At 39.7% G+C, this 72,089-nt stretch overlaps 3 protein-coding genes, 1 long non-coding RNA gene and 1 other non-coding gene across 5 annotated transcripts; 4 read left to right on the top strand and 1 right to left on the bottom strand.

The window, feature by feature from the left end:
* Positions 1 to 3,982: 3,982 nt before the first annotated feature.
* LOC141643607 (uncharacterized) lies at positions 3,983 to 6,302 on the top strand. Its single transcript, XR_012543738.1, has 3 exons — positions 3,983 to 4,139; positions 4,240 to 4,347; positions 6,164 to 6,302. It is a non-coding gene; the product is annotated as an uncharacterized LOC141643607 (long non-coding RNA).
* Positions 6,303 to 10,076: 3,774 nt separating this feature from the next.
* LOC141641748 (uncharacterized) lies at positions 10,077 to 14,129 on the top strand. Its single transcript, XM_074450396.1, has 3 exons — positions 10,077 to 10,226; positions 10,327 to 10,434; positions 12,277 to 14,129. The coding sequence occupies exon 3, from the start codon at positions 12,939 to 12,941 to the stop codon at positions 14,127 to 14,129; it is 1,191 nt and encodes a 396-aa protein (XP_074306497.1). The 5' UTR covers positions 10,077 to 10,226; positions 10,327 to 10,434; positions 12,277 to 12,938.
* Positions 14,130 to 43,947: 29,818 nt separating this feature from the next.
* Positions 43,948 to 44,670, top strand: LOC141641747 (uncharacterized). The gene has a single exon (XM_074450395.1). The coding sequence runs from the start codon at positions 43,948 to 43,950 to the stop codon at positions 44,668 to 44,670; it is 723 nt and encodes a 240-aa protein (XP_074306496.1).
* A 240-nt stretch (positions 44,671 to 44,910) lies between these two features.
* Positions 44,911 to 45,754, top strand: LOC141641746 (uncharacterized). Its single transcript, XM_074450394.1, has 3 exons — positions 44,911 to 45,156; positions 45,367 to 45,471; positions 45,554 to 45,754. The coding sequence occupies exons 1-3, from the start codon at positions 44,911 to 44,913 to the stop codon at positions 45,752 to 45,754; spliced, it is 552 nt and encodes a 183-aa protein (XP_074306495.1).
* Positions 45,755 to 67,811: 22,057 nt separating this feature from the next.
* TRNAH-GUG (transfer RNA histidin (anticodon GUG)) lies at positions 67,812 to 67,883 on the bottom strand. The gene has a single exon. It is a non-coding gene; the product is annotated as a tRNA-His (tRNA).
* Positions 67,884 to 72,089: the final 4,206 nt, after the last annotated feature.

Genomic DNA, 72,089 nt, shown 5'->3' with positions numbered 1-72,089 from the left:
TTCAGTCCCATGTAATATTGGCACCTTTTCTATTGAGAAGGCATTATGTGACCTAGGAGCCAGTATTAGTGTCATGCCTTTGAGTATTGCTAGGAAGTTGAAATTGACCAGGTTTGTAGTTACTAACATGACAGTACAGATGGCTGATCGATCTGTGGTCCAGCCTATAGGAGTCTTAGAAGACATTCCTGTGCAAATAGGAAAGTTCTTTTTCCCAGTTGACTTCGTTGTGTTAGATATGCCCGAGGATGCCCACATTCCTATCATTTTGGGTAGACCATTTCTGCACACTGCTGGTGCAGTTATAGATGTTGGCTCAGGGACATTGACTTTTAAGGTAGGGAAACATTCCATTGTCTTTGCCCAGACAGCTAAGAAGAAAGACCCCATGTGGCCAGTAACTTGTAATGTGGTTTCTGAAAAGAAATCCTATTTTGTGCTTTCTGACATGCCTGCCCCTATGCCTATTCCTGTTGTAACACCTCCGCCCCAGATTGGGAGCGCATTGGAGGAAGATTCTTCTGTTTTGGATATTGTAGGAGCTGGTTTAGGGAAGGAAGAGCCGCATGTTGCTCCAGCTGTGAAGGAGCCAATCGTTCAAAGAGGCGGCTTAGGATGTCTTAGCTATGGCACTGATGAGGAGCCTGATGAGGAGCCAGTCAAGGTGACGGAGTCCGACTTGGATTTTGATGAGCCAGATGAAGTCATTCCTTGGGAAGATGTTGAAGCTGTTGATCCGTTGAGTTCTGCGGATGTTGAAGTTGATAGGAGTGCCACTGAGGAGATGAGCACTGTAGAGGCTACCTCTTGTAGCCAGAAGCCGAGCAAGTGGGCCATTCCGTGGCCATTCTTGATCAATTATTAGTTGATTAAGGCTTTTACAAAACATTTTATTGCCTTTGTTATACCTTCTTTTTATTGCTTTTGTGTGCACGAGACTTCGCATTTTAATTGGTTTGCTTAGGATTTAAATATTTTAGTCTGTTACTTCGAGTTTTGCGCAATTTTGGGCGCGTTATTATGTGTATTTGCAGGTTTATCGACCATGTTGGCTCAATTTATTGAGCTAATTCGAAGAAAATCAGAACTTACAGCAGGTTTTCCAGTCGATCAACTGCCTCCTATGGTCGATCGACTGAGCTGCGAATTCCAGGAGCTTCTGTTCCTGTTCACTCTGGTGATTGACGATAAATTAGGGCCGAAACTATAGTGAACCGATCATATTAGTACCCTTTTAATATTTGATTTCATTCACTTCTTTTATCAGCTCGTTTATTTGTCTTAGTTTTGTTGTTTTTAGCTATAGATCACTCAAAACAAACCCCCACTCATTTGTTACTTTAAGACTAAAATCAGACAACTAATAATTGCATCGCCTCTCTGTGGTTCGACCATGACTGCCACTAGCTATAGTAGTAGTTTGGAAATATAAATTTATCTTTGGTACTCTACGACGGTATCAATAAACATCCTACAACTCGTTTGCATTTGACTATTGCTATAAGTGTTAGTTTGCTTGCATTAAATTGGTTTAAGTGGGCATTTGTAGCTAGCTCTGAGTTATCTTTTCCGTTCCATTAGTTTGCATTTAGTTTACTCGAGGACGAGTAAAGGTTTGGTTTGGGGAGATTTGATACGTGCATTTTATATAGTCCTTTTAGGCCTTTTTATGCACGTATTTCTATGATATTATCGTAGTTTATGCTACGAAATGCCCCGAATATGCTACTTTGGTGTGTTTTGCTCTATTTACAGGAATGAACCAGAAAGTAGTGAAATCAAGCCTTTTATCGTCCGTTTTGCATGCATTTGGAGGAAGAGTGAATTTGGAGCGGAAATATAGCTGTCTTGGGATGCGTGAAGCTGTTTCAGGAGTTAAAAGGATAAGTCAAAGCTGAAACTAACGGAGTTGTGAGCTGCTGAAGTCAAAGTCACTCGATCGAGTACATTTCTGGTCGATCGAGTGTTTCTGCTAGGAATAATAAGTCGATCGAATAGAATATATGGTCGATCGAATAGTGGCTTATTAGTGTTTACTCGATCGAGTGATACTTTTAGTCGATCGAGTAGTTTGAGCTAGGATTTGCTCGATCGAGTGGTTCTAAATCACTCGCTCGAGTGGATTCTCTTATGGGCTTGGGCTTTTAGTTTTAATCCGTCATTAGGTTAATTAATAATCCTATTTTCTTATAAATAGGAAGGTAGGACGTCATTTGTAACTCTCTTCCAGACCTTATACACTACTTTTCTTCTGTTTTCTACTGTTCTCTATTCCTTTCTCTTTCCGGATCTGCTGTAATTCTTTCTTTCCCTTTCCTCTTTAATTTATATAATGTTTATTATTCTCTCTTCCCTTGTTATTTCCTTTATAATTATGTCTAGCTAAATTCCCTGCTAGGATTAGGTGATTCAATGAATAGATGTTAATTGCTAATTAGGTTTATAGATTCGTCGTTGTAGTTATGTCTATGTTGTTAATCGCTGCTATAAATGTATCCTGCTAGTTGATTCGAAGCAATTAGCTTTTTAACCTTGGTAAGCCTTAACCTAGACCGAAAGGTTGGAAGGTGTGAGAACCGCAGTGAACAATAGGATGCTTTAGTGAGGGCGAAAGTTAAGCTAATAGCATTTTAGGGCGAATTGAGACCGAAAGGAGATATTCGTTGCCCCTTAGACCGACACATCGACTGATCTGTGACCTTAACTGCGATTGACTGATGTTCATTGATGACCCAAAATCCTAGTTCCCTTCTCTTACTGTTAATTTCTCTCATTCTTTTTCCTCTTGCCTTAATCTCGTAGTTTAATTAAATCAATTTCAAACCCCCATTAGTGACATTAGACAGACCGAGTAGACAAGTGAATAGTGACCGTCTCCCTGTGGAGATCGACCCTACTTACCGCTGACTTCTGTTAGTAGTATCTAGGTATTTTATTTTTGGTACATAACGACAGTATCAAATTTTGGCGCCGTTGCCGGGGATATCTCTTTATTCTTATTCTTTATTTATTCATGTTTAGCTAATTCTCTCTGCTAGGATTAGGGTAGTCAATGGACTGATGTTAAATTGCTAATTAGGTTTATAGGTTGTCGTTGTTGTTTTAGTCTATGTTGTTAGTCGTTGCTTTAATTGTATCCTGCTAGTTGAATCGATGCAATTAGCCTTTTTAACCTTGGTAAGCCTTGACCTAGACCGAAAGGTTGGAAGGGGTGAGACCCGCAGTGAACAATGGGATGCTTTAGTGAGGGCTAAAGTTAAGCTAATAACATTTTAGGGTGAATTGAGACCGAATGGAGATATTCATTGCCCCTTAGACCGACACGTCGACTGATCTGTGACCTTAACTGCGATTGACTGACGTTCATTGATGACCCGATATCCTAGTTCCCTCTTTCTTCTGTTAATTTCTCTTATTAATTTTTCTCTTTCCTTAATCTTATTAGTTTAGTCAAAACATTTAAAAACCCCCAACTGTGACACTAGACAGACTAAATTAACAAGTAGATAGTGACCGCCTGTAACGCCCCGTAATTTCGGACCGTTAATATATTTCGGAAATAATTTATTAATCAATAAAATTTGATATTTAAGTATTTAAAGTGAAAATAATTCAAAGAAATATAATTTTATTATATTTTGAAGAAAAGTATTTATTTTGATAGTTTCGAAATGTTTAAAAATAGTTTAAACCGTGTAAAACTTTTTATTTCGAAATAAGGGCGTATCGGGGGAAAATGACAATTCTTTTGAACATTGGGTAAACGAATTTGGAAATGGGTCGTATGAATACTCAATTTTTTTGTAATCTCGTGTTTAAAAACTTTGGTCTTGTCGGAATTTGCATTTGACTTACGGTTTTAATTATTATCGAAACGAGTCAAAACCGACTCGAAAAATCCCGACTCAAACCCGCTCTTTCCTTTCTTTCTCTCCTTTACCGCGGACACCTCTTCCCCTTCCCCTTTCTTTTCTGATTTTTCTGCCCAACTACCTTCCCTTGAGCATTCTATCACAAAAACACCATTTTTGTATAAACTTAAGCATTTCTAAGCTGTTTTCGTCATAATTTCTTCGTTTCTTGTCGGATTTTCACATAATTTATATTTCCGGAATCCTCTCGTCGAGATCTACCTCCTGGTATATTTTAATTTCAGTTTTCTTGAAGTTGTTTTAAGACGATTTTTGGGTATAATTTCGGTTTTGGTGATTTTTGTTGTATTTTTGTTGTTTTTAATAGGTGAAGATTATGAGGATGATGTGGGGGACTCCTATATAGTAAAGGAGGATGGGTAGCTACTGTTTTTAGGGTTTTCGCAAGGGTTATTTTGCCTTTTTCTAGCTTAAGGTAACATATTTCGAGTTACTCGACGAAAGATCGTCACATGCTTTGATTTTTGTATGTTTGGGTGATTTTTAATTGAGTAGAAATTTTCACATGTTTAAATTTGATGCATGCATGGTTAATTCATGTCTTTTGGTTAGTTTAAGTTAGGATATTAGTATGGGAACGATTAATTAATGTTCAGACGGTCTTATAATGAATAAAAATGGAAAAAAAGAGGAGTAATGGTGGCGGCAGCGGGCCCGGCAGCAGCCCGGCAGGCCCACGGCTGGCCCATGGCTGGCGCGGGTCGGTCCGTTGCTTGTTTCGCGATTTTTCGTACAATATTGGTCATTTCGGGTTAATTAATGTTAAAGTTGTATAAGTCACATATGAGTACACTTTTAAATTGAATCATACTAGTAGTAGAAATTATTCTTATATTGGTAGTTAGCATATGTTAGTATGGGTTATAAAATGAAATGGTAATAAAAAGGCTTAAAATGAATAATGTTAGTAGTAAAGATAATGAGGTTGGTAAAATTAAGCTTATATTGATAATTATCAAATGTTAGGATAGTTTATAAGTTGAAATTGTAATGATTAGGCTCAAGGTAAATTTTATAGCAATAATTGCCATGTTTTGATGATTGTGCCGAAAACTGAGCCTCAGTCAATTGAGTGATTGGTCAGCCGCAATTTGACCCGTACCTGTCGCAGGGCTGGGGTTGCGGGTAAAAATTCGGTTGGATGAAATTTTGAATGAATTAGATAATCGGCCTTTTTCTTGTTTTAGGCCATTTATTATATCTCTATTTCACATGTGTAGTTAGTTGAATTTAAGTAGCATCTTATATTGTAGAAATGGCCCTAGATTCTCCTGAAGCCTTTAACATGGTTAATATTGTTAGAATTAGAAATTAGTATTAAATACTTATTGAGGATTCTGTTGGATTGTATGCTGAATAGACATTTATATAGCCTTTCACATGATAGAATGTTAGAATTTATGTTGGTAAATAGAACTTTTTGCCCTCTTATGGTTAAGTGGGTGTCTTACTTGACTTGTGTGGTGAGTCTTGTGTGGTGTGGGCTAAAGTATTCAAGCTGGGACTAGCTGGGACTAGGTCCTAGGTGAGTATTTCGGCCTTCATCATAGATAGGTCTTTATAGTCTTTGACGAGTATATGTTCACTGCTTGATAGCCTTTGTGTTCCTGACTAGTGGATTTATATCCAAGTTGGGGCATGACCTCAGTTACTTATTTTGATAGTAAGTGGTCAGCTTAAGTACTAGCCAACCCTTTGGTGGACTCCTTAGGGTACTCACTTTGTTTTAGAAAAATTGTGGGTCTTGGGTGCGGTGGTGTGTATCCGCATGTCTAGGTCTGCGCAGATTTTAGGCTAGGGTTGTGTTGTCTCTTGGCCATGTTTTATTAATATTAACCGCTGAGCCAAGATACCGGTTCGATTACCTTCCCTACCTCGTGGTATAGACTCGAGTTACAGAGTGACTATTGACCGTGCTAAGAACTTATGCCTGTCTTTGATATATTGCCTTTCTTGTATGGTGATTTTATGAATCTGTAATAGGTGAGATGTAAGCGGTTTCTGATTGATAAAGTTTGGATTACTATTTGAATTATATGATTCACATGATAGTTTAGTTTGGTCAGTTTAGGGGTCATAGGTTAGATTTACATGATAATTACATTGTTTGTCATATTGTTTACATGTTTTACTACATGTTACATTAATTTTGACGAATCGTGGCTGAGAGGACTCGAAGTTACTCCCCACTGAATTGTGGGTTTCGTGTTTGTATAAAATGCGATTGACAGGTTGTTGATGCTTTGTTGGGGTCACAGACGAGCTAGTGAGCATAAGGAACCTTGGACCTAGTTTTGGCTATTCTATTAGTAAACCTTTTACCTTTTGGTTTTGTATATAATTTGAAGGGACATATGTCTCCCTTTTCTATTTTTGGTTTGTATCATTCTATTTTCTTATTTAGCTATGGCATGTAAAGTAGTTCGTTAGCATTGCAGATTTTGGCACCCGCCTCTTGGGAATGTTGGAAATGTTGTGATTGGTTTAGAATTTTTTTGAAATTTACAGGTTTTTGTCTAGTTGAACCAATTACAAACATATCATACCAGTTTTTCTGTAGAATTTACGTAATTAATTAAGGCTAGATTTAAGGGTGTCACAGTTGGTATCAGAGCCTATTGCTCCCGACGCACGTTTGTGCACCCCACTTAAAATCACTTGACCTTTAAATAATAAACTTGAGAGATGGGTAGGATGGGTAGATTTAGGATTTTATGTGGTAGTCTGTTTGTGATTGCTAATTGTTAGGTACTAATTGATTTTCTCTTTTGTAAGATGGCTCTCCAATAGATGTAGATAATGCAATCTTACCTTAGTCTTCCAATCTCGTTGTTTATTCCTCTTTCAAATTCCTCTTCTCTCGCCTTGGTAACTACCTTTCAATTCCTTCTCCCGATTCATCTTAGGTTCGTTTTCTTCTTATAATAAAGCCCATGTGGACATCTTCCTTTTATTCCGCAGGATAGTCCCCTTGTTCAAGAGAACCCGGTTTTGAGAGAATGTAACATTGGAGAGCGTGAACGAGTTGAGAAATTGATTGTTAAGGTTTGAGTGGTATAGGAGAATATAACTTGGGATCCTTTGGTTAGACTTGTTAGTTGTGCATGATATGAGAGCCTAGTGAGTTGAGGAATACCTTTGGATTTATGTCTATTGCGAGCTTATTTGTTATAGATGATTGAGCATGGGTACTACCTTAGCACATAAGATGGAATGAACCTGAGCTACTTCATTTGAGAGTCTCAATGTTTCTTGTGGAAAAATTAAGGAATGATAGTTAGCCCTAATCCTTGTAGGCCTTGAAAGGAATACAATAGGACATTGACGTTGCTTAATGGTTTGGTATCGTACTTTGGAATTAGTTAGTTTGTTAAACCTTTTGAGTTGACCAAATTTAGTATAGAGTAGCCCTTGTTGACTTTATTAATCATATCTGAATTTGGGAATTTTGGTGGAAAGTTGTTCGATGTAGTTCGTGAGTTCAAAGATGCGATTCTAATTCATGGTATCGGAGACTAGAAGTATTAAGTGGTGAGATGAGGGAGTAAACAAGCCATGGTACTTGGGGATGACATAGCAAGTGAAGTTCGATGACGAGAATTGTAAAGGAGATACCTTGGGACTTGGATTGTAACAAATGAATTTGTGTGGTGAATTGATTTTGGCTCTTAGAACCAATTGAGTTGAGGAATACCTACCATTGTGGAGTCCTTGTTAGTCCTATGATTTGGTAGACTTTTGAGGCTTTGTTGAGCACCTTAGTGATGTAACCTTATCATATCGATCATAGGCTTTGATGAGTGTTTGGTAAGCGGTAACCCTTTCATTATGCCGCTTCTGTTCTCCTTCCCTTCTCTTTAACGTTTGTTGAACCCTGTTCTTATGCCAAAGTTTATGTATCTTCTTCTTGCCCTAGATATCTTCTTAACTCGAATACCTCTTATTTTTGTCAACCGTTATCTTTACGGTCTGACTCCTTAGTTTCCTAACTTGTCAGGCTCATGCATCCTTCGAAAATATTTTACCGTTTCTCTATTCCGTTATAACTCCTTATCTACTTAGTATAGTTGGTACCTTGTTGACCATGTTTACAGAGTTAGTGGGATGTGATTTGAGGATTTTTGTATTTTGATTTTTGTCGGGAATTAGTGTAGGAGTTTGTGTCTGTATTGGACCATGTGATATGAGCGCTAGATTTTTGGTGGAATTCTTATGATGGCAATGTTGTAGTCTCCTTGCGAGTTAAGGTTTGCGTGTTTTGTTGGTATAAGACCCACTTTGGTTTCAATTTGATGATGAGACTAATGGGATTAGTTTACCTGGGTGGAGTATTTCTATGGTTATTTTGGATTTGTTTTGGGCATTGTCGTTCGGGGATTGTCGTTTGTCATATGATCCTTACTTCACGGAATTGGGGATTTATAGTTAAGTCTGTGGATTGTTATTGTAAATTTGGACCTTATATTTAATCCTTTGAGGAATCTTTCTATTGGAATTGGAATATTGTTGGGAAGTAGGATAGTGAATCTTGAGTAAACCGATCAGATGATTTGTGTGATGAACCCATTTATCTTATAGTTAGTGCTAATTATGGATTGAATAGTGCAACTTGTTGCTTGTGGGTTGGTTTCAAGCATGAATGCGTTTGAGAATATTGAATCTTGGTAAGGGTATAATATTGTTACTAGTTTCGACTTTAGATTTTGAGTTTGTTTGATGGAGGATACTGGTGGAAACATTTTGATTGGGAAACTGTTAAGTTATAATTGTAGAGGATAGGGTTGTCTCAAGGATTAACTTATGAGTAGACTTGTCGAGGAGTGGTTCAGATGGCTCTTTGGATTAGTGTGCCTCTGGTTGTTGCCCTGTTGATGTTCGGAGGACCTAGTAGGATGACTCTGTGGTTGGATAATTGAGTGAACCTTTCTCGATGTACCGATCTTCCTAATTCCGATCTCCGACAATTGTCATTCTTGCTATTCTGGCTTGTTCCGTTGTGCTCGCCTTTATGGAACTCATTTGACCTCTTGAGTAAAGCGTCTTGTTCGTTGACATCTTTATTGACTTCATCCAAAAATTCCACCTGTAAAAGTTCAATTCCTTCTTGTCTATTGGGTGTGAGTTCCCTATCGCGACTTGCACTTCTCATTTCCGAGTTGTTTTCCATCTTGCATAGATTCTATATAGTTTGAGGAAACTTTTGGTTCATTTACTTGGAGTAAATTTACAAATTGACCTTTTTCTATAACATTTGAACATGATTTCTCACTCTCTTTCAACCCTAGTGTTCGATTGGATATCTAAGCTATTTCTCGTTTTGTGTAATGATTCCTTTTCTTACTCTTTTCCCGAGTTACTAAGCCTTATTTAATTATAATTAGTAAAGATATTGTTCTTATTATAGAATTTTAAACTAAAAGTTTGAAAATGCTTGTATGATTTTCAATGGTTTTAACATTAGTGAATGTTGAATCTCGTTGTTGGTGACGTCCCAATAATGGGTTTTCTCATTTATTGGTGTAGAAATATTTTTATATCTTGATATGAATATGGATGTTCTTGTCTGATCAACAAGAGTATCACCGTTTCATTGAAAAGATACCTATATTTTCTAATAACTATAATTTCTCATTCTAAGTTTCGAGGACGAAACTTTTTAAAAGGAGGGGTGATTGTAACGCCCCGTAATTTCGGACCGTTAATATATTTCGGAAATAATTTATTAATCAATAAAATTTGATATTTAAGTATTTAAAGTGAAAATAATTCAAAGAAATATAATTTTATTATATTTTGAAGAAAAGTATTTATTTTGATAGTTTTGAAATGTTTAAAAATAGTTTAAACCGTGTAAAACTTTTTATTTCGAAATAAGGGCGTATCGGGGGAAAATGACAATTCTTTTGAACATTGGGTAAACGAATTTGGAAATGGGTCGTATGAATACTCAATTTTTTTGTAATCTCGTGTTTAAAAACTTTGGTCTTGTCGGAATTTGCATTTGACTTACGGTTTTAATTATTATCGAAACGAGTCAAAACCGACTCGAAAAATCCCGACTCAAACCCGCTCTTTCCTTTCTTTCTCTCCTTTCCCGCGGACACCTCTTCCCCTTCCCCTTTCTTTTCTGATTTTTCTGCCCAACTACCTTCCCTTGAGCATTCTATCACAAAAACACCATTTTTGTATAAACTTAAGCATTTCTAAGCTGTTTTCGTCATAATTTCTTCGTTTCTTGTTGGATTTTCACATAATTTATATTTCCGGAATCCTCTCGTCGAGATCTACCTCCTGGTATATTTTAATTTCAGTTTTCTTGAAGTTGTTTTAAGACGATTTTTGGGTATAATTTCGGTTTTGGTGATTTTTGTTGTGTTTTTGTTGTTTTTAATAGGTGAAGATTATGAGGATGATGTGGGGGACTCCTATATAGTAGAGGATGATGGGTTGCTACTGTTTTTAGGGTTTTCTCAAGGGTTATTTTGCCTTTTTCTAGCTTAAGGTAACATATTTCGAGTTACTCGACGAAAGATCGTCACATGCTTTGATTTTTGTATGTTTGGGTGATTTTTAATTGAGTAGAAATTTTCACATGTTTAAATTTGATGCATGCATGGTTAATTCATGTCTTTTGGTTAGTTTAAGTTAGGATATTAGTATGGGAATGATTAATTAATGTTCAGACGGTCTTATAATGAATAAAAATGGAAAAAAAAGAGGAGTAATGGTGGCGGCGGCCAGGGCCTGAAGCAGGCCGGGCAGGCCCACGGCTGGCCCATGGTCGGGCGCGGTCGGTCCGTTGCTTGTTTCGCGATTTTTCGTACAATATTGGTCATTTCGGGTTAATTAATGTTAAAGTTGTATAAGTCACATATGAGTACACTTTTAAATTGAATCATACTAGTAGTAGAAATTATTTTTATATTGGTAGTTAGCATATGTTAGTATGGGTTATAAAATGAAATGGTAATAAAAAGGCTTAAAATGAATAATGTTAGTAGTAAAGATAATGAGGTTGGTAAAATTAAGCTTATATTGATAATTATCACATGTTAGGATAGTTTATAAGTTGAAATTGTAATGATTAGGCTCAAGGTAAATTTTATAGCAATAATTGCCATGTTTTGATGATTGTGCCGAAAACTGAGCCTTAATCCCTTTGACTGATTCGATGTCAGTCAATTGAGTGATTGGTCAGCCGCAATTTGACCCGTGCACTGCCGCAGGTCAGGGTTGCGGGTAAAAATTCGGTTGGATGAAATTTTGAATGAATTAGATAATCGGCCTTTTTCTTGTTTTAGGCCATTTATTATATCTCTATTTCACATGTGTAGTTAGTTGAATTTAAGTAGCATCTTATATTGTAGAAATGGCCCTAGATTCCCTGAAGCCTTTAACATGGTTAATATTGTTAGAATTAGAAATTAGTATTAAATACTTATTGAGGATTCTGTTGGGTTGTATGCTGAATAGACATTTATATAGCCTTTCACATGATAGAATGTTAGAATTTATGTTGGTAAGTAGGACTTTTTGCCCTCTTATGGTTAAGTGGGTGTCTTACTTGACTTGTGTGGTGAGTCTTGTGTGGTGTGGGCTAAAGTATTCAAGTGGGACTAGGCTGGGACTAGGTCCTAGGTGAGTATTTCGGCCTTCATCATAGATAGGTCTTTATAGTCTTTGACGAGTATATGTTCACTGCTTGATAGCCTTTGTGTTCCTGACTAGTGGATTTATATCCAAGTTGGGGCATGACCTCAGTTACTTATTTTGATAGTAAGTGGTCATCTTAAGTATTAGCCAACCCTTTGGTGGACTCCTTAGGGTACTCACTTTGTTTTAGAAAAATTGTGGGTCTTGGGTGCGGTGGTGTGTATCTGCATGTCTAGGTCTGCGCAGATTTTAGGCTAGGGTTGTGTTGTCTCTTGGCCATGTTTTATTAATATTAACCGCTGAGCCAAGATACCGGTTCGATTACCTTCCCTACCTCGTGGTATAGACTCGAGTTACAGAGTGACTATTGACCGTACTAAGAACTTATGCCTGTCTTTGATATATTGCCCTTTCTTGTATGGTGATTTTATGAACTGTAATAGGTGAGATGTAAGCCGGTTACAGTTGATAAAGTTTGGATTACTATTTGAATTATATGACTCACATGATAGTTTAGTTTGGTCAGTTTAGGGGTCATAGGTTAGATTTACATGATAATTACATTGTTTGTCATATTGTTTACATGTTTTACTACATGTTACATTAATTTTGACGATTCGTGGCTGGGAGGACTCGAAGTTACTCCCCACTGAATTGTGGCTTTCGTGTTTGTATAAAATGCGATTGACAGGTTGTTGATGCTTTGTTGGGGTCACAGACGAGCTAGTGAGCATAAGGAACCTTGGACCTAGTTTTGGCTATTCTATTAGTAAACCTTTTACCTTTTGGTTTTGTATATAATTTGAAGGGACATATGTCTCCCTTTTCTATTTTTGATTTGTATCATTCTATTTTCTTATTTAGCTATGGCATGTAAAGTAGTTCGTTAGCATTGCAGGTTTTGGCACCCGCCTCTTGGGAATGTTGGAAATGTTGTGATTGGTTTAGAAAATTTTTGAAATTTACAGGTTTTTGGCTAGTTGAACCAATTACAAACATATCCTACCAGTTTTTCTGTAGAATTTACGTAATTAATTAAGGCTAGATTTAAGGGTGTCACACCGCCTCCTTGTGGAGATCGACCCTACTTATCGCTAGCTTCTGTTAGTTATATTTAGGTATTTATTTTTGGTACAGAAACGACCGTATCAAATTTTGGCGTCGTTGCCGGGGAGGCAACTATTTATTTATTTGTTTAACTTTGTCTGTTCTTAGCCTCAAGGGATTTTTCCCTTGAGGCCGTTCTAATCTTTTCCTTTAGTGCTGTTTTGATAGGCCTTACAGGTTCTACCTAGATAGTTCTAGGTAAAAGATCGTCAAAGGGAAGGCTTGAGTACCTTTGACCCGTCACCTATGTCCCATTATATGGCGCAGCAGGTGATTTACTGCGGGAGATGTGGTGCTGCTGAGCGCAATGCAGCCTTTTGCATGGCAGAAAATGGCGAGGTCCTCGAGTTCAGGCTTTGGGGACGAGCTAGCCATTCCTCTATAGTTGTGCCGCCACATCTACCCTATCAACGAGGCTACCAAGAGCCTCCGTTTGTCTTGCCACCGCAACAAAAAATTCCTCCTGATATACGGAAAGAAGAGATTGCGGAGCTGAAATCTTTATTGGAGACACTTGCATCCAAAAGGCAAGAGTGTGATAGACGTATGGAACCTCAACTCATTGAGCTGGAGTCTGAAATTGCTCAGTTAGCAGCTGAGTCGGATAGTAGGCAACCAGAAGAGGTATACTTTGCCGAGAGCGGTTTTTCCCGTGAAGAAACCGTGTTGCCCAATGCTGAGGAAGAATTTTATGACTCGGATTACGAAGTTCTATCATATTTCAATGCCTTACACGAGGATTTCAGCACTGTACATGAGGAATCACTCGATCGAGTGACTTATATTAGTCGATCGAGTGAATTTCCAGAAAAACCGTTCGATCGAGTAATTCAAAGCACTCGATCGAGTGAAAATCAGGAAAAAAGTTCTCGATCGGATGACAATTCCACTCGATCGAGTAGTCTGGCCAGCGAGAGCATTGATTCGTCATGTGGGTTTGTTCTAGATGACGATTTTGATGATGATAATGGATACGGTGAATCTCCCCTATTCAAAGCCGAATTGGATGCACTTGAGGCTGCGATTTACGGGGTGAAATCCACTGAGGAGGGTGACGAGGAAGCAACTGAGTCGGTAATTGCTCCTAGCACGGAAGAGGTAATAAATTTCTTTATCTATGATTCCACCGTTGAGAGCAACCAACCCGAGGTAGTAAACGATAATTCTAATATTGTTAGTTTGAACAGTACAATGCCTCATTTTACTCATGCTTCGTATTTCAATAACATACCCTCTCCCAGATGGTTAATTAATTTAACCGACTTTCACCGTACTTGTCATCTTGAAATTGTTAATCTGAAACGGGGCCCTAATTTATCGTCAATTGCTCCGGCGCTCCTTTATTATATGGATAAATTTAGGAGCTCTCATAGGAAATTTGTTAGACTTAAACAGTTGAACATTTTTATTTCCTATATTTTTATTCCACTGTGGTGATACTTACATTTTTGTGTAGCACATGCGCAGCTGTTTGATCGATGCTGCGCGCTTTGAGCTGTTTTTATTATGACTGATTAGAGAGGCTCGAAGAAAAAGAAGGTCGAGCTGGGACCTGACTGAAGCTACCGCTGTCCGGGAGGCAACCCGGAGATTTTGTTTTTCATTTTCTATTTCCTTTCAGTTGTAATAAATGGTTTTCATACCATAGACTATATCAGCTACGCGTGTTTTGTTGGTTTGCGGGCTATTTTTATTGCGTTTTGCAGGTATACACTGCAGATTACTTGATCGAGTACCTTTTGTACTCGATCGAGGGCTTTTGCTGCTGTTTTACTCGATCGAGCACTCTCATTCTACTCGATCGAGCACCTGCGAAAAGAGAACAACTCGATCGATCACTATTCCTCTCGATCGAGCTGTTTTTCACGCCCTTTGACTTGGATTTGCTTCTTATGACGATATTTGAGCTATTTAGCGACCTCCCACGTTGCTGGCTGGTTTGGGGAGGTCCCTTATTCGCGTTATCTTGTAAGCTTTCCGCTTTTACTCTCTTTCTTTTTTAGTTTGCATTTCCTTTCCATGTTTTGGTACAATGAGGGTATTGTACGGTTTGGTTTGGGGAGGTTATGCATCCATATCTGTGTCTGCATATTGTTTTTCTGTTATCACGTTTAATTTATGTATGCATCGTTGTTTATTTTTATTAAAATTCAAAAATCTCATAAAAATTAAAAAAAATTGATAAAATTGAAAAAATTTCATGTTAATTTTTGCATATAGGTTGAGTCGGAACGGTAGATTTCTATGATGATATTGCTCTATAATTTGTCTTTTTGCTTAAGCCTTGCTTTGAACTTTTATCTTTTTAGCATTGTCGTTTTGCATATCTACGAGTTTATGTTCAAATTTAGCTGAACGAATAGACTTGACCTGAAATTTTGGCAACTTACTTATAATTTCTAAGATTTAGAGCCTTATAAGCTGGTGTCATTTATGACCAGTTTAATGTAGGATTGTGAGTAGTTACTCCTTGCATAGCATGTTCATCAATTTGCATGTATATGAAATTCAATTGCTTTTTGTCTACATACATTCGGGTTAGTGGTTGGTGTCACATGCAGGGAGGTGCTTACAATTTCCCTTTCTTTCATTTTTACCCATTTAACTCCACATTAGCCAAATTTGCCTGTTGACCCTTAGCTACATTCCAAATTTAGCCTGCCTCGTCAAGCTAGTTTAGTGTATGTTTTGCGGTATATATTTCATTGTGCCAAGTTTGGTTCGTATTCTGTTGATTCGGAGTTGGTAATCTAAGAAGAAAGGGAGGATGATGAAAAAAGATGTGAAAAAGAAAGAAAAAAAAAGAATTAAAAAAGAAAAAAAGCGTGAAAGAAAAGAAAAGAAGAAACCGAAAAAAAGAAGTAAAAGAAAAAACAAGATTTCGAAAAAGAAAAAGATGTTGCTCGCATGATTGAGCAACAAGAGGCTCTCCTTGAAGCTCTCAAAAATGTGGGAAAAGGGAATGAGAAGTCGATGGATGCTACCCAGCTCAGCATCATCATTGCTCGCTTCAACCCTCCAACATATGAAGGGGTGGGTGAACCAAAGCTGCTCGAGAAGTGGCACCGTGAGATTGAAGATCTCATGGAAATGGTTAAGTGCCCCAAAGACATGATCGTTGAGCAGGTAGTATACTACCTGAGAGGTGAAGCTGCAGTTTTGTGGCAAAACGTCAAGGAAGATGCTAGAGCTTATTACCAGACTGAGGGTCTGGGAGCTATTCCCTGGTCCGGGTTGAAGAGCGCTATGAGAGAGCAGTTTGTGCCGGAGCATATCTGACACAAGTTGAGATCCGAGTTTGATTCCTTCACCATGTATGAGGAGATGACAGTCACTGACTACTATCATCGGTTCCTAGAGCTATCTCGTTATGTTGAGGACATGCAGCTAGGACAGAGGGGTTTAGCTCTCCGTTTTGAGAGGGGTTTATCTGCCAAGATCGTGAGTCGTATGCCAGCTGGGGTTAATATTGACCTTAAGGAAGTGTACCTAAGAGTGGGCCAAGCTGAGAGAATGAAAGATCTTTCAAAAGAGATCGATTAGAGGACTGCTGCTGAAAAGAGGAAGGCTGACAGTGGAAGCAACAGTCAGTCGGCCAACAAAAAAGGGAACTTCAACCATGCAAAGGCTTTTCCTGGTGGAGCCGGTTTCTCGGGGGGATCACGTGGCTGGGGAAAGAATGGAGGTCGGAGTGTGAGTGACAACTCTAACCTTACATGCTTCAACTGTGGTGGTGTAGGCCACAAGAGACGGGAATGCACGAGTTACAGGCCCGACACTGGTTCAGGAGCTCGGCAAGGGAATTTCTCTCAGGGGCCAACTCAGAGTTTTGCTAGTAACCGACCGGGAGGTTCATGGGGCAACAGAGGTGGACAGGGCAACCAGGGCAGTTACAACCGCAGTAGTGGTGGATCATATCAACGCCGGAACAACAGCACCACCCAAGATTCCGCAGCTAAGCCAAGTACCTCCAATGCTTCGGTTCAAGGTGGAGGACAGAAAAACAGTGGGAAGCTTTTTATGATGGACAAACAGGAAGTACAGGATAATGCTCATGTAGTTACCGGTACCTTTCTTGTTCATAATGTACCGTCCTTTGTTTTGTTTAATTCGGGGGCTACACACTCTTTTGTGTCTAAGAGTCATGCCTTGTCAATGGGTTTGGATGAGTTCGAGGTTGTAAAAGATGATGTGTTCATACCTTCAGGAGAGTCTGTGTCGTGTCTCAAGTTGTATAAGGGAGTGTCTATGGTGGTTGGAGGGGTAGATTTACCGGTAGACCTGTTAGAGTTTCCTATGGATGGGTTTGAGGTGATTGTCGGGATGGATTGGTTGGATAAGTATGATGCCAAGATAGATTGTCGGCAAAAGAGAGTGTCATTATCCTAAGGGTGTTAGGGTGTTCTATAGAGGGTTTGTGGTAAAACCTAAGTGTAAGTTCATAGCTGTGATGACTTTAAAGTCATGCTTGAGGAAGAAGTGCCCCTTCATTCTCTGCCATGTGAGAAATCGGCGAGTAGAGCCGCAGACAGCTGCTGAGATACCTGTGGTGGGAGAGTTTGAAGATGTCTTTCCCGAGGAGATACCGATTTTGCCTCCCAAGAGGGATGTTGATTTCAGCGTGGAGCTTAAACCGGGAACATGTCCGATATCCAAAGCACCTTACCGTATGGCACCTAAAGAGTTAGCAGAGTTGAAAAAGCAGATACATGAGTTGCTAAGCAAGGGTTATATCAGGCCTAGTGTGTCGCCGTGGGGAGCCCCAGTTCTTTTTGTAAAGAAGAAAGATGGGAGTATGAGACTGTGCATTGATTACAGAGAGCTGAATCGTGTCACAGTGAAGAACAAGTATCATTTGCCTAGGATTGATGACCTGTTTGATCAGCTAAGTGGAGCAGGTGTCTTTTCTAAGATTGACCTGAGGTCGGGCTATCACCAGCTGAGGATAGCAGATGAGGATATTCCAAAGACAACGTTCCGATCTCGATATGGTTATTATGAGTACGTGGTGATGCCTTTTGGATTGAACAACGCACCAGCAGCTTTTATGGATTTGATGAACCGGATATTTACACCGTTCTTAGACAGGTTTGTAGTTGTTTTCATCGACGACATCTTAGTCTATTCTAAGACTAAGGAAGAGCATGAGGAGCACTTGAGGATAGTCTTGCAGACTCTGAGAGAGAATCAACTTTATGTCAAGCTATCTAAGTGCGAGTTCTGGTTGGAGGAGGTGGCTTTTCTGGGCCATGTGATATCTAAGAAGGGGGTATCTGTGGATCCTAGTAAGATTGAGGCCGTAACCAAGTGGGAATCACCGAAGAATGTTGCTGAGATTCGGAGTTTCTTAGGCCTTACCGGCTACTACAGGAGATTTGTGAAAGATTTCTCTACCATAGCACGACCTATGACATCTTTGATGAGGAAAGAAACCAGATTTGTTTGGGATGAGAGTTGTGAGACGACGTTTCAGACCTTAAAGGAACGCTTGACCACAACTCCTATCCTAGCTTTGCCAGAGGGATGTGAGAACTTTGTGGTATATACCGATGCTTCAAAGAATGGTCTTGGTTGTGTTTTGATGCAGGCAGGGAAAGTCATAGCTTATGCTTCGAGGCAGCTGAAGCCATATGAGGAGAACTACCCTACTCATGATCTGGAGCTGGGTGCAGTTGTTTTCGCTCTTAAGATTTGGAGGCACTACCTTTATGGAGCAACCTTTAAGGTGTTTTCTGATCATAAGAGCTTAAAATATATCTACACGCAGAAGGAGCTTAACACGCGACAAAGATGGTGGATGGAGCTTATCGGAGATTATGACATGGAGATCATCTACCACGAGGGTAAGGCTAATTTGTTGCAGATGCTCTGAGTAGGAAGAACGTTCATTCGCTATGTAAGGCCATGTCCTTACTAAAGCTGAGGGATGAGATGTCTAGGATGGGGATCTTTATGTTAAGAAAGGGAGATACCATCGGGGATCTGACGATCGAGCCAGAGTTGTACGAGAACATCAAGAGTAAACAGGAGCTTGACCCTAAGATTCAGGAGTGGAAGTCAAGAGTAGAGAGTGGGACAGTTTCCAGGTTTTCTATCCATACAGATGGGAGTGTTCGTTTTGATGGGAGATGGTGTGTCCCTGAGGATGCAGAGTTGAGGAGAGTAATCTTGACGGAGGCTCATTGCACTCCTTATTCAGTTCACCCGGGTGGTGACAAGCTTTACAAAGATCTTAAGAAGACTTTTTGGTGGCCAAACATGAAGAAAGATGTAGCTGAGTTTGTGGCCATATGTTTGACCTGTCAGAGGGTCAAGGGTGAACAAAGGAGACCACAAGGTAAGATACAGTCTTTGGAAGTACCTGAGTGGAAGTGGGAGTCGATCACTATGGACTTCATTGTGGGGTTGCCTAGGTCACAGCAAGGTAACAACATGATCTGGGTGATTGTTGATCGGTTAACCAAGTCAGCTCACTTTGTTTCCATGAAAGATACTTGGTCTAAGATGCAGCTGGCATTGGGTTACATGAGGCATGTGGTTCGGTTACATGGTATACCTAAAGATATCGCTTCTGATCGGGATGCGAGGTTCATATCCAAGTTTTGGAAAGAACTGAAGGAGTTGATGGGTACAACCTTGAAGATGAGTATAGCCTTTCATCCGGCAACCGATGGTCAGACAGAACGAACCATCAAGACCTTAGAGGACATGTTGAGGGCATGTGTTATAGAGTTTGGGGGCAGCTGGGAAGACAGGCTTGATCTGATCGAGTTTTCATACAACAACAGTTATCATACGAGCATCGGGATGGCACCTTTTGAGGCTTTGTACGGCCGGAAGTGCCGAAGTCCAGTTTGTTGGGATGATAGTTCTGAGACGGTGGTTTTAGGGCCACAGCTGGTATAAGATATGGTCGAGCAAGTCCAGTTAATTCGGCAAAAGATGAGAGCAGCTCAAGATCGTCAGAAGAGCTATGCCGATTTACACCGCAGGGACATTGAGTTCGCAGTAGGTGAAAAGGTCCTTTTGAAAGTTTCACCTATGCGAGGTGTGATGAGATTTGGGAAGAGGGGTAAGCTAAGCCAAAAGTGATGAGATTTTGGGTTGACCACTGTAATTCTACGGATTTTCTTTGGTGACTACTCGACCGAGTAGAGCCTACTCGGCCGAGTAGTGCTGTTGTTATAGTCTGTTTTGGTTATGCCGAGGAATACTCGGCCGAGTATAGGAAATACTCGACCGATTAGAGGATACTCGGCCGAGTATACACTTTACTCGACCGAGTATCCGGTCTGGCGAAGTGTATTTTGACGGTTTGATTAGGGAATGTTTAGGGTTATTTTTATATCCCGCGTCAGTTTCTAAAACATTATTTCAAACCTCATCATTTTACGATTACCCTAATCACTCCCTATTTATCCTCTAATCTCGTTGTGTGTGCAATTGTCGCGGCCTTTGCGTATAATCTCTTGTTCTACTGTTGGTAAGTTTCATCTCCATGTTATTTGTATTCTTTTGGGGTTATTATATTTATGGAATTGGGAGAAACGGGGGATTGTGCAATGTGTAATTGTGCTATGTGGTTATTGTATAGGAGAAGACTTCGTAGATGAGCCTTTCTGATTGTTCAAGTTTCGTTCTACTGTTGATTGGTAAGGTAGGGTTTTCCCTACTCAGTTTACTGCTCATTGTTAAGACATGTTTGTTTTGTAATTATTGTTATCTGCTGATCATCGGAGTATGGGTGTTGTTGTGACGGTGTTGGTGTGGAGGTGTTGTGACGGCTGTGATGTTGTGTGATTGTGATTGTAGTGGAGTCACTTGCGAGAGTGGCTTCACACCCTAGTTCGCCCTCCGTGGAACCCGCCACGGGAGGGGATGTGCACATTAAGGGACAAGGATTGTTAGTCGCTCGTTGATGAGCTGGACTAGGTGGGAGCGGCTGCGGTCACCCACTGGCGGCGAGGTTTACCTGTTGCGATGGGTAATCTAGCAGGGCTACACACTTTGGTGTGTATTCGGTTACTGTGTGAGATCGGGAGACTGGGGTTGGAGGATGATCAGCTGGTTATCTCGTTTGTTTGTCTTATATTGATTGAGTAATACTGACCCCGTTCTTGTTTGTGGAATCTGCGGTGATCCATTCGGGGATGGTGAGCAGGCTTGACAGGTATTGCTATTGGTGAGCTTGGGGCAGTCATGGGAGCGTTGTCATCACCAGTCATAGCATCACCGTCCGAGTCTTAGTTTTGATTTCATTAGTTGTCAGACATTGGAGTTGTATTGTTGGATCAGTTTTTGGATTTTGGTTTGATGTAAACTTTAACCCTTTATGGCATTTAATAAATGTGCTCAGTTCAGACACTTTTGATATGTACTAACCTCGGGTAACCGAGATGGTAACACACTTTTATGGTAGGGTGGTCCTGGTAAGGCATCTTGGTATGAGGGGGTATTACACTAATTGGCCAACTGAAGGTATTTTTCCCACCCGTCTTGGTGAACTCTCTCATAAATTACAAGCTTGGAACGAAGAAGTTTGTGGTAATATTTTTCGAAAAAAAAGGGAACTTATGGCAAGAATCGAAGGATGTCAGCGAGAGCTTTCCAAAACCCGAGTAAATTTTCTTATTAAATTAGAAGCAAAGTTGAGGAAAGAATTAGAGGAGGTGTTTACCCGAGAAGAGCTTCTCTGGTACCAGAAATCACGTGTGAATTTTATCAAAGACGGTGATCGAAACACTTCCTTTTTTCAAGTGAGCACCTTAATTCGAAGATGGAGGAACCGTATAACTAGTTTAAAAAATGCAGAGGGAGTATAGACTAATGACCAGGCGGAAATACAAAGGATTATTTTGGATTATTTTATGAATTTATACACTGATGATGGCCCAGCTAATGAAGAAGATGGTCTACAGTGGGGTATTTTCCAAGATTTTAGTAATAAAGATTGGAATTGGTTAACGAGACCGTTTCATTTTGTGGAAATTGAACAGGTAATTAATCACATGGGATCATTAAAAGCTCCAGGCTCAGATGGATTTCAAGCTCTATTTTACCAAAAAAATTGGGAACTTATTCAAGAGCCCCTTTGTGATATGGTTATAAAAGCACTCGAAGGGAAAGGCTTACCAGAAGGTCTCAACGATACACATATTGTTCTTATACCAAAGGTAAATTCCCCTGAGTTTATCTCCCAATTTCGTCCGATAAGTTTATGCAATGTGGCTTATAAGATCATTAGCAAGACCCTAGCTAATCGTATTAAAAAAAGTATTGCCTCACGTAATATCTGAGACTCAAAGTGGGTTTGTCCCGGGGAGACAAATTACGGACAATATTGTTATATTCCAAGAAGCTATACACTCAATGAGGAAAAACAAGGGTCGACTGGGTTTTATGGCTATCAAAATAGATTTAGAAAAAGCTTATGACCGTCTAAAGTGGAGCTTCATTCGAGACACGATGACTGATATGGGATTCCCAGGACTATTGGTAGACGTTGTTATGGAATGTGTCACCTCCCCGTGAATGCAAATTTTATGGAATGGAGAACCTACAGAGAAATTTGTCCTTTCTAGAGGAGTTCGACAAGGAGATCCTTTATCCTCTTACCTCTTTGTGATGTGCCTCGAAAATTTGCAACAAGCGATCGACTTTGAAGTGCGCAACAAGAATTGGAGACCGATAGTTTTGGGTCGACATGGGCCTTTTATTACTAATTTATTTTTTGCTAACGATATGGTTTTATTTGGGGAAACTACGGAAGACCAAGCCCTAGTCATGCGACATGTCTTAGACCGCTTTTGTCAGGCTTCAGGCGAAAAAGTAAGTTTAGCTAAGTCACAGGTTTTCTTTTCCGGTAACAGTGACGTTACTCTTCGGGGTTCGATTAGTCAAGCTCTCGAGATTGATAAGACAGACGATCTCGGCACTTACTTGGGCATGCCAACTATTAATGGAAGAGTAACTCGACATACCTTTGCTCATTTGGAAGATAAAATTAATTCAAGGTTAGCAGGCTGGGCTACGAAGCGTCTTTATTTAGCCGGACGAGATACCTTGGTTAAATCAACTTTAACACTTTGCTCTGGCTTGACAGTCCTTCCAGATGGCTCTATTTCTGCGGGAGAAGGTGCCTCTCCTGGAAGCAGAGAATACTAAGCTTCAGAAGCAGACGAAAGTAGCTGAGGAGAGCAAACTCAAAATCCAAGCTGAATTAGACAAGTCCCAGAGTCTGCTGCTGGAGGAGGCCGCTTAGAAGCAAAAGTTACAGAGTAATCTTTCTGATGCTGAAGGACGGATTTCTGGTGTTGACAAGAATGCCGCTAATGCTGAGGAACGTGCTGTCGAGGCCATAAAGTCTGTAGCTGATGCTGAGAAACGTGCCTCCGATGCTGAGAAACGTGCTTCTGATGCGGAGGCTCGTGTTTCTCAGATTCTGGGAGAGAAGGCTTCCGAGGTGCAGGAGCTGAAAGAGAAGAATGCTGAGCTTGGGGGAAACTTTAGTGAATGCTCTTACTTATGTTGCTCTGGAGACGAAGATTAAGTGCATAAAGGCGTTCCATAGCGGAGAGCATTTGACTTGGGACTTAGAAGCTGAAGAGGAAAGGCTTGCTGCTCATTTTCCTGATGGTTTGAACCTAGATCTGCTAGCTGGCGCTGCTTCTGTTGATGATCCAGGTGCTGAGGAAGAGGTGACTTCTCCTGCTCCTGACACTCAGGCAACTGCTTCAGAGGCCGTGGAACATATTAATATAGATTAGCTTTTTCTGTGTCTGAAAGACTTTTATCATGCTTAGTCAGTTTTTGGGCCTCCGGGGCGTAACATTTTAGTTTCGTTTTGAACAGTTTGGTGTGCTTTGGTCTGGTTCTGGTGCCAGACATATTTTGCTTTTGAACTAAAATATTTTTCGTTGGATATATCTTTGTGTTGTACCATTTCTGGTGCTTTGATTTGTGCATGCACGTCGTTTGTTTGGCCATCGCTGCTTGGATGCTGGCTAAGGGGTCTAGTATGCCCACTCGTTCAGAGGAGTCAGGCTTGCGTGGGTGCTAATGCATCGCGGGAAGCTGGTTGTCCCGGTTGTACGTGCTTAGCCACGGACACACGCCCTCTGTAGTGAATACAGACTCTGCCAGATTAGTTTGCGTTTTATTCACTTGGCCATTTATTTGAAAAGGTTTATAAAAAGGAATTTCTTTATTTAAAACATTTAAAGTGGTTTTATAACTTGAGATATTCAAATTCAAAATTGGTGCAAAGTGTTTAGAACCATAAAATGTTAAACTTAGAAATAATTTTCAGAACCAGAAAAATATTCAGAGCCAGAGAAATATTTAAAGTAATATCTAGAACCAGGCTGAGCTGTATCTGGTAGGCTGAGTACCCAGTTGCTGACCATGCTGGTGACTTAAATGAAATACTTTTTCAAGTGAGTGATATTCCAGGATTTGGAGACCATTTGCCCTTCCATAGTCATGAGTCGGTACTCTCCATTTCCAACTGTGCTTTCTACTTGGTATGGCCCCTCCCAGTTGTAGGCGAATTTTCCTGCTCGCTGGTTCTTGGTATTCTGGAAGACTTTCCTCAGGACCAGATCTCCTACCTGCAGGGTTCTTACTTTTATATTCTTGTTATAGCTTCTAGCCACGGTCTGTCTGTAGGAAGCCATCCTGAAGGGAGTTTGTCCCGTTGCAACCTTGGGTGTGGTTCTGTCAGCCCAGAGAACCAGAGGTAGCTCTTCTGCCCAATTGCCCCCAATCTCCTCCAGCTTCTTTTTAAAGTTTTCGACGATAATCTTATTGCTGGATTCAGCTTGTCCGTTGGACTGGGGGTTCCTAGGAGTAGATTTCTGCAACGAGATATTCCACCTAGCACAAAAAGCTTATGTCTTATTTCCAATGAATTGGGACCCATTATCACATATAATCTCAGATGGAATGCCAAACCTGCATATGATATTGCGTTTAATGAAAGATATCACCTGAGTTTCTGTAACTTGGGAGGATGATTCTGCTTCTATTCATTTGGAGAAGTAGTCCGTCATGGCGAGCATATAGACTTTGTTTCCTGGTGCTCTGGGTAATGGTCCCACGATGTCCGATCCCCACTTCATGAAGGGCCATGGTGAGATAACCTGATGCAGAGGCTCTGTTGGCTGGTGGCTAACGTGGGCGTGCCTCTGACAAGCGTCACATCTTTTTGCGAATTCCATGGCATCTTTGCGCATTGTGGGCCAGAAGTATCCCTGCCTCAGTGCATTGTTGGACAGGCTCCTGCCCCCTGCATGGTTTCCACATTCTCCACTGTGAAGAGCATGCAAAACAGCCTGAGACTCTTCTCGATCCAGGCATCTGAGGTAGAGTCCAGCGAGGGATTTCCTGAATAGAACACCATCAATTAGTATGAATCTGGATGCTCTCATTTTGAAGCTCCTTACCTCCTTTTTATCTGCTGGCAGGATATCATTCTACAGCCAGTCCAGGTATGGTTTCCTCCAGTCTAGAGTATTTTCTTCACTGCTGGTGCTGCACACCACTTCTGCTTCCTGCTGAGATTTTAGTGTTGCTAGCTCCAACACGTGGACAATTGGAATTGTGGAGATGGTTTCTGTTTTGAAGGTTGCCCCCACTGTGGACAATGGGCCACGGGGGCGCTTGGGAACAAGCGTTTGCATTTGTGGAGTCGCCACCAATTTATTGTGGAAAATTGGAAACCGTTCGAATACCTCGTGTCATGTCAAGACACAAAGTAGTGACATGAACACCAAGAACTCGTTACCCTTAAAATTCTATGTCTAGAATGACTCTCGTGGATGCCAATGAACACGGATGTTCACAGAGATCTGGAGTAAGGGGTGAGGGTACGTATTAGGAAGCTCTTTTGATCGAACACCTAATCCCGCCCGCCTCGATAGCGGCCTCTACTAATGATTAGGGAAGTTATTCATACTCGATATATTGTCGATTATATGCATGCAATGCAACATCCAATAAATTAATCCTAGCATGTGAGAATTAGACTAAGTCGGTGAACATTTTTAATTTAGCAAACAATTAGGTCGAAGTAGGAATTTAAGTTTAATTACATGTGAAAACAAACAAATGATACAATAAAAGAAATACAATAAAATACAATAATGAAAATTACAATAATTACAATGGATTCAATTGATTTATGTCGAAAATACTTTCAAAACGGATAATTTGAGAAAGAACAAAATAAACAAATAAGCGAACAGGAATTAGGCGATAATACGATTAACAGTTAATTAATACGAACTAATTAAACTAGGTCAAAACAGAACGGAAGTTCAAAGACAGAATTCAACCTGGAACAGGCGCAGCAGTGCTGCGCCCTCTGGAAGAGGCGCAGCAGTTGCTGCGTCTGTTCCAAGGGTGAGTTCTGGCTGTGAATCCGGGACTGCAAATCGTTAATGTTAATTGGGTGAATTTAAGGATTAATTATGATACTCGACTCGGATGAAAGTGATTTAACGTATTAATTACATGCGAATGAGTCATAAAAGCAATAAAACATGGATGAAACGAATGTAAACGAATTAATTACATGAATGAAAGATTGATTAGTGACATAGGTGAACTAAATAGGCTAAATATGGCGGATTAATGACGAATACGACAATAGACAGATGGAAATATATCAAAGATCGAATTCCAGAGACTCAATACGAAAGAATCGAATCTCTACAACCCGGATTGATTTTAATGACGAAAACCCGCAAATATTGGATTACTTGGGATTTAAGTCGGGATTTAATGATGAATTAGATGTGTTAATGACGATAAACAATATACATGTGAAATTATTATGATATCATGTCAAAGAATTGAAGAACAAACAAAAACAAACAAAAACACCGAATTGACAGAGGACGAAGGAAGAAGAAAGGAACCAGGAACTGCGGCAGCCTCACGAAGAGGCGCAGCAGGTGCTGCGTCCCTTCGAAGAGGCATAACAGTTGCTGCGTCTTTTCTCGACGGTCATCTTCTGGTAATCCATAAAAAGGGTTTTAAAGCATGGTTTTATAGATCGGTTTTAAGAAGTATTTTCGACATAAATCTTACATTAATGATACAAAAAGTAAATAACAATAAATAAAGAAGGATTTACACCCTCAGACTTACATGTTTGACGAAACGAGATGAACTAAGTTTATGATTAGTGATGCTCGACTCGAATGTAACGAAAGTGCCCTCGTAAGAGGAAAACGATTAAGATTAATTAAGTTGATTGATTGTGGAGTTGGTAAAATTGGTCGGTCATGCAAACAAGGCTGGTACTCAGAAGGATCCGAGCTTACGTGTGTTAGAAATGTATATCTCATTACTTTAACATATTCATATATGTTACATTTAATTTAGTCATAAAATTAAATACAAATCTTATGCATGCAAACAAAATAAGAAGAGATAAGAAAATCGATTTCTCACCATATGATTTTCGGATTAAATTGGCACCAACAAGATCTCCTTCTTGTTAGTTCTTGAGCATTCCAAATAATGGATGAACAAAGATTCAAGTATAGAATCTCTCCCAAAAGTGAATACCCAAGGAAACCTCTCAATGACAAATATTATTATGATCTAGTAATAATAAAAGTCTAACTTAAAAATTGACACAAAATATTAATTTGTCTCTCTACTATTTCGGTGGAGAGGAGGAATTATTTGGAGTTTATTTCTCTAGAATTTTCACAAATTGTAGAGAGTAAGCTTTTTTCTTACACTAGAAAAATTATATGTAAAATGATGAATGAATAAATTGAAAAGAAAAACTCTTTTCTTTTCCCCTATGGTGGCCGAAATTCTTAGCCTTGGGTAGCATGCCCAATGCCTTTTATTTTTGCTCTTCTCAAAAGCTTGTAGGGTTGCATGGCTAGAGATTAGGCTTTAATAATTATGTTTTCTCTTATTAAAATAATCAACATAATTTTTCCACTAATACTCCCTCCAATTTTTAAGACATACAAAATAAAATGGAAGGTCCATTTTATTTTGTCATTTGTCAATTGTGACATATGTGACATGTTACTTGACATGTGAATTTGTAATGTATTTTTAACATATTAAAAATCAACATACTCATAAAATATGTCATTTACAAAATCGACTAGTAATTCGTAATTACTTGTACCAAAACGGTTTATCAAATTATAAATTACAACGTCTTGTATTTATAATAAATTATTCATTCAATTTCAATTCCAAGTTGTTTCGTAAACAGTAATTTTATCTAAGTAATAAAACAATTCAATTACTTAGACCGCATCTAATATAATCGAATTACAATAAGACACGTTAATATTACTCACAAAATCATCCGTCAATTTTTAAGCAATTTAATTAACTCGTATCGGCATTCGATTAATTAAATAATCAATTAAGAGTATTTCCCTATAGGTATGACCTAAGGGGATCAACTGATCACCACCGTCGCACGACAGTAATGTCAAACTCTAGTCAGCCAATCATTACCGATATGTGTGGACCAGTTGACTGTAAAATATTACATCCCACATGTATTCTTAAAATGATATTTAAACATGTGATCATTATGATCAACAGTTGTGATCGTATTATTGTCGGTGGACACATATTCCAACAATCTCCCACTTGTCCTCGACAAGTGTGCGTCACCAATTCTCTTGTCCTATTACTATCTCCTACTCAATGCAAGGTGTCTTCCAGGTCGTACTTGCAAGTGATCATATCGAGAGTGGTTTCCTCGATCTGGAGAATAATTGATTGACCGGATTTATCTACCATAGATATCTTCCGAGCGTGGCCACGCATTTCCAGTTAATTACTCCTCGAGTGGCCCTGAGATATTGTTATAACCCTGACAAGGGGTGGACAATTCCTATCGCACTTATTCCCTTCGACTAGCCACAGCCATCATAACCCAAAATATGCCCATTTGACCCCATTTACGAAGGTCGTAGTAACACAAATCAAAGTTAATCTGAAACTGTGCCATCTTAGGCGAACAGTCTTTAGTCAAAAGAATCGGCTCATTAGAATACTATAGTAGCTCTCGCCACGACCAAGCTATATAAATTTGCCAGAACTCTATAAGCGGTCATAAGGCCCGACAAAGTGTTCTTAACAGTCTGCCTATGTGATCGACTAGTCATTCTCATATGAGTCCATGGCACTTGAACTTGCCATCAATCGCATCACACTCTAGTCACTTCGAGACGTCACCTCATACAAGTGACTATGGGCAAATACCATGTTAATCCGGGTTCACTTTAACGGGGTTCAATATTGTCTCTACAACCCGTTTGGATGTAACAAGGTATAAAAGGAGTTTTCAGATTTTAAAAAAACTCGAACGAAAAATGTGATTATCATATGAATAGTCAATACCTGATTACTACTTCATAATTTTATAATCCATTTTCATCTTATATGTAGTTATTCATCTCAATGCAATTGAAATGACATATGACATGACAATCATGTTAAGCCCATGGGAAGGCTTTGGTTAGTAGGATTTATCAACTTCTTGTACCTTACTCAACCTTACTACATACTCGTTTTCCTTTGTAATGTATACATTTGCATTACAAAACTTTCTGAGTACGTGTCTAGATCCAATCTAGACATAGGCCTTCTTGCCTTAAAATAGCTCCCACTGTTTTCACAGTGTGCGGAACTCATCCTTCTTGCACATCACATGATTGCAAGTGTACTCAATTTCCGTTGTAAATATTTCTCATTGTTCTTTATTGCCTAGAACGATTCTAGAAAATCTAATTTTTAAATAACATAGCCACAATGGTATCTTAACCATCCTCATGTGTTTTGATTAGGGTTTTGTCGGAAACCATGCGCAATCTCAATTGTCAATTGTCTTTTGTGTAACACCCTTACACAAAATTGCATCAAAAACACTTTGCTTTACATCCTTAATGCTTCTGCAGGCACTTAAGGGTAATCTTTATGGCTTACTTGGTAAAGATTACTTAAATTAGATTTTGAAACAATTCATCATACTCAAAGTATATGAAGTGTTATACATCATTATTTATTTAATTGATCCGGCAGCGGAAGCAAATGGAATCAATCAAATATGTTCAACTTGATTGAACTAGTCATGAATCTTATCAACATAAGACTCCTTATTTGACATTAATATCGCATGGATTTATCTCCATAAATCCGAATATTAAAGATGTATTATAATACTCCAAAAGTCTTAAATCATTCCCAACGATCAATATGTCATCCATACATAAGACTTATTAAAATTACCGTAACTCCCACTAAACTTCATGTATAAACACAACTTCTCAACCTATTGAGAAAAGTTTTATCACATGATCAAAACATTGATTCCAACTCATTGATGTCTTACTTACGATCCTCTCTTAAGTTTCACATTATCTTAGAATGGCAAGAATCTACAAAACTCAAGACATGTATTGAATACATTCCTTCTAATTGAAGAAGTGGGTTTTAGATTCACTTTCTATATGTATATCATCATAATGGAACACAATCCCTAAGAAGATCCAAATAGACTTAAGCATTTCAACCAGTGCAAAACCCTTTGCAACCAATCAAGCTTTGAAATCTCTCTTTATTAGTGCAAAACCCTTTGTCACTAATCAAGCCTTTTATTTCGGATTTTCATGGCTCTAAGCCTTGTATTGAGTTGTGACTTAAACACTCTCATGTAAGTCATATGTTCATTACTTTCCAGAAGTAATCAACTTGAATCAAACAATATCTTTGTAAGCTCTTTACTTTCTTAAAAGTAACATGAATTCATCATCTTCAACAAGTGACGACTTTAACCTCCTAGGTTTTGAAGAAACAACGTCTTACACAAAACGTCTCATGTAGCCAAGAAAGACCAGTTTCTTGCGACATAACATTCTTTGTGGCTCTTGAATAATTTCTCCCACTCTGTCTTCTAGAAATAAACTTGTATTTTAGAAAGATAGCTTCATGAGCCACAAACCTGTTGTACTCGTGATTATAGTAAGGAAAAATGAGCATTTGTTTCTTTTGAAAACTTACAACCATGGTACCCTACCATTTCATATCTCATATGATTCGTTTTAGATTTAGTGGAAAATAATTTAGACAAAAATGATAAAATCCCCAAAAGGATCAAGTAACTCAAGGTAACTTGATCGAAGTCCAAACCATATCGAATAGCTTTTGATTTCTTTATCCAACCACACATTATCCCATAATGTGTGCTAAGAGAGATTAATTTGTGATACTATATCACATTTCATTTGGCTTGCATCAAGGTCTTCACTTGATAATCCAATCACGACTAAGTCGTGATTCCTTGAACTCTTTGAACTTCTTCAAAGATTTCTCTATTTACCTTATTAAGTGAACACATTAGAGTCAACTTAAATCGTTGGTAAAAGAAAATGATTAACCTATTTTGGATCAATGATTTACAACCTCGATCTCATTTTCAACCAAAACGCACGAGATATCTTGCTTTGAATACAAGATACGCATATACGATAAGATCTAATGGTTTCAAGAGTACTTGATAACTCTTTGCGTTCATCATTCCAGAATTTAAGGTTTAATCTTGGGTTACCAATTTGAGTCTTGCATCATCTACATGATATGTCATCCTAGTTTGGTTTAGAATATAATCACCTTGATAATGGGCTAGCCATACATCAAATCGTGGTGTATAGGGCCACAAAAGTGAAACCTCTTTTGTATCTTAACAAGTTTATATTCTTATTTAGAGTTTATGCACTTAATAGTCATAATTAAGTACAACTATAAACCCAAAAACTAGATTGATTACACAATGACTCTATCTCTCAACATCATTGTTGCTAGTCGTCATATTCTAATCATCCTATGTATCGCATATAATGATGAAAACCACCATCGGTTTCTAATATTGATGAAATGGTACTAGCAAAATTTATGTCAATCAAATAAACATTTAAAGAAGAAGGTCCGATTAGATGTCCCACAACTAACTTGTTGACTCTTTAATAATTTGGGGTAGTTTCCTTTCTAGCGTCCAACAATTAAGACAATGGAAACTTTATCGGTCGGGATTGATAGGTTTAGTATTGTTATTCTCAATAACGTTACTTTTAACATTACCTTGTATCAATTCCATTCTAATTTTACTTCTTTAAAACCTTATCCTTTTCTTAACGGTTTAAGAGAATGCTCCCACTCATTTCAATGAGTCTTTGCTTTGAGAAGCGAAATTATATTCATGAAGACTACTCTTCATTCGTTTGTTTAGTCAATGAAAGTGGTTGCGGTATTTTGGTCTATTACGATTTCCGACAAATCTAATTACCAAAACAATTTATCGCTTCAAGGTACTTAATTCAATTAAGTATATGAAAAAACAATCCATTGTAAGTAGATGTGTTAGTCAAAAATCAAAAACCTGTTTGATAATGAATAACTTTTATCTATATTCTTCACAAGAGATCCTTAGCAATGGTTCATATGAGGTTTTAGAAAAAAATTCATATTTGTCTTTAGTTACGATGTTTTAATGGAGATTTGAATTAAAATCGTAATGATATCGTATATAAATTGTGGTGAAGAAATAGAACAATATGATAACAGAATAGTGGAAAACTTAACATTTATCGTTTTATTAATACTTGTAAATAACAAGTAAAGCATTTACATAGTGACCTCTACCCAACTATGATAAATGATTCCAAGACCCAAATTCATATTAACTTAGGCATCGGTAAAGCCGAATACAACCCTTATCAATATAACTCGGTGGATTAACACTTTAATCGATTCTACTTTTAAAACTCTTGGCCGATAAAATTACATTAATATTTATCTTTAGCCCGAAACACATCCGACAACCGTCGAGAATACTTTCGTTGAGTTCAACCCAAATTTCGAATAAATGTGTCCATGATCAAAATTTACATCAACCGATGCAACCCTCATCTTTATAAATTCGGTGGGTAGACATTTATCACCCACTTCCCCTACGTAACAAGGTTTGTACACCGGTAAAGCCGAGTGCACTCCCTCACGAAATAGTTTTTCATGGTTTCTACTTTTTGGTAAGGCTAAGTCTCAATTGTTTATTTTTAGCAAGAGGTCATGTCAATTTATTATCTATCACGTTTTAAGTGAACTAAAGCGGTGAACTACGATAATTATAATTGACACGGTCGATAAACTCGATTAAAATGATAATGCATGTTTTAGTTATGGCGATTTAGCGATGCATGCAACATATAAATAAAATGCAAAGCATAATAAAAATCCTAGTATGGCCTTCCTAAAATAGAAAATCTAATTAACTATTACATATTCGGAAACCAACTCCATTGGTCCCTTGAACTTCGGTTTTGGCACGCATCTCGAGGTAACACCGTCTTTATGTATCGTCTTCCTTGAGTGACACCGTCTTCAAGGAACTCCGAAATAAATAAATTACATAACAAATTACCTAATTTCCTATTATACATTTGTAATTAAAATAAAATAAATCTATTAAATTACAAAACGGTGATACGAGATCACAATAAATTACAACCGAATCGATAATCCCATACATTTCGGGTAATATCAATTAAAACTAAGGCCATACTAAGTAAAATTACATAATTCAAAAATTACATAAAATAAAATTATGACAATCATAAATAAAATGCAGCATTATAATATGTATGAACATGCCCAATTTTATGCTAAATCACCTTTAAGAAGCCAATATCGTATATTAATCGGTTTTTACGGATTTGCGTGATTCAACCTTTTAAAATCACAATAAATTACATAAAATCATATTTATGCACAAGTTAATTACCCTAACCAACTTAGGACTCAAAATTAGTCTCCACTAACATATTGACAATAATTAACTTTTATTTCTTAAAATTTGTTCATTAATGGACTCAAAATAACAATAAAATGCCATAAACTCCAAATAAATCATAAAAATTTCAAATAAATTTGAAATTTGAAATTTAAACTCATGAACATTCTGGAAAAATACCATGACACTCATAATGTTCAAAAACTTAGGTTAAAATTTCGAAAATTTATCAGAAAAAACATTGTTGCGGTTTATCGGATTTATCAAATATAATCATAAAAACATGAGAAAAATTATATTTACCAAATTTTAATTTTTATATCTGAAATAGGTAAAAAAATGCAACATGTGAAGTTTTTCCTTAGTCATGAAGTATGTTTTAGCAATTATTCACTAATTAAGTCACTATTTATGTTATTTTTCATCAAAAAATCATAAATGATGCATAAAGATTTAATTATAGCCAATTATTTTACACACATCTTGTAAAATTACATGTGACAACATACTAAATTTCTATGACCAGATTCGAAATTTATCTCATATTAACCTATTTTTCATTTAAATTCGATTTTTATAATGAATAATCCATATTTAGAGCATAAGAACTCCACAAATTATGAAAATTTACAGGTCATTTAAAAATAATATATGTAAAAACATATCCAAAAATCACTGGAAAATTCGAAGTTTAGCTAATTTTAGTCCGAAAATGACATTTTTATCATAAAATCACATTTTTAATGCCATTATTATATAAAATGAACAATTAAAATCCATAAATTAACCAAAATATCCTAAATACATTTTAGGATCAGAAACTTTAACATGAAAAATTGATTTCGTGATATATCATAATAAACACAAATTTATAAGTTTTATATGTTAATCGTATAACTCGGAAAAACTATAACCGATTTGCATGCAAACAACCTAAGGCTCATGATACCACTTGTTAGGAGTGGACTCGAAGTGAGGTTTTGAAATGGGCTTGGGCCTGAAATTTGACTCGACAAATGGACAGAGTTTTGACTCGGTTTTGCGCTAATCATTGGCCTTTTTCGAAATTTACATTTTAAAAGGGTTTTGATTTTACAAAAATCGTCATGGTTTCGTTTAGAAATGGTGATCACGTAAGGTACAAACATTTATACAAGCATTATAACGGGATGCTGAGTGCATTTAAAAGGTTTTGGTTTAAAGGGTGGGTTGTCATACCGAACAATCAAACCCGAAGTCTGTGGAGAGGCTCGTACCAAACAAGAGTAAGGCCTATTCCTAGTCCATTTCCTCAAGTAGTGAAAGTCCTTGATACAAACAAGAGTAAGTACCATGGTATGGATGACGTCAATCGCTATCCATCCTTAGGCCCAATTAAGAATTAGGACCGTTTAGACGGGACAATTGGTCAAATGGGTTGGGTTGGGCCTAGGAAGGCCGAATAAACGATCTAGGAAGACCGAGTTATGAAAAACCGACAATTGTCTTGTACAAACTATTCCCTAACCTTGTTCAAGTTTCACCCTTGGCTACACGTAAGTGTATTATCCCCAGCGGAGTCACCAAACTGTGGACAATGGGCCACGGGGGCGCTTTGGAACAAGCGTTTGCATTTGTGGAGTCGCCACCAATTTATTGTGGAAAATTGGAAACCGTTCGAATACCTCGTGTCATGTCAAGACACAAAGTAGTGACATGAACACCAAGAACTCATTACCCTTAGCATTCTATGTCTAGAATGACTCTCGTGGATGCCAATGAACACAGATTTTCACAGAGATCTGGAGTAAGGGGTGAGGGTACGTATTAGGAAGCTCTTTTGATCGAACACCTAATCCCGCCCGCCTCGATAGCGGCCTATACTAATGATTAGGGAAGTTATTCATACTCGATATATTGTCGATTATATGCATGCAATGCAACATCCAATAAATTAATCCTAGCATGTGAGAATTAGACTAAGTCGGTGAACAATTAATTTAGCAAACAATTAGGTCGAGGTAGGAATTTAAGTTTAATTACATGTGAAAGCATACAAATGATACAATAAAAGAAATACCATAAAATACAATAATGAAAATTACAATGATTACAATGGATTCAATTGATTTATGTCGAAAATACTTTCAAAACGGATAATTTGAGAAAGAGCAAAATAAACAAATAAGCGAACAGGAATTAGGCGATAATACGATTAACAGTTAATTAATACGAACTAATTAAACTAGGTCAAAGTAGAACGGAAGTTCAGAGACATAAGTCAACCTGGAACAGGCACAGCAGAGCTGCGCCCTCTGGAAGAAGCGTAGCAGTTGCTGCGTCTGTTCCAAGGGTGAGTTCTGGCTGTGAGGCCGGGACTGTAAATCGTTAATGTTAATTGGGTGAATTTAAGGATTAATTATGATACTCGACTCGGATGAAAGTGATTTAACGTATTAATTACATGCGAATGAGTCATAAAAGCAATAAAACATGGATGAAACGAATGTAAACGAATTAATTACATGAATGAAAGATTGATTAGTGACATAGGTGAACTAAATAGGCTAAATATGACGGATTAATGACGAATACGACAATAGACAGACGGAAATATATCAAAGATCGAATTCCAGAGACTCAATACGAAAGAATCGAATCTCTACAACCCGGATTTATTTTAATGACGAAAACCCGCAAATATTGAATTACTTGGGATTTAAGTCGAGATTTAATGACGAATTAGATGTGTTAATGACGATAAACAATATACATGTGAAACTATTATGCTATCATGTCAAAGAATTGAAGAACAAACAAAAACAACGAATTGACAGAGGACGAAGGAAGAAGAAAGGAAGCAGGAACCGCGGCAGCCTCACGAAGAGGCGCAACAGGTGCTGCGTCCCTTCGAAGAGGCGCAGCAGTTGCTGCGTCCTTTCTTGACGGTCATCTTCTGGTAATCCGTAAAAAGGGTTTTAAAGCATGGTTTTATAAATCGGTTTTAAGAAGTATTTTCGACATAAATCTTACATTAATGATACAAAAAGTAAATAACAATAAATAAAGAAGGATTTACACCCTCAGACTTACATGTTTGACGAAACGAGATGAACTAAGTTTATGATTAGTGATGCTCGACTCGAATGTAACGAAAGTGCCCTCGTAAGAGGAAAACGATTAAGATTAATTAAGTTGATTGGTTGTGGAGTTGGTCAAATTGGTCGGTCATGCAAACGAGGCTAGTACTCAGAAGGATCCGAGCTTACGCGTGGTCGAATGTTCAAGCACGTAGACGCCAAAAAGTAAGAACATGGTCTATAATGCAAAGGGAGAAGAGAAGGGCGGACACTCGCGTGAGAAATATGAGGAGCGAAGGCTCCTATTTATACTAATCACGTGAAGGAATAGGGTTTTCGGAGAAACTTTGGAAGTGAATCTCGAAAAGATATGAAAAGATACGAAAAATACGCGAGAAAGGACTGGAAAGAGGCGCGGCGATCATCGCGTCTCTTGGAAGAGGCGCAGCACCTGCTGCGTCTGTTCCCAGGTGATTTCCTCCTGCGGAAGAAAGATTTCCGTGTTTGGTTTACAGAATGACGGGATAATCTTATTTTCCTTAATATTTTGTATGAATATTACGGGAAATTCTTTACCAAAGAATAAAAGATTGTGAAAGATTTATAAAATATGGAATAGAAATATCCGGAACATTCCAGAACATTCTGACTCGGGATTTAGCGGTTATCAGAAAATGAAGACGGTTTTAAGCCCGGACTCCAAATGTACTCTAATTACTGTCAAAACGACCGTATCGGCGCGTAGATGACAATTAAGAGGTAGACATCAGTGTTTGAGCAATCACTTGACGATAAACTTACGAACTGTCACAAATCGTTCCGCGTACCAAACATGCGGCCCAATCATCACCGGGTGGTTTGCGAGAGGTGCAGAAATGAGGTATCTACAGATCCCTGGCCTCATAGCAATCATTAACATGGTTAACTATAAGCTTAGAATCACTGCAAACCTGGAGGTGTCTGATTTTCAGCTCTAGAGCCAGCTTCAGACCCAGGATCAATGCCTCATATTCTGCTTCGTTGTTTGTGGCCTTGAATTCACATCGTACAGCCTGGACTATGAGTCTCCCTGGGGTGACTTGAGGACCAGTCCTACTCCTGCTCCTTTGGCATTGGAGGCTCCGTCCATATATAGCTCCCATACTTGTTCCCCTTTATCTTCTTCCAGACTCAGAATGTCTTGTTCTGCCTGGGTCTGGAGAGCTGGGCAGAAGTCAGACACGAAGTCTACCAGAGCCTGAGACTTTATGGCCATACGAGGTTCAAACTTCAAATCGTAACCGCTCAAGTGCACGGACCATTTAGCCATCCTCCCTGACAATTCTGGTTTTCTTATGATGGTCTTAAGAGGATAATTCGTTATCACGAAAATTGTATGAGACTCGAAGTAGGGACGCAATTTATAAGATGCAGTAACTAGTGCAAGGATAAGTTTTTCTGGTGACGTGTACCTGGTCTTCGCTGGAAGCAGAGACTTACTGACGTAATACACTGGGTGCTGTGATCCTTCCTGCTCTCGCACTAGTACTGCGCTGACTGCTACTTCTGTGATTGACAGGTACAGGAATAGTGGCTCTCCTGGTTCTGGCTTCGACAGGAGTGGTGGGGTGCTGAGATAACGTTTCAGCTCCTGAAATGCTTTTTCTTTTTCCTCCGTCCACTCGAATCTCTGGCTCTTTCTAAGTACATCGTAAAACAGCCTGCATCTGTCCGAGGATCTGGATATGAATCTGTTTAGGGCTGTCACTCTTCCAGTCAGGCGCTGGACGTCTTTCGGTTTCTGTGGTGACTCCAGCTGCAGAATTGCTCTGATTTGTTCGGTGCTGGCCTCTATTCCCATCTGGGTCACCATATACCCCAGAAATTTTCCACTGGCTACTCCAAAGGTACACTTTGTCGGATTCAGCTTCATTTGATATTTTCTGAGGGTATTGAAAGTTTCTGCCAGATGCTGGTGGTGCTGTGAATCCTGCTTCGATTTGACGACCATATCGTCTATGTATACTTCCATAGTTTGGCCTATTTGCTCTTTAAACATCATGTTTACCAGCCTTTGATAGGTAGATCCTGCATTTTTCAGTCCAAAAGGCATGACATTATAACAGTAGACACCTCGCTCGGATCTGAACACTATCTTTTCCTGGTCACTGGGGTGCATCTTTATCTGGTTATATCCGCTCCAGGCATCCAGGAATGTCAGCATCTCGTGGCCTGCAGTAGCATCCACCATGGCATCTATGTGTGGTAGTGGAAATGGATCCTTTGAGCAAGCTTTATTTAAATCCGTGAAATCGACGTATACCCTCCACTTGCCATTCTTCTTCGGAACCACCACCACATTAGACAGCCATCCTGGATATTTTACTTCTCGAATATTTCCTGCAGCGAGCAGGTTATCTACTTCCTGGTTTATAACCTGGTTCCTTTCAGAAGCAAACTTTCTTCTTTTTTGCTGTACTGGTTTATAGCTTGGATCCACACTTAACTTGTGAGTTATCACACTTGGGTCAATCCCTATCATATCATCATGCGACAAAGCAAAGCAATATATGTTAGTTCTTAATAATCGAACGAGTTCTTCGCGAATGTTACCTGTACATTCAGATCCAATGAGCACAGTTCGTTCTGGATGCAGCGCGTCCTGGATGACTTCGTCCAGTTCTGCCTGCTGAGGCTCAATGTACTCGTCCTGGATGCACTGGCTCTGTAATTTCTATGCAGGCGAGCTGGTTGTTGACTTCAGAGCCACTTTATAGCAATCCTTAGCTTCTTCCTGGTCCCCACGTATCTCTTGCACCCCCCCCCCCCAAGGTATTGGAAACTTCAGACATTGGTGGTACGTTGAGGGAATTGCTTTCATCTCGTGGATCCAGGGCTTGCCAAGGATCACATTTTAAGTAGAGGGTCCGTCAATAAACAGATACCTTACCTGCTTATTTACACCTCCGGCATAGGTTGGGATGACGATTTCTCCTAGGGAGTGCTTTGTTCCTCCACTGAAACCAACCAAGGGGACCGCTTTCTTTGCTAGATCTTTTTCGGTGAATCCCATGCCTTTGAGTGTCTCTAACATGATCAGATTGACGGAGCTTCCCGTATCCACAATGATCTTTCTCACCTCGCAATTTCCTATGGGAAGCGTGATGATTAGGGCATCCTGGTGCTGTTCTGGAGCAGACCCTGCATCTGTTTCTTCAAAGGTGACTGATGGCAGATTCTGGCGGTTGATCCTGCAGGAATTTTCTGGTCTGTCTCCTTTAGTTCAGGTTGTGTGCCTCTTTGCTGCTGAATATGTCAGCCCACACAGTTCTGGTCCACCTGTAATAACATTCACAGTTCTAGTGCATTGAGGAGGAGGAGATGGCAGAACCTGATCTGCTGAGTTCACTCTGGTTGTGTTCCTGGGTAGGAGGTGATCCAGGTTTCCTTGATCATAGTGGAACTGGACTTTCTTTCTGAGGGAATGGCATTCATCGGTGTCATGGGTGTTGCTGCCGTGGAACTCACACTTTTTGCCTGTGTCATTTCTGCTGCTGGGGTATCCTTCTGCTGGAGGTTTTGGCCATCTGACTCTGCGTCCGAGCTCCTTCAAGGCTTTAAATACTCCTGCAAGATTGGTAGTAAAACCATACTCACTTACTTTCGGAGGTAGATCTGCTTCGCTTTTTCCTTCAGAGTTTCCAGAAACTCTATTCACACTTCTGCTGTAGGGCTTGGACCTTTCGTTCCTTTTCTCTACCGGTGCTTTCCTGGATACTGTGTCTGAGTCATAGATGCCTCTGATTGGTGCATATTCTTCCTCCAATCTCATGACAGCATTTGCCTTTGTCTGCACTTCTTCAAAGGTGGTGCAAGGGTGCTTCGTCAGATCCTTGTAAAGATCTGAATCCTGGTGCAGTCCTCGGCGGAAGGCTTGTATAGCGATTTCTATATCACATCTTGGGATAGCCACCTTCTCCTTGTTGAACCTGTTCAAGTAATCACGGGTGGACTCCTCGAACCCTTGCACTATCCGGTAGAGGTCATTGGTCTGCTTCTCCGGCTTTCTGCTGCTGGCGAACTGCTGGTTGAAGGCATTGACTAGATCGGCGAAGCTAGATATGCTCTTGTTTGGCAGGCCGACGAACCACAATCAGTGCAGCCTGGATCCATAATCAGTGCAACACCAGTGACCAGTCATCCAGCACCAGGCCAATTTTCTGGAGTGCCCTGGCTAGGAGGTACACCTGCAGGTTCTTTTACCCTTGTTTCTAACCCTCTTGCAGGAGCAGGTAATTCGCTGGAGCAGCAATACTAGGAGCTGAGGGAGCTGATGTATAGGATACCAGGCGTAGCCAGTCCGTTGGAGAAAGCAGCCAGAGATAGCTATGCGGACTCACCGTTCGTTGATGACATAGCCCTAATCGGTGTCCCTAAAGGATATGTGCCTCCAGCCATGACGCTCTATGATGGAACCACGGATCCACTCGACCATATCAACCACTACAAGCAAAAAATGATGGTGATAACCACAACTGGATCTCTGAAGGAAGCTTGCATGTGCAAAGGATTCGGATCTACCTTGTCAGGAGCAGGCTTACAGTGGTTCGTCGGCCTGCCAAACAAGAGCATATCCAGCTTCGCCGACCTAGTCAATGCCTTCAACCAGCAGTTCGCCAGCAGCAGAAAGCCGGAGAAGCAGACCAGTGACCTCTACCGGATAGTGCAAGGGTTTGAGGAATCTACCCGTGATTACTTGAACAGGTTCAACAAGGAGAAAGTGTCAATTCCGAGGTGCGATATAGCAACGCTATACAAGCCTTCCGCCGAGGATTACACCAGGATTCACAGCTATACAAGGACCTGACCATGCATCCATGCACTACCTTTGAGGAGGTACAATCAAAGGCAATTGCTGTCATGAGGCTGGAGGAAGACTCTGCACCCGTAAGAGGCACTTATGATTCGACCCGAGTATCCGAAAAGCTCCAAAGAGAGAAGAAGAGTGAAAGACCCAAACCCTACAGCAGGAGCGTGAATAGAGTATCTGGAAATTCTGAAGGAAAGAGCGAAGCAGACCTGCCTCCGAAAATAAGTGAGTATGGTTTCACCACCAATCTTGCAGGACTATTCAAAGCCTTGAAAGAGCTGGGACGCAGAGTCAGATGGCAAAACTTCCAGAAGGAAGCCCCAACAGCAGGGACACAGGCAAGAAGTGTGAGTTCCACGGCAGCAACACTCACAACACCGATGAATGCCACTCCCTCAGAAAGGAAGTCAAATTCCACTATGACCAAGGAAACCCGGATCACCTCCTACCCAGAAACACAACCAGAGTAAACTCAGCAGATCAGGTTCTGCCATCTCCTCCTCCTCCTCAGTGCACTAGAACTGTGAATGTTATTACAGGTGGATCGGAGCTATGTGGGCTGACATATTCAGCAGCAAAAAGGCACGCAACCAGAACTAAAGGAGACAGACCAGAAAGCTCCTGCAGGATCAACCGCCAGAATCTGCCGTCAGTCACCTTTGACGAAACAAATGCAGGGTCTGCTCCAGAACAACACCACGATGCCTTAATCATCACGCTTACTATAGGAAATTGCGAGGTGAGAAAGATCTTGGTGGACACCGAGAGCTCTGTCAACCTAATTATTCTAGAGACGCTCAAAGGCATGGGATTCACCGAGAAGGATCTATCAAAGAAGGCGGTTCCCTTGGTTGGTTTCAATGGCGAAACAAAGCACTCCTTAGGAGAGATCGTTATTCCAATTTATGCCGGAGGTGTTAATAAGCAGGTATGATATTTGGTTATTGATGGGCCCTCTACTTACAATGTAATCCTTGGCAGGCCCTGGATCCACGAAATGAAGGCAATACCCTCAACATAACACCAGTGTCTGAAGTTTCCAATGCCTTGGGGGTGCAAGAGATACGTGGGGACCAGGAAGAAGCCAAGGATTGCTATAAAGTGGCTCTGAAGTCAACAACCAGCCCGCCTGCATAGCAATTACAGAGCCGGTGTATCCAGGACGAATACATTGAGCCCCAGCAGGCAGAACTAGATGAAGTCATCCTGGACGCACTGCACCCAGAACGAACTGTGCTCATTGGATCTGAATGTACAGGTAACATCCGTGACAAACTCGTTCAAATGCTGAGAAATAACATGGATTGTTTTGCTTGGTCGCATAATGATATGATAGGGATAGACCCAAGTGTGATAACTCACAAGCTAAGTGTAGACCCAAGCTATAAACCTGTGCAGCAGAAAAGAAGAAAAATTGCTTCTGAGAGAAACCAGGTCATAAACCAGGAAGTAGATAACCTGCTTGCTGCAGGAAAGATTCGTGAAGTAAAATATCCAGAATGGTTGTCTAATATGGTGGTGGTTCCGAAGAAGAATGGCAAGTGGAGGGTCTGCGTCGATTTCACAGATTTAAATAAAGCTTGCCCAAAGGATCTATTCCCTCTACCACACATAGATGCCATGGTGGATGCTACTGCTGGCCACAAGATGCTAACATTCCTAGATGCCTGGAGCGGATATAACCAGATAAAGATGCACTCTAGTGACCAGGAGAAGACGGCATTCAGATCTGAGAGAGGTATATATTGTTATAATGTCATGCCTTTTGGACTGAAAAATGCAGGATCTACCTATCAGAGGCTGGTAAACATGATGTTTAAAGAGCAAATAGGCCAAACTATGGAAGTATACATAGACGACATGGTCGTCAAATCGAAGCAGGCCATACAACACCACCAAAGACTGGCGAAAACTTTCGGTACCCTCGGAAATACCAAAAGAAGTCAATCCTACGAAGTGTACCTTTGGAGTATCCAGTGGAAAATTCCTGGGGTATATGGTGACCCAGGGGGGATAGAGGCCAGACCGAACAAATCAAAGCAATTCTGCAGCTGGAGTCACCGCAGAAACCGAAAGACGTAAAGCGCCTGACTGGAAGAGTGGCAGCCTTAAACAGATTCATATCCAGATCCTCGGACAGATGCAGGCTATTTTATGATGTACTCAGAAAAAGCCAAAGATTTGAGTGGACAGATTTTCACGAGAAAGCATTTCAGGAGCTGAAGCGTTATCTCGGCACCCCACCTCTCCCGTCGGCGAGCGAGCCAAGAACCACTGTTCTCGTATCCGTCGATCCACGAAGAAGCGATCGATGCAAGACTAGTACGAGAGCGGGAAGGATCACAAAGATCCAAGATATTACAACATAAGTCTCTGCTTCCAGCAGAGACCAGGTACACGTCACTAGAAAAACTTGTCCTTGCACTAGTTACTGCATCCCATAAATTGCGTCCCTACTTCGAGTCTCATACAATTTCTATGATAACTAATTATCCTCTCAAGACTATCATGAGAAAGCCAGAACTGTCAGGGAGGATGGCTAAATGGTCTGTGCACTTGAGCGGTTACGACTTGAAGTTTGAACCCCATACAGCCATAAAGTCTCAGGCTCTGACAGACTTCGTGTCTGACTTCTGCCCAGCCCTCCAGACCCAGGCAGAGGAGGACATTCTGAGTCAGGAAGAAGATAAAGGAGAGCAAGTGTGGGAGCTACATGTGGACGGAGCCTCAAATGCCAAGGGAGCAGGAGTAGGACTGGTCCTCAAGTCACCCCAGGGAGATCTCATAGTCCAGGCTGTACGATGTGAATTCAAGGCCACAAACAATGAAGCAGAATATGAGGCATTGATCCTGGGTCTGAAGCTGGCTCTGGATCTGAAAATCAGACACCTTCAGGTTTGCAGTGATTCTAAGCTTATAGTTAACCATGTTAATGATTGCTATGAGGCCAGGGATCCCAGGATGATGGCATATCTAGACGTAGCAAAGGAGCTGAAAATCAGATTTGTCACGTTCAACATCAAGCAAATCCCCAGGGACCATAATGCAGAAGCAGACACACTAGCCACCCTGGGGGCAACCTTCAAAACAGAAACCATCTCCACAATACCAATTGTCCACGTGTTGGAGCCAGCAACACTAAAATCTCAGCAGGAAGCAGAAGTGGTGTGCATCACCAGCAGTGAAGAAAATACTTTAGACTGGAGGAAACCATACCTGGAATGGCTGTAGAATGATATCCTGCCAGCAGATAAAAAGGAGATAAGGAGCTTTAAAATGAGAGCATCCAGATTCATACTAATTAATGGTGTTCTATTCAGGAAATCCCTCGCTGGACCCTACCTCAGATGCCTGGATCGAGAAGAGTCTCAGGCTGTTTTGCATGCTCTTCACAGTGGAGAATGTGGAAACCATGCAGGGGGCAGGAGCCTGTCCAACAAGGCACTGAGGCAGGGATACTTCTGGCCCACAATGCGCAAAGATGCCATGAAATTCTCAAAAAGATGTGACGCTTGTCAGAGGCACGCCCACGTTAGCCACCAGCTTGCAGAGCCTCTGCACCAGGTTATCTCACCATGGCCCATCATGAAGTGGGGAATGGACATAGTGGGACCACTACCCAGAGCACCAGGAAACAAAGTCTATATGCTCGCCATGACGGACTACTTCTCCAAATGGAAAGAGGCAGAATTATCCTCCCAGGTTACAGAAATCCAGGTGATATCTTTCATTAAACGCAATATCATATGCAGGTTTGGCATTCCATCTGAGATTATATGTGATAATGGGTCCCAATTCATTGGAAATAAGACAGAAGCTTTTTGTGCTAGGTGGAATATCTCGTTGCAGAAATCTACTCCGAGGAACCCCTAGTCCAACGGACAAGCTGAATCCAGCAATAAGATTATCGTTGAAAATCTGAAAAAGAAGCTGGAAGAGATTGGGGGCAAGTGGGCAGAAGAGCTACCTCTGGTTCTCTGGGCTGACAGAACCACACCCAAGGTTGCAACGGGACAAACTCCCTTCAGCCTGGTGTGTTCGAGTGACGACCATTCCATCCGAAGTTAGGGTCCCAACTCACAGATATGGATGCATAACAGAAGATCGGAATCAGGTGGAAATGGCAAGCAGTCTGGACATGATAGATGAACTCAGAACCAGCGCCCAGATCAGGATGGCTTCCTACCGACAAATTGTGGCTAGAAGCTATAACAAGAATGTAAAAGTAAGAACCCTGCAGGTAGGAGATCTGGTCATGAGGAAAGTCTTCCAGAATACCAAGAACCAGCAAGCAGGAAAATTCGCCTACAACTAGGAGGGGCCATACCAAGTAGAGAGCGCAGTTGGAAATGGAGCCTACCGACTCATGACTTTGGAAGGGCAAATGGTTCCCAGATCCTGGAATATCACCCACTTGAAAAAATATTTCACTTAAGTCACCAAGATGGTCAACAACTGGGTACTCGGCACCTACCGGATACAAACTCGGCCCGTTTAGAAATTGCCTTAAATATTTCCTGGCTCTAAATATTTTTCTGTCCCTAAGTAATTTTATGTCTCCAAATATTTTTCTGGCTCTAAATATTTTCCTATTTCTAAAATATTTTCCCATCCCTAAATATTTTTCTGGATCTAAATATCTTCTGACTCTGAATGTTTTCTGGTTCTAAATGTTATTCCTGAATTCAACATTTCTGGTTCTAAAAACAGCCTTGTTCGTATTTTAATTCTAACAAATTTTAAGTTGTAAAACCACTTTGAATGTTTTAAGTATAGAACTCTTTTTATTTTTTCAAATAAGCCAAGTGAATAAAATGCAAACTAATCTGGCAGAGTCTGTATTCATTACAGAAGGCGTGTGTCTGTGGCTAAGCACGTACAACCGGGACAACCAGCCTCCCGCGATGCATTAGCACCCACGCAAGCCTGGCTCCTCTAGACGAGTGGGCATACTAGACCCCTTAGCCAAAGAATCTAACAAATGATGGCCAAACAAACGACGTGCATGCACAAATCAAAGCACCAGAAACGGTACGACACAAAAAGATATCCACCAGAAAATACTTAAGTTTCAAAAGCAAAGTACGTCTGGTATCAGAACCAGACCAAAACACATTAAACTGTTCAAAATAAAATGCTATGCCCCGCAGGGCCAGAAACTAGCTAAACATGATAAGAGTCTTTCAGATGCAGAAAAAGCTAATCTATATCAATATGCTCCACAGCTTCAGAAGCAGCTGCCTGAGTGTCAGGAGCAGGAGAATTCACCTCTTCCTCATCATATGGATCACCAGCGGAAGCAACACCAGGTTCCACTAAGCCAGCTTGCACATCCAGGTTCAGACCATCAGGGAAAGTGTGGACAAGGCCCTCGGGAACTGCGTCCGAGGGATCCACACCCGGCATAATCGACTCGAGGTTCTTTCGAATCGAATTAAGACATATTAGAGTCGCCACCAAGTTTTTTGGGAACTTGGAACCGTTCAAGTCAACTTTACACCTTTCATCGAAAAGCATAAAGCCAATCGACTACGAGTGATTAAAGATCAAGACTTGTACCCTATATCACTCGATTTGAATGACTCTCGTAATCCAATGGTATTTAGACGGATCCACAAACCATAGATCTTGAGTAAGGGGTGAGGGTACGTGTTGGGAAGCCCATAAGGACACCCAACCCCGCCCGTCGATAACGGCCTCTACTAAGTCAAGTGTCGGATTTCAAACAAGGTCATAGCTACTGCGATGTATGAAATGCAAACGTTGTTTTAAGCCCTAATATGTGAAGTTTCTATGTTGATTTAGATGCAACTATACTAACTTTGTCAAAGTTGTAATTTAGCATGTGGGTTGATTGATCTAACAACATACAAATAAAGCAAACAAGGCTTAAGGGGGAATGGGGGAGCCGTTGGGATCTACCTATTACAACCCAGGCATTTCATGCCGACACAACAACAAATTAAAGATACAACTCGATCTAAATACAATTGCTACATACAACTCAAAACACGACACAAAACACACGGCCATTGGGCCTTGAAAACCGTGCACATGAGGGTGTCCCACGGCTCACATGACCCACGGTCCTTGGGTCATCCTCGTATTGCGTGCTCGCGCTTAATCTCATCGAATTAGACATAGGGCTACGCACCAAAGCATGCATTAGCATAAACCGGGCCATGTTGCTTTAGACAACACGCGGTTTACTACGCCTCTACAAGCATTGGGAACAACCGTCTAATCAAACAAGACTAAGGTTTTTAGAAATCATTTGACTCGATAAAAGAAAACAAACTTGAAATATTACAACTCGATAAACCAACAATAAATTACAAACAATGAAACAACGAGAAAACAAACGGCATAAAACAAAACGAGAAAGGTACAGAAAACGGCAACCACACGGCCCTAACCAACGGCCAAGATAAGGTTAATCTAGTTCCTAAGTTAGATTCATTGATTAGATCGAATGATTGCGAGACAAGTTAGAAAACGAGTAAAAAAGACGATGATGATTGATTGTCGCATGAGGGTGCATTCTACACGGCCTAAAGGGTCTAATTAGGTCAAATTCGCTAATTAATTTAACTCATCGAGTGTCAATAAGAAGGTGCTAATCACGCACTCTTATACTAGCGAGAAATTAGGTGAAAGAAGGAGATGCATTCAATTATTTACAGAAATCGTCGATTGATTTTTAAAGCTATGTCGAAGCCACCTAAAGTGTCTAATTAGATTATTGAATTGATTTAAAGTCATCTAATTACGTCATAGGTTAACAATCAGAAGTTAAACTAACATACAACGGGTCCTAGGGTATATCGAATTGGCCGAAACAACAAGGGGGTCAAAAGCGAAGAGCGAAGTTAGACAATCGTTTTATTTATGCCCTACCTTGAACACGAGGATATGTAAATGAGACGGGGGTGTACGACCGACAGAAGGAGCGGTTTCTTTTCCCATCTCAAGTCAACGCGGGTGTTCATGGTGGTACTTTAACTCATACTCGGACTAACTAGTTTCATCGTTAATTTAAAACAATCGATAAACAAGCGAAAAGACAAACAAAAAAAGAAAATAAAAAAAGGCATAAAAAAACGAAATAAAAAGAGAAGAGAAGGGGATTTGATGCACCCTCAACCTACATGTATCGTTGACACCGTCTTGGGTCGTAATCGATGGTAGATTTTATCTCGAGAGGCCGTCGTCGACGAAGAACAAAGCACACGCGCGTTTTGGAAAGTTTCTGGACAGCGATTTTAAAACAGTGATATCTCCCTCGTTTCACGACGAAAATTCGATTCGAAAGATGTTTTGGAAACTAGAAAGAGAGGAGAACAAGGATCTTAAAGCAACCCCTGCTCGTTTTGGATTATTGGGCACGAAAAACGAGCACAAACAGAACTGGACAGACAAGGAAAAACCGCGAAAACAGAGTGTTATTTCACTCTGTTTTTCGAGGGATTTCGTGTACTCTCAAGGGCAATTTGGCTCGTAATTCTTTATCTAATGTGTATATGGATGTTATATGGTTAATTAGGAACAAGAAACTCGAATTTTTATGGTGATTTGATGGAGGAACGAAAGGGTTTTCGAAGGAGACACACAAACAGTTTCAGTTTGTGTGTCGGTTTTGTTTAGGGTTTTTGGAGGATGTTTAGGGTTTGTTTCTGAGGTTTTAAGCTTCTATGTGATGGTTGGATGTATGGAGAACTTAGAGGAATGAATGTATGATGAAGGGGTGGTATTTATAGGGAGTTAAAATAGGTTAAAAGGGAGGGGAGGCAAATCGGGCTCAATGGGAATAGCTGCTGTCCAGCAGCTTTGGGAGGGGTTTCTAGGGTTCGTTTTGGGGGATTTCTTGGTGATTAAGCTAGGATAATATGGGTAGGATACTAGGGTATGGGTTAGGGTTAATGGGTACGGGTCTTGGTAGTGTTTGAAGCGGGTTTGGGCTCGGGAATTGGCTCGCAAAACAGGGGCTGTTTGCGGTTTGGGTGCGGGCTGCTTGGGGTTGGTTTTGAACGAGAATTTGGGCCATGGTATGGGGGTTCGAACATGGGTTGATGGGTATTGGTATAGGTGGGTTAGTGTACTCGAGATTCGTGCCAATTCGCAAAGGAAACGGGCTTAAAAATCGAGCTAAAATCGAGCTCAATAACAAGTGTTCAAAACGAGTTTTCTTCGTTTTTCAAATCGATTTTTCAAATCAAATAATCCCTTAAAATAAATGACTTTTCAAATCAAAAAAACTCATAAAATGATTTTTCAAATCAATTATTTATTTTATTTTCAATAAAATAAACTTGGAAAAAATAAATTCAAAATAAGATAAATTAAATTGAAATTACTTTAAAAAACAAACTTTAATTTAAATATCATTTAAATTAATAAAATGAACTCACTTAAAAACATTAATTTAAATATCATTTAAATTAATAAAATACTTCATCGACGACGCCCATTCTACCTCGTAAAACGAACTCCAAATAATGACAATGACAACTAACGAATACATGTGTCCTATCATCATCGGGTGTTTGTCGGGTTCTCTATAAATTCCAATATCGACGGATATGGGTATCTACAGAGCCCCCACTTTGACTGAGGCTTGGACAAGGCGAAAGTCAAAGTATACCCCAGGTCCCTCTCGACCTGAGGATTCTTCGGGTCGTTTATAGTCCATTAGACTTGCGTATATAAGCTCGCCAGCCATAAGAAGAGATCATACCTGAAACTTCGTTGGGGTTGACTCTTGCTTCTGTTACGTCGAAATATCATCGTTGGTCATCGACCCATAAATTGTATAAATGGTGGGTTGAGCCTTATCCTTAGGCGCCTACGTATCCGTTTCTGACGGAATCAAACCCGCGTCGTAGTTCGGCTACTGCTGACACATGCCCAAAGTTTATCATCTGCTGGCATTTGTCCAAAATTCATAATCTGCTGACACTTGCCCAAAATTTATCATCTGCTGGCAGGTGCCAAAATGGGACGGGACTTTTCGAGGAGTTTGCCGCCACTTTCATCATTTTCTTTCAGCTGCGGAATTCTTCCATTTCATACTCTTGTATTGAATTGAATTCTGGGTGGATGTCATCCCTTTCATCTTGATAATGGTCTCTCAAGCCAACGGCTTCGAGCCCCCGATTCTGAATGGCTCTAAAGTCGAAGACTTTAGAGCCCCGAGTTGAAGCATATCCTGCTACATTTGAAACACAAAAACGCACTTGCAATAATCATCACATAGGCACATTTGGATCATCGATCTTGAAATTGGATCATTTGAAATCTTTGGGTCATCGACCGAAAATTGAATTTGAAGTTTTTGAAAGCTTGGGTCATCGACCCGAATTTTTGAATTTGAAAATTTTGAATGATTGGGTCATCGACCCGAATTTTTGAATTTGAAAATTTTTGGTATGTTGGGCCATCGACCCAAAAAATTGAATTTGAGGTTTTTTTGAATTTTGAAGGATTGGATCATCGACCCGGAAAGATTCTACTACTTGGATCATCTATCCACAATTTGCAAAAAAGTTTTTGGAATTTTGAAATTTTGAAATTGAAATTGAAATCGAACCTTGATGGGTGAGCATGAAATACGACTCAGACACTCCGTATGACTCGTAAACAACGTGGGCGTAGCCCGCTACCGTAAAACAAAAAAGGAAAATAAAACCGCAAGTGTGCACGGGTTTTAATTCAATTATTGACTTGTTGGGGGTAGAAATGTAAATTGGCCGTTCTGGCGCCAAAAGATGGCCAATGAGAATCACAAGGTCGTCGAACTTGGGACGGAGATATCGTATGGCATGGGCGTGCTCCCGAGGGCACATGAGAATCAAGATCACTTGGCATTGACATGGTGGATTAAACTCACGGAGCAACAACGTTGGCTTCGCCCAGACACTAAACACGGACTAATTTTATGAGAACACTTAGACATCACACATGACTTTTGAGGGGAACATTCTGTCACTCTTCTCCTCGCCTCCTTTCTTTTCAGCGAGTATTCATCATTTCTTGCCACCGCCTTCTTTCTTTTCAGCGGGCTTTTACTATTTTTCTTCCACGCCTTCTTTCTTTTCAGCGGGTTTTTCATATTTTTTGTTCCCAACACAAACCCACATCTATGTGACTCAACATCTTTGCCTAAACCATTAGATAAAGCTCATTCCGAGACTTGACATTACTCATCTGAACCTATATCCTTATCCTAGCCTACATCGAGTGCTAAGACCGATTCAAACAAAGGTGGCTTCATTTGGACTTGGTTAAGACCCGTAAGAAACCGACAAGATGACAACTTGGATGATGGATGGATTGAATCCCTTATTCTGAAGGACTGCCTACGTATTCGCGTGGAGCGAAATCAAATCCGACGTAGTTCGATCATGGTGCATAAACATGGCATTTTGATTGTGTGTACACACTCGAAGGTTTCACCTAAGGTATCATGTCGTATCCCATTCTAGCCTGTAAGGTACCGTTAAATCCCGTGTCTGGGGTTAGGTGTAAAAGGCTTGGATCTTTTGGGATGTGGAGCTTGGTAATAACAAGTTGGAATGGTTAACCATCATTCTGAAGGTTTGTTTTGTGGTGCTAAGGCCAAGGGCTATGGCTGCTGATGTGGTTGGAATGGGTGTCTCGGGTTTGATGAACCACGAGTGCAAATGGGTTGGAAAATGATGTGGGTTCAAATTTCCATGTCTGGACCCTAAAGGCTAGGTATAACAACACAAGCGGAATGATTCTCAAAATTCCCGACTATCCCCTCAGAATCGTCTCTCTCGGGAAGGACTTAGAGGGTAAAAAGGTTACTACTTAAGCTTTTGGGCTTCGCCCATTGAACTTCAACTATGGGTACTTGACTTGAATTCTGGCTTCCGTAACTTCGACATTCAACCAAAAAGCATTCCGCAATAACTTCAACATCTTTTTTTTTTTCTTTTTCTTTTTCTTTCATCACTTTTTTTTTCATTTTTCTTTTTTTTCATTTTTTTTTCATTTTTCATTCTTTTTCTTTTTTTTTCTCTCTTTGAAAATGATCTTCGATTCATTCTCTTAGTCAAAAATGGATACACCTTGAAAAATGGGCTTCGCCAACTAATTTGGGTACGAACTAACAATTCCTTGTTAGAACGGGTTGATATCTTCTCTCTTCGAGATGGGATGATTTTATGGGGAAAAGGCTTGCCTTCCGTCATCGATAGGGGAAACAAGGAGCTAGTCCGGGTTTGTCATAGAATCATCTAAAAGCTTGTCACAAACATTGGTTCAGATGGAGGTTTTCTACCACCAGACATGGAATAGGTAAAGGAATCAAACACAGGATCCTAGTGTACCTTACATTTTGAAACATGACATATTTCTATCCCAGGGATTCCTTTGAGTGTGTTGTGCGTTTAATCATGCTTCAGAATGATTGAGGATTGAAAACAAAGGATATTTGGAAACGAAACTGCAACTTTTTTATTGGAATGAGAAATGCTTAACAGACTCGAAGAAACGATTCCTAGGACACACCCTAGGACATCGCGGAACAAACGACTCAAACTTCAAGAAAAGAAAGTCCTAGACTCGACTCGACTAAGAAAAGAAAACAGATCCCGACTCATAATTTTCAAATCTGGTCTTGAGCTTTCTCTTGTTCAGCTGTCCGCTTAGATGCTCGGCTCTTGTCCTTGATCCCTTTGATGGTCTGCCTCCATCCCGAGGTAGTCCTCTGAGGATCTACGCCAGTGATGAAGGTTGGTGAATCAAATTGTCTTTTATTAACTTCGTTAACGAGAGGAGTACATTCTAGAGCAAGACTCCCGTCTTGAATTTCATTCTCCGGGTTTGGCAAGAATTCAAAGCAATCCACAAATATGTTCCCGATAAACACTCCTTTCCAGTGACATGGGCGGATAAGATGGGAATAATCGACATTGTCTTCGACAGAAACAAAGTTAGTGTGATCGCCAAATGGATTGGTGATGTTATTGGGTTTAACAGTTGGGATCGGGAGTGTTCCGTTCTCAATCATGTCTTGAATTTCGTGCTTCAGTCGATAGCACCTTTCAGTATCATGGCCTTTCCCTTGATGAAAGGCACAGTAGGCATTTGGTTTATACCATTTACCTTGTTGATTAGCGGGAGGGTCCGGAGTTGGACCAATAGGCTTCAGCTTTCCTTGGGCTATGAGCCTTTGGAGAGCATATGTATAAGTGCATCCGATATCGGTGAATGCCCTTGGTGTTTGGCGCTGCGACTTCTTCGATTGCCCTTCTAAGAGATTGATGCCTTCATCTAAATGGGTCGTTGCTGGGGCCTTGCCCTTAGACGATGACGCCCCTTGGTACCCTTTCGGCTTTTCAGCTTCAGCAATTCGGACATCGTCCTCTACCTTTATCCCGATCCTTATCAATTCTTTGAAAGAACCAAAATTCTGGTATTTCAGAGCATTACGGTAAACAGGTCGTAAATTCTTCACGAACTTATCTACCATTTCAACTTCGTCAGGCTTCTTAGCTAGTTTCACGCTTTCAGCGCGCCATCTTGCAAGGAATTCAGTAAAGCCTTCTTTTTCTTTCTGTGTCATCACCTCCAATGTTCTTATATTGGTTTGAATCTCGACATTGTCAGCATAGTGCTTGCAGAATTCCACCGTAATATCTTCGAAAGTGGGGAAGTTCTTAAGGTCCAGATTGTAGAACCACGCCTTCGGGTGTTCATCCAGAGATTGAGCGAAAATTTCAGAGAGCATGTCGGCGGTACTCCCTTCGATGCTAAGTACCCCTTATAGGCCTTAACATGGTGGACTGGATCTTCTGTGCCCTTAAACTTTGGGATATCAGTGAGTACCATGTTTGTGGGCAACTTATCCTGAACTGGGGCATAGGCCCTAGCGTTCTCATAGTGGATGTTCTTCCCCTGGGAGAGCTTCAAGCGGTCCTCGATGAACTTGAACCGTTTCTCCAAATCAGTCAGAGGTGGAGTAGATGAAGAGGAATCTTCAACCAGCTTGGATTCGATTGCTTCCATTCGGGTCATCATGAGGTTCACGGCCTCAGTAAGCTTGTTAACAGCATCTTCCATTGCTTGACGTCGGGTTTTGGGCGGCCTTTCTACAAGAAAACCCCGTACTGAGTCAATATTTAAAGTAAGAGCCCCTGCACACTTAAGGACACGACCCCAACTTGACTCAAACACAGACTCGACTTGAGATTGACTAACCAAAGGTTCAACTCACGGTTTGATTTGGACATCGGTTCATTTTAGACTGGACAAAACGACATGACTCACTTGTCATAACTCGATTCTAAACTGGACTTGGTGTGACTAAACCCGTGATTGGGCTAACATAGCCCATGGGTTCGAGTGAAAACGTCCTAAAGGGCCTAGCTTGGACGTTTTTTTTTTTGTGGACTATCCTAGACCAAAAGGTCGACCAACATGACTCGAAGCCCAAGAGGTGAGCTTGGGTGACCCAACAAGGTCGTGTTCTAGACTCTTGGAATGAAAAAAACGTCTAGCCTAACACGGCCAGGACCCGGACACGACTCGACGCATTTCATGCTTGGTTGAGGTTCGAGAAACATTTGGGATTGATTTTGGAAAACGAATGATTGATTTGAAAAAAGAGATTTGAAATGGGCAGCATGCCGGCTATAAAAGCTTGTTTTGGGCCGAAATTCTAGTCCTATTTGGGCAGCATTCCGCGTTTTGAAAATCATGCTAGGTTTGAAAGTAAGTTGTTCAAAAGTTCGGTTTTGAAAAGGACTTGGAATTTTCGAAAAAAGGACTCGGGAAAACATGTTGCACATTGTCATTCTCATGTTATAAGGATGTATGCTCTTAGACACCTCTAAGTCTCGGCAAGTCTTCTACAAGAAGGTCTATGCCCTCCATCCTTTTGCGGTCTTATAAAGCGAGGTGTCTTAAGGTAAAGTACCTAGAAGATCGTCCCCATTCCCAAGAACCACGCGAGGCGAAGTGGAAGCGAGCAAAGTGCGACTTCCGGCATAGTGGGACGTCGCCCCCACGCATCACGAAGAAACGCTGGGACGGCCCGGCAAGTCCTTAAGGGTTTATGCATGAATCGTAGCACTATGAGTAATGTTTTACTTTCCAACACTTTCTTTTCAAGTTTCACCTCGGAGGAAAAGACCCTAGAAACACAAAGTGTAACTAGTCCTCTTGTCCCAGTAGTCGCCAAATCGTGGACAAGGCCCTCGGAACTGCGTCCGAGGGATCCACACCGGCATAATCGACTCGAGGTTCTTTCGAATCGAATTAAGACATATTAGAGTCGCCACCAAGTTTTTGGGAACTTGGAACCGTTCAAGTCAACTTTACACCTTTCATCGAAAAGCATAAAGCCAATCGACTACGAGTGATTAAAGATCAAGACTTGTACCCTATATCACTCGATTTGAATGACTCTCGTAATCCAATGGTATTTAGACGGATCCACAAACCATAGATCTTGAGTAAGGGGTGAGGGTACGTGTTGGGAAGCCCATAAGGACACCCAACCCCGCCCGTCGATAACGGCCTCTACTAAGTCAAGTGTCGGATTTCAAACAAGGTCATAGCTACTGCGATGTATGAAATGCAAACGTTGTTTTAAGCCCTAATATGTGAAGTTTCTATGTTGATTTAGATGCAACTATACTAACTTTGTCAAAGTTGTAATTTAGCATGTGGGTTGATTGATCTAACAACATACAAATAAAGCAAACAAGGCTTAAGGGGGAATAGGGGAGCCGTTGGGATCTACCTATTACAACCCAGGCATTTCATGCCGACACAACAACAAATTAAAGATACAACTCGATCTAAATACAATTGCTACATACAACTCAAAACACGACACAAAACACACGGCCATTGGGCCTTGAAAACCGTGCACATGAGGGTGTCCCACGGCTCACATGACCCACGGTCCTTGGGTCATCCTCGTATTGCGTGCTGCGCTAATCTCATCGAATTAGACATAGGGCTACGCACCAAAGCATGCATTAGCATAAACCGGGCCATGTTGCTTTAGACAACACGCGGTTTACTACGCCTCTACAAGCATTGGGAACAACCGTCTAATCAAACAAGACTAAGGTTTTTAGAAATCATTTGACTCGATAAAAGAAAACAAACTTGAAATATTACAACTCGATAAACCAACAATAAATTACAAACAATGAAACAACGAGAAAACAAACGGCATAAAACAAAACGAAAAGGTACGTAAAACGGCAACCACACGGCCCTAACCAACGGCCAAGATAAGGTTAATCTAGTTCCTAAGTTAGATTCATTGATTAGATCGAATGATTGCGAGACAAGTTAGAAAACGAGTAAAAAAGACGATGATGATTGATTGTCGCATGAGGGTGCATTCTACACGGCCTAAAGGGTCTAATTAGGTCAAATTCGCTAATTAATTTAACTCATCGAGTGTCAATAAGAAGGTGCTAATCACGCACTCTTATACTAGCGAGAAATTAGGTGAAAGAAGGAGATGCATTCAATTATTTACAGAAATCGTCGATTGATTTTTAAAGCTATGTCGAAGCCACCTAAAGTGTCTAATTAGATTATTGAATTGATTTAAAGTCATCTAATTACGTCATAGGTTAACAATCAGAAGTTAAACTAACATACAACGGGTCCTAGGGTATATCGAATTGGCCGAAACAACAAGGGGGTCAAAAGCGAAGAGCGAAGTTAGACAATCGTTTTATTTATGCCCTACCTTGAACACGAGGATATGTAAATGAGACGGGGGTGTACGACCGACAGAAGGAGCGGTTTCTTTTCCCATCTCAAGTCAACGCGGGTGTTCATGGTGGTACTTTAACTCATACTCGGACTAACTAGTTTCATCGTTAATTTAAAACAATCGATAAACAAGCGAAAAGACAAACAAAAAAAGAAAATAAAAAAAGGCATAAAAAAACGAAATAAAAAGAGAAGAGAAGGGGATTTGATGCACCCTCAACCTACATGTATCGTTGACACCGTCTTGGGTCGTAATCGATGGTAGATTTTATCTCGAGAGGCCGTCGTCGACGAAGAACAAAGCACACGCGCGTTTTGGAAAGTTTCTGGACAGCGATTTTAAAACAGTGATATCTCCCTCGTTTCACGACGAAAATTCGATTCGAAAGATGTTTTGGAAACTAGAAAGAGAGGAGAACAAGGATCTTAAAGCAACCCCTGCTCGTTTTGGATTATTGGGCACGAAAAACGAGCACAAACAGAACTGGACAGACAAGGAAAAACCGCGAAAACAGAGTGTTATTTCACTCTGTTTTTCGAGGGATTTCGTGTACTCTCAAGGGCAATTTGGCTCGTAATTCTTTATCTAATGTGTATATGGATGTTATATGGTTAATTAGGAACAAGAAACTCGAATTTTTATGGTGATTTGATGGAGGAACGAAAGGGTTTTCGAAGGAGACACACAAACAGTTTCAGTTTGTGTGTCGGTTTTGTTTAGGGTTTTTGGAGGATGTTTAGGGTTTGTTTCTGAGGTTTTAAGCTTCTATGTGATGGTTGGATGTATGGAGAACTTAGAGGAATGAATGTATGATGAAGGGGTGGTATTTATAGGGAGTTAAAATAGGTTAAAAGGGAGGGGAGGCAAATCGGGCTCAATGGGAATAGCTGCTGTCCAGCAGCTTTGGGAGGGGTTTCTAGGGTTCGTTTTGGGGGATTTCTTGGTGATTAAGCTAGGATAATATGGGTAGGATACTAGGGTATGGGTTAGGGTTAATGGGTACGGGTCTTGGTAGTGTTTGAAGCGGGTTTGGGCTCGGGAATTGGCTCGCAAAACAGGGGCTGTTTGCGGTTTGGGTGCGGGCTGCTTGGGGTTGGTTTTGAACGAGAATTTGGGCCATGGTATGGGGGTTCGAACATGGGTTGATGGGTATTGGTATAGGTGGGTTAGTGTACTCGAGATTCGTGCCAATTCGCAAAGGAAACGGGCTTAAAAATCGAGCTAAAATCGAGCTCAATAACAAGTGTTCAAAACGAGTTTTCTTCGTTTTTCAAATCGATTTTTCAAATCAAATAATCCCTTAAAATAAATGACTTTTCAAATCAAAAAAACTCATAAAATGATTTTTCAAATCAATTATTTATTTTATTTTCAATAAAATAAACTTGGAAAAAATAAATTCAAAATAAGATAAATTAAATTGAAATTACTTTAAAAAACAAACTTTAATTTAAATATCATTTAAATTAATAAAATGAACTCACTTAAAAACATTAATTTAAATATCATTTAAATTAATAAAATACTTCATCGACGACGCCCATTCTACCTCGTAAAACGAACTCCAAATAATGACAATGACAACTAACGAATACATGTGTCCTATCATCATCGGGTGTTTGTCGGGTTCTCTATAAATTCCAATATCGACGGATATGGGTATCTACAGAAAGCAGCAGCAAGCTTCTCCTCTTCAGCTCCTAAGTCCCAAGCCGAATGCTCACCATTCTGGAATGCCTTTATACACTTGATCTTCGTCTCCAGAGCAGCATAGGACAAAGCATTCGCCAAAGTCTCTTTCAACTCCTGCACATCAGAAGCCTTCTCTTCCTGGATCTGAGAAACACGAGCCTCCGCATCAGAAGCACGCTTCTCAGCCTCAGAGGCACGTCTCTCAGCTTCTAAGGCGCGTTTCTCAAAGATCGCTGACATTCTTTTCAAAGACTGAAATCCGCCCTTCAAGAAGAAAAGGTCGTTTCGCAACTTCGCTTCGAGCGGCCTCCTCCAACAAATGAGACTCTTGGACTTCTCCAAACCAGCCTGAATTTTAAGCCTGCCCTCATTGGCTTCTTTCGTCTGCTTCTGGAAGTTAGCATTCTCTGCTTTCAGACGAGGTACCTTCTCCCGCAGATACAGAGCCATTTGGAAGAACTGTCACACCAAAGCAAAGTGTAAAAAAAAATGGTATATATTGGAGCAATCAGAATCCGTTTACCTCAAAAGAGTGCTCCGCTGCACCATCCACCAAATCATGCAAGGCCCTGCTGTCCAACGCAGACCTAGGAGCAGGAAGTAACATCTGGTTCATCAAGTCTAGATTACTCGCAGACTTAGCCCTTCCAAAATCATCCGGAAGTGTAAGAACAATAACCCCAGCAACAGGAGTGGGTTTGGAGGGAGAGCGACTCCGAAGCGTGGACGGCTCCGGATCTTTGGGATTGAAGTAGAAGCAGACATGGTTGGGCTAGAAGCAGGCACAGGTTTGGGAACCGGAGGATCCCCAGAAGCAGACTGCCTGTGCCCGGGCAATGGAGGCCTCACAGCTAGAGGAGTAGCTTCAATAGGAGACTGCTCCTTAGCCCGGCCCACAACAGCAGATCTTCTCTTAGGACGAGGCCCAGAACCAGGGGCAGGGGTGGATTTTCTCTTCTCAGCAGGCTTGGGGGCAATTGCGACCCACTCCTTTTCTTTCTGAGCCAAGACATCGTCCAGCGAAATTCTAGATTTTGCAGAGCCTGGAAGCAGCAAAGATCAAGTCAGAACCAGATATATCAACTATCCAGAAACAGAACATAGTCAAAAAAGAAGAAGAGCAACACACCAGTCGACATTGATTCTCGATGTTCTTTTTCCTCAGCTGCTGTTTTCTTCACCACAGAAGCAGAATCCTGAACCAGATTGGGGAAGGTCCTATTCTCAGGAGGTGGACTAAATAACTTGGAAAGAGACGCAGTTTTGTCGGAGGACGAAGGCAAGTGGCACAAATCTGCACAAAAAACCAAGTAAGGAAATATAAGCATCAAAGAAAAATACACAGGAATAAGGGCATGCAAATACCGTCTGTTGACCGCCAGACACTGACAATGTAGTCAGTAGGAGCAGGAAGAGTGTCAATTTTCACGAAAATAAAGCGGGAAAACCACTTGCTATCATCCTGCTTCACGGGGAAGATAATGCAATTCTTTTCCCCGTCTCGAACCCGAATGGTCACTTGACCCCGACTGAGGGACCTGACCGAAAACAAGTGTGCAAGGTCCGGGAGACCGATCCCATAACCGAAACGGCTATTCCTAGCATTAATCGCAAGCAAAGTTCGCCAAGTATATGGAGCTACTTGGCAAAGAGCCAAGTGATTCAAGTTCAGAAACTCTTGAATCAGAGGAGGAAAAGGAAACCTCAGACCCAGACGGAAAGCATCTTCATATAGACATATCCACCCCGCCCTCACAAAGTCGGCTTTTTGGCCCGGGGTTGGAATATGAAATACCACATCATCGGAGAAACCAAATGTTTCCTTGATTTGAGCAAGATCCTCCGGAGTAAAATCGGAGTCACAGGAGTGCTTGGCGGAAAGTACACCGCCGGAAGGGAAGAGATCAGGTGGCATCACTGGATCCGAGGCCGAGGTCGAAGAAGCAGATTTTTGTGACATGATGTGCAAAGAAATGAAAAGAAAACAAGTAGGAGACGAAGTACCTGTGGAAATGCAGCCGGCAGAAAGAAGAAGGGTTTATGAGAGAGAAAGATGAAAGTGATTGATAATGATGGAGAAGTGAGAAGGTAGAGAGGTAGGGGAACACCGAGGGGATATAAAGGAGAGAGAGGAAGAGTTAGTGGGAGAGTGGGAGAGTTATTGTGGCAGTTGGATCAAATAGGGAAGTTATCAAGGCTAAGGTAACTGATAAAGCTCCGTCAGTTCTCCGCATCGCAAACAGAAATTCCCGCCTGAAAATATTTGAGACGGAAATTTGGGGCAATTGTTATGGATAAAAAATACCATTTATCACTCGTGACGTGGCAGCGTGTCATTGGTAAGAAAAGTGGCGAAAAGCTTGGCAACGTGGCATACGATGATTGGGGGATGAAGGAGAGAAAGAATTGGTGAAGTGGCAAAGTGTGGACCATGGAATCAAGAATAAAACAAGCACACTTTGGCCCATTAAAAAGCACACGTGCAAAAGGAATTAACAACCAAGTCAACTAACCAACCCCTATTCTTTAGGAAATTGACCAGGAATTTAGCAACAGAAGCAGAAGCAGCTCAAAAACCCTAGGTCTGACTCCAGCAACTATATAAGGACGAGAGATCAACACTCAAGGCATTCAACATTGATCTGAGGCAACACTTCTCCAAATCCCACAAATAATTAAGCAATATTTCTCTAGCAACGTTGTATTTATATTTCCTTATTTGGGCATTTTACATCGATTATAGTGCAAAATTGGCGGGATTCCGACTCCCCCCGCGGTTGTTCCCATACCGGGTTTTCCGCGTCACCAAAAATCTTCCGTGTCATTCTTTTTGTTCATCTTTTCCTTCTTTACTTTGTTGCATATTTATTCCTTAAATTCGTCATAATCCAATATTAATCGGCCATAGATTAATCACTATCACTCACTAAATTAAATCAATAGTCGGTAAATTTTTACCAAAACAATATCCGGTAATATTACTAGAAGTAGACTTTAATTTAACTTGAGAATATTATTTCGGAGCCTTAAGGCAGTTGGCTAATTATTTTGCTGTTAAGAATGTTACTAGCTTGCTAGAACAAGTAGAATTTGAGCTCCAGAAACAAACTATATGAGCTTTTTATGGTCTTTTGTTCAACATCTCTCGGTTAATAGAGTAATTTCTTCTTTGTTACCAAAAAATATGTTGTTGCAGTAACAAAACAATTTACTTGGTGGATGTGCCAGTATTTTATTTTTCTTCTGCAATTAATTAACAGTATTTCTACAATTCGTCATGCTTTCGCTTTTGCACCTGTCAATGTAAGCGTATATGAAATCCGTCTTGCAATGGCTAAGGAAAGAATCAAAGAATGGAGCTAAATTGGCTTAAACCGAGGAAGAGCCTGGTACAAAGGTACCTAGGCTCCTAGTATGTGCAATCTACGAAATCTAGTACGAGAGGAATGGTCGTATTTTCAAAGATGTGCTTACCCTGATCACTTGTTTAACGTGACAGTCCTTATTTAGCGAGATCTTGTGGACTATGTTATATAGCGAGATCTTGAATCAACTTATTAGTTTTATACTCTTATGGTATGTCTCAGTATATACTATAGAGGATGATACCTGATACCATATTAAATGATTTTACAAACAAGCGGTGGTGGAGGGGCAGGGGAAGTGGGAGTGCAGAGAAGCTCGCCCCTGCTGATTATCGAAAATTTTTGAGTTAAAAGTTTCGAATTTTTCAAATTCACTATTACCCTTTTGACCCTCTAAAATTTTTCACCCCGCTGACTTCAAATCTTGACTTCGCCACTGCAAACAAGTCCTCTTATAAAATAATGTATAAGTCGGTTGGAAGACGATCTCATCATAGATGTGTTGTAAAACCGGTATCACGGGTTACATACATGAATAGCTAAAGATTAGTTTAATATGTTCGATAGTACAAAAATAAAGAGTCACTTTCATTTACAAATAACAACAAAAAAAAGTTATACAAAACCATAAAAAGATAAAAATATCATTTTTAATACTCCGTAATATAATGAGTAAGTCTCTTATGAAACGGTTTGATGCCCATATTAAAAAAAATGGTGGTTGGTTGAAGTAATTTTAAGAGGGTTACAAAGGTAAATTCTCCCTTGATTTTTGAATAAGAATTATAAAACGGTTTAACATAAGTTTCTTTAACGCGATATTTTGTCTCAAACGAGCCATTTTTTCTGCGAAATAATAAAACTTGTGATCATTTTATGGTTAAATGTTACTGCAATAATCCAACTAGTATAACAACTTATTGATAACGATTTTTTCCCCAAAAGTGATCACATTTAGCTGTAAAACAATATCAAAACTCGTCTTATTACGTCATACGAAAATCACTCGTCTTAAATAAGACCTACTCTTCCTATAATAAGAGGATGTGCTCTTGAATTGTTTCCTAGTTGGGTAAGAAGAACTGAAGTACCGAAGAAACCGACATATGATTAGGATCACAACGCATATATCCGTCTATAATTAAAGACGGATCCAATATAATACCATATTCTTAATAGGACAAGTAACAAGTGAGTTGCTAGGCCAAAAATATCACAACTTTTAAGTTATTTTATCCGTCTTTAGTTATAGAAGGATATTTCCGTCTATAGCAAAACTAGCTAGATTAGGATTAGGTGGCCAAATACAATGAGTGGATAGCGTGGGGCCCAATCTAAAGAGAGAAAGCAGAAAGCGCGTGAAGCGGTGACTATATATACAGACCTCTCCTCCTCTCTCCCATTCCCGTATGTGATCCACTCCTAAAACTCTTGAACAAACTCAGCATCTCACAAATTCAAAAAAACTTTGTTCAATCAATACAGAATTAAATTCCAATCATCAAGCATGTCTTTATACAACTCGTCGTCGGCATCATCTCCGTCTTATAACGATTCGAAGACGCCGCCATATTCTCCGTCTTCTACTCTCAACTGGTCCGATTACGCCACGGAGTCTCCTTCTTCTGAATACTCCCCGGATTCGCCTACTTACACACCGTCTTCCCCAATTTATACACCGTCTTCCCCAATTTACACCCCGTCTTCTCCAACTTATACACCGTCATCTCCCACTTACACACCGTCATCCCCTACCTACACTCCATCATCCCCTACCTACACACCGTCATCCCCTACCTACACTCCATCATCCCCTACCTACACACCGTCATCCCCTACTTACACACCGGCTTCTCCAACTTACACACCGTCGTCCCCGACTTACACACCGGCTTCTCCAAGTTACACACCATCGTCCCCGACCTACACACCGTTGGCTTGTGGTTGTGCACACTGTTGGCGGATGTTCTAGAACTATCTTTCTAATTTAGGGCTTACGCGCTCATTCTTTTCTTTTGTATTATATTTTCGTCTCGCGATTTATTTGATTGTTACAAGTACTACTTGTTTATGTTAATTTGATATGAATATGAATATTGTATCTACACCTCTTAATTTTATGGTTTCATTGTTTATATATTTGGGCTACGAATTCCCAGTTGTTAGTAAAATAGAACTCATATTGTTAATCATCTGATTCCAGTTTCTTACCTGTCTACTTTAGTTAATAATACAAAGTTGATTCGAATTGTTATTCTTCGTTCCAAAGTACTCCGTATTCAATTAAGAATTAGGGCAATTTGAGTTTCTGTTTCGGGTTTCACCGCATCGATTAAATTTAGCTTTAGCCATTTGAGGGAAATTATAATTCCCTTACTCCGTATTAGTTATCGTTGATGAATTAAATATTGTGTACAACATTAATCTAATTATGAATGAATTAGCAATTATTTTCATATCATCGATTAACATAATTATGTTGTAAGTTCGTGCGTTATGTTAGTATGTGCCCACTGCTATTCAACTTGTGAATGTATAAGTGTAGTACACATCGAGATTTGTATAAAATTTTATTAGTAAAACTTATAAATGCGGTCGTCAAAATTGGAGGTCCGGTTCCACCGCCTGTGGTCGCCCAGGGAATTAGACACCCCTGCATAAGGGAGTGGGATCCTGCAATAATTATATTAATTTGTTGATATGTTAGTATGTGATTGGAGTGACACACACATTGGGACGCCAAATGGTACAGATATCCTCAGGGTTGAAGAAAGATGGGGGAGGAAAAGAGGAGGAAATAATTAAGAAGAGTTGAGAGGATGAGAAATGAGAACGGGAATTTTGTAAAGGGTATATAGAAGCATTATATATTTAAAATTTAAATTATATTTTATATGTTCAATTTTATATTATATAAAAAATAAATTTTGACCAAAAATGAATTGAAATATCCCCTTAGAAAACCATAAATACACCGTAAAAATAACAACAATGCATCAACTAAATCGCTTAATTTCTGTAGAAAATAATTAAATAACCATAGTCCATGTTGTGGTGAGGGAATGCATGGACCTGGGAGGATTCAACCCCTCGTCATCAAAAAAAAAAAAAAAAAAAAAATAAATAACCATATATGGTTATTTGATATAATTTTATTGATCGTAGAGATAATCAAATTGGGTAGGTGATTAGCAATATTTGGTTAGATATAATTTTACTATTCTACTCAAATTAGGTAAGTGATCAATACACAAACTCATACGAAGTACTTTGGATAAACCCATGCTTCAATTGACAGATTAAACAAATGCATGACATTATGGTCCTGTTTGGTAATCAGCAGATTGATATTAGCAGAAGCAGATTGGTCAAGCAGATTATAAATGATAGATTGGATTAACAGGTTTGACTAGTATATTTCAATTAGCAGATTTAGTAGAAGTGTTTGGTAATTAGCAGATTTTGTTTAATAGATTGTTGTATCTATGTGTAGATTGTTGACGGATTCATATTTCACAATCTACTAATGTGAATATCTTTGGGTAGAGCAAAGATATTGGAAAACAAAGATTGAGCTCCAATCTACTCTTTCAATATGCCATTTACCAAACACTCAAAATAGTAGATTGGTGAGTCAAACATGCTAAAAGCCTTGAATATGCTGAAAATTTCCCAATCCGCCGTTTACCAAACACCCCCTATATATAGCTTGCAAATTGGTAAATCATACAACGAAAACAATTTTCCTCATCAAAAGTAACAAATTACAAACAAACAAAAAAATTGTAACAGGAAATGGAGGCTCTAAGTCATTTGAAGTCCATCCTACTTGCTCTTTTACTTATATCAAGTTAGTGTTTTTTTTTTTTTTTTAATCTTTCTTCTTGTTTTAGCGGTTTATTTATATCATTATTGGTTTCAAAGAGCATCTACAAAAAGTTACATCTTTGTTAAGGATGAGATATAAGACCAAAAAAATATACGGGAGTCTCACACCCACGATCTGTCACCCACACATTATCTCAACCATTAAGCTAAAACTTTTCGAATTTTCACCCTATTAGAATTAGGAATTACAAAGCATTTTATTAAAAAAGAAGGAGTTTCCTTAGAATTAGTCTCATAAAAGATACAACCAAATAAACCGATAGTGGAGCGAGGGCGGACTAGCAAGGGCACAGGGCACTCGCTCCTGCTGAAAATTTCAAAAGCCAAATTTTTAGTTAAATTTCCAAATCTTTATCGAGTTTTTCTTAGGTCACTATTCGTTTGCCTTGTTGAAAATTTTCGCTCTCTAACTTCAAATCCTGACCCTGAATATGATTCTTTTTACAGGCTTGTCATTATCATTAATCATGGCGGAATCAAACTCATTAGTTACTAATGAAGACAAGCAAGCATGCCAAGGCCCAGTTAGTTGTATAGGTTGGGGAGGTTCTCATTGTAACCCTGCGCGTAGATGTTTTGGTCGTTGTATTGACGGATTTTGTGCTTGCACTGGTCTTTGCCCTCCTCCTCCATCATTTTAGCATTATTAATTGTAATAGTTCTAGTTTATACACAAATTTTGAAGCATACTAGATGAAGAAAAAATAGTGTTTCGTAAACTAACCAAATTATTGGTTGTTAACACATACTCCGTACTTCATAATAAAGACTTATGCTTACTTCCTTCAAAAAAAAAAAAAAAAAGACTTATGCTTACGTTTCAGCTAAGTAGGTTCTTAACTTTTGCTTGATTTCGGGTTAATTTCATAATTTCTTTCATGGAAAATAAGATAGCGCCACCAGGTAGTACTCATTTTGAGCGCCACCGAAGGCGCCATGGTAAATTATACATAAATTTTCATTTCCCTCTACCAATATTTAAAGTTTTAAATGATAAACAATAAAGGGTATTTTAAGAACTTCAATTTATAAATTTGTTTTCACAATAATTCAAATAAGATTGATACAAGATCTTTGCCACTTTTATTGAAATTTGTAAGATGTTGATAAAATTTCCATGGTGATTTGATCGCTACTGCCAAAAATTAGACGCAAAATTATATTAAGTGATATTCAGTCATTCAGATGTATAACAATGAATGATGATGATGATGATGAACAACTTAACGAAGAACATGCTCCTAATCTGCAAGTACACACTAAATCAATCCAAAATTCCCTTCTTATGATGAATCCCAATTAATGTTGGGTATTGAAAAAATCAATCAACAACTGTTAAAATCAATCCACAGTTTGCATCAAATAACTAAATAAGTATACTTGTATTAACATAGTAGTTGAAATCGTCATATTTGTTAAATCTAAAAGATACTCCTTGTGATATTACAATTTTACCCAAATTTATTTGACGCTAAAACGAAAAAATCAACTTTGATATATATTGGTAGTGACAGACCGTACTCGGGTCCAAATGTTTCAAGTTCGATATATATTGGTAGTGACAGACCGTACTCGTAGGGTCCAAATGTTTCAAGTTCGATATGAACCTTTGCTCTGGGCCTTTGCTCTGGGTTAACATAACTAAAAAAAATAGAAATTGTGGCTGCTGGGATTCGAGCCCAGGTCTCCACGGCCACAACGTGGAATTCTTACCACTAAACTACAGCCACTTTGCTGTTCATATCTTCTCGGCGTTTTCTATTATACTGAACTGCTTTTACAGATTCACTACTACAGATACAGGCTATAAGTTATATAAAAAAACGGACGATGTTAAAGCGTCCGTTGTTAAAAGTTTTAACAACGGTTGGTTTTTCTAAGTAACCCGTTGTGAAAACTATTAACAACGGTTTAAAGTAGAAAAAACCGTTGTGGAAAGTGTGACTAAATTTTGGTGGGAAAGTTATAACAACGGTTACAGTAGAAAAAACCGTTGTTATAACTAAAGACAACGGTTTTTTTTTTTAAAACCGTTGTTGATTTTTTTAAAAAAAAATTAGATTATATATTACTAGATGCATGCATTATTACTGCCCCTTATAATTCCGATGTATGCATTATTACTGTCAAATCCCTGCATATGAAAGGACAATATATGGAATGAAAAGGGTTATAAGATTTGAAGCAGATATGATCGATGACACAACTTCCTAAACATATATTAATTAAAAAACAACTCAAACGACACATTACTAAGTATAAATTCATGCATTATCTGAATAACCATTCCATTATCTCACTATCTCCACGTCCTAAACTGCTCCAAACCCTAGATCTTTAAAACAAACTCCAAACTTCCTTCAACAATGAATGATACCATCCGTAATACATGCATTATGACAGAGTACAACAAGAGTTTCATCCGTCGGTTGCTGGACATCGAGGGCAGGTTCAGGAGCTACCTTGAGGACGCTCGGACCGCACTCAAGGACGCCAAAAACAATGGCTTGGCAGAGCAGCAGATGTTGCAGCTATATGACGATATAGCAACTGCGGAACGAAACCTCCAAATAGCAAAGAAGGAGAGGATGGATATCATAGAAGAGAATAAGACTCTCTATGCATATCTAAGAATTGCATTTTTAGCAATGTAATTCGTTTCTTTATGTATTTATATATTAATTAATTAAGTTTATTATGCATTCCTCTCCATCATCTTCTTCTTTGTTTTATTTAATTTAATTTGTTTTACAAGCTAATAAACGCAGAAAAACAACAGTGACAAAACTAATTAAGCGAATAATACTTAGAGAGAGAACAATAATGATCGATAAAAACACATGCAAATGAAATAATTAGAGAAAGAAAATAATGACTGGGATGACAAAACTTAAAACCATGCATATAAAGTGATACCTGATAATTAGAGAAAGTAAGAGACGATGACAACAACAGTGACGGAGATGATAAAGCGACGATGAGAAAGAGAGAAAGAGACGATGAGAAAGTGTGTGTTTGTGTTTGTGTTTGTGTTTGTGTTTGTGTTTGTGTTTGTGTTTGTGTTTGTGTTTGTGTTTGTGTATGTTTGTGTTTGTGTTAGGTTTGTGTTTGTGGCTGTAGCTGATCTGTGTTTGTGTGGTTTATATTATGGAAAGTATTGACAACGGTTTTTACACATAAACCTGTTGTCATTAGAGAATATATTAATAACGGGTCCTTAGAAAACCGTTGTTAAAAAGTATTAACAACGGGTTCTAATATAACCGTTGTAATTACTTTTCACTAATTTTGCGCCAAATTATTAACAACGGTTATAATGTATTACAGAGTAAACTGTTGTTATTAGTTTTTATATTAACAACGGTTGTGCAAGTTTGACCCGTTGTTAAAACCTATAACAACGGTTATCAACACATAACCGTTGTAATTAAGTTTAATAAAATTCGCGCCATCCATTCTACAACGTCTTATGGTGATTTTCGTGAATAAGCGTTGTTAAAGGGGCGTTGTAGTTGCCTGGATTTGTAGTAGTGATTATTAAACTCCAACCACTTTGTTGTTCATATCTCCTCGTCAAGATCTCCACTTTGTTGTCCATATCTTCTTCTTATGATCTAGTGGATTTGCCTAAAGGAAAACGAGCGTTGAGATGTAAATGGGTGTTCAAGCTCAAGAATGAAGAGAGCAATCTTAAACCTCGATACAAAGCTCGAATTGTTGATTTTGATGATATATTTTCCCCTGTTATGAAGATGTCTTCCATCCGAGTTGTAATAGGTCTAGCTGCTAGTCTAGATTTGGAGATTGAACAACTCGATGTGAAAACTGCATTCTTACATGGAGATCTTGACGAGGAGATTTATATGGTGCAACCCGAGGGATTCGAAGAGCCAGGTCAAGAAAATCGTGTATGCCGTCTAAACAAAAGTCTCTATGGTTTAAAGCAGCACCAGGTCAGTGGTATAAGAAATTTGATTCTTTCATGACCGAGCACGGTTTTAACAAATCACAGACTGATCATTGTGTTTTCATGAAAAGGTATGCAAGTGGTGATTTCATCATACTATTATTATATGTTGATGATATGTTAATTGTTGAGCAAGATAAGCTGAATTAAAATTGCATCGCTTAAGAAAGCCCTAAGCAAATCATTTGCTATGAAAGATTTGGGATCGGTAAGACAAATCCTTGGGATAAAAGTTATTCGTGACCGAGAGAAGAAACTCTTATGTTTATCCCAAGAGAGAGATATTGAGAAAGTTCTTGAGAATTTCAAGATTAACAATGCCAATCCGGTTAGTATGCCACTTCCCGGACATATCAAACTCGGTAAGAAGAAAACTCCTGATAGTGAGAATGAAAGGCTCGAGATGCAGAATGTCCCTTATTCTTCCGCTGTTAGCAGTCTAATGTATGCCATGATATGTACAAGACCCGACATTGCTTATGCATCGGAGTAATTAGTTGCTCTTTATCTAATCCTGGAAAGGAACATTGGTCTGCTGTGAAATTGATATTTAGATATCTCCGGAGAACAAGCAATAGATGCTTATGTTTTGGAAAAGGCAAACCTTTGCTAAAAGGTTATTGTGATGCAGACATGGCAGGCGATGTCGACTCTAGAAAATCGACATCAGGTTATTTGACTACTTTTGCAGGGGGAGCTGTAATACCCCTAATTTCCATAATATAATTTTATAATTTTATTTTCCCATATTTCATATTTTATTTTCCGGGAAAATATAAGTCTCTTGTCTTTTGGGCTCGTTCGGCTCGAAAACGGTGAAGACCCGCTCCTTCCTTGGGTCTCACGTGTTTATTGGTGTAGATGGGTGAGTTTTGGGCCTAAACCTAGAATAAACCCATGAGCTTCTCTATATATATGAGGGGAAACCAAACCCTTGCTTTTCTTTCCTCATAATTCTCAAAACCCTAAACCTAATCTCTTCCTTCTTCTCTCTCTCTTGGTGTCGCACGCCTTACCCCTCTTTCAGGGTTTTCGTGCGCCTCCTCCTTTCTCCTCCTTCATCATCTTTCGTACTTAGATCGATCCTACTTCTTGGATTCATCTATCTTCTTCGTAAGTTTTATGTTTTCGCGTAGTTTTATAGTTTTTATAGTTTATATATATATATATATAGTTAGTATATTTATTAGATTTGTTATCTTTGGCACGTGGATGATTCTATGAAGGTGTGGAAGTTGCTCCTGGAGAGGACGTTTATATCGTTGAAGACGATTTCTAGGGTTTAATTTGCTTAATAAGGTAACTAGGTGTTTTCTTTTAATTGTGTTTATGCCAGTTGATGTAATTAATATGATTTAATGATTGTTTTGCATGATTGGTACATGTTTGATTATTTGTTATCATGATTAAATATGTTTCGCATGTTTGTATATGTTTTTATGCATTAATTATATATCATATGTTGCTTATGCATTAAATTATGGGTGTCATGAGCGCAATTAGGGTTTATGAATAAACCCTAGTGGCGGCATGATAGGCGGCCAAGAGTGCTCTGCAAAGTTATAGCTAAAGCTAGTATAACCTTGATGATGATTCATGTGTTATAGCTGAAGTTAGTACAACTTTGGGTTGTTACTCTAGTTATGACTGTTTGAGGCATAACCTTGGAAATATGATTCAAGGTTATAGCTGAAGCTACTATAACATTGAAGTACGAGTTAAGGTTATAGTTGGAACTAACATACCCTGAGATTTATGGCTCAAGGTTATGGTTGGAACTAATATAACTTTGAGTTTCGTGTCAAGGTTATAGTTGAGGTAAGTATAACTTCAAGTTATATATGTTGAAGTTATAGTCGAGTTTACTGTAATCTCGCATCCAGAGTCCATGTTATGGTTAGGGTTACTATAACATTAAATGGTTAATGTTGGAAGTTATAGCTAGAGTACTATAACATTGAATGGTTGA

Source organism: Silene latifolia, chromosome 2, assembly GCF_048544455.1.
Source record: "Silene latifolia isolate original U9 population chromosome 2, ASM4854445v1, whole genome shotgun sequence".
Classification (NCBI taxonomy): domain Eukaryota; kingdom Viridiplantae; phylum Streptophyta; class Magnoliopsida; order Caryophyllales; family Caryophyllaceae; genus Silene; species Silene latifolia.
The sequence above is the reverse complement of the archived record's forward strand: the minus strand, read 5'-3'. Positions and strand labels throughout refer to the sequence as shown.

What these genes read in the sequence shown, in the direction of transcription:
- LOC141641748 (XM_074450396.1), top strand. Translation starts at nt 12,939, where the DNA reads ATGTCCCATTATATGGCGCAGCAGGTGATTTACTGCGGGAGATGTGGT.
- LOC141641747 (XM_074450395.1), top strand. Translation starts at nt 43,948, where the DNA reads ATGAGAAAGCCAGAACTGTCAGGGAGGATGGCTAAATGGTCTGTGCAC.
- LOC141641746 (XM_074450394.1), top strand. Translation starts at nt 44,911, where the DNA reads ATGCGCAAAGATGCCATGAAATTCTCAAAAAGATGTGACGCTTGTCAG. An exon ending in CCCAGGTTACAGAAATCCAG is followed by an intron (nt 45,157 to 45,366) that starts GTGATATCTTTC and finishes AATCTGAAAAAG; the next exon opens with AAGCTGGAAGAGATTGGGGG. An exon ending in GACAAACTCCCTTCAGCCTG is followed by an intron (nt 45,472 to 45,553) that starts GTGTGTTCGAGT and finishes GATCGGAATCAG; the next exon opens with GTGGAAATGGCAAGCAGTCT.